General features: G+C 45.9%; 1 long non-coding RNA gene across 2 annotated transcripts; it reads left to right on the forward strand.

The window, feature by feature from the left end:
* The first annotated feature begins 12422 nt into the window (after positions 1 to 12422).
* LOC146195220 (uncharacterized) lies at positions 12423 to 17391 on the forward strand. 2 transcript variants are annotated; one of them, XR_014705985.1, is made up of 3 exons: positions 12423 to 12485; positions 12576 to 12738; positions 17216 to 17391. It is a non-coding gene; the product is annotated as an uncharacterized LOC146195220 (long non-coding RNA). The 2 variants fall into 2 exon arrangements; XR_014705984.1 differs by lacking the exon at positions 17216 to 17391 and adding an exon at positions 14548 to 14852.
* Positions 17392 to 72089: the final 54698 nt, after the last annotated feature.

The following is a 72089-nucleotide window of genomic DNA, read 5'->3' on the forward strand; positions in this document are numbered from 1 at the left end:
AGAATTTTATTATTGGGCATGCAATGGTGCAACCGCTGTTACTATGTCAACGCCTGGCATGTTCAGACACGTTTGGAGTCATCTAAATTGAGCTCATATGTCATGCAGCATGAACTAATGACCATGACTATGCTTAGCTATGGCTATGGCAATCTGTTGATATGACTATCCATAGGGCCACGAAGGATTTATATCTTTATTTGTTTTCAACAGCCGCGGGCATGCAGCCTTATCTATGTGACTGTAGCGCACGGATTGACTTTGTGCTCATTACTTATGCTCAGAGTCGCGAAATGGACTTTTAGTATTTTGTTGGTAGCTCGAGATGGCCGTGATTAGTCTCAAAGACCAGGAAGCACGTTTGTGCGCTATCTCCGCCAGGAGTTGTTATTTCGCGCGTGCGTCAACCCATACGAGTGCTGACTTGCATGCTATTACGTCTGTTTTCTTTTTTGTGCCTGCGGCCTTATCAATTACATGTGCCATATAGGTACTGGGTCGTGTCAACGTGGACTTCCTTCGAAGATGCCCGAAGAAGGGAAAACACTGTTGCTTTCCTGCAGCCTAGGGAGCATAGCATCCTCCAAGGACTGAAGAATGGAATGGCGTACCACAACGTAAACTGGGAGCTCCTGTGGTACATATTAAAGAACGAAGGCATCGGTGATGAGGCAACAGAGTTCCTACAGGAAATATACCGGGATAACAAAGTAGAAATTACATGGGAAGGGATAAGAACTATGGAAGCTGTCAAGGTATGCAAATGAATAAGACAAGGTTGTCCTCTATCACCGCTGCTGTTCATGCTTTATATAATAAATCTGGAACGGAGCATACAAGAAAGTAATCTAGGTTTTAACCTGTCATATAGATTGGGCGGAAAGGCAGCAAAGCAGCGCCTCCTCGGTTTAATGTATGCAAGCGACATTGTGCTGCTAGCAGAGAGCCAAGAATTGCGAACTCTAGTTAAGTATTGCGGAGATGAATGGGATTCTCTAGGCTTCAGTTTTAACGCAGTTAAGTAGCTTCTGATTGTGTTCAACGGCTCAACTGATTAGGGCCCTAAAGTACAAGGTCATGAAATACCCAGAGCAGCAGAATAGAAATATCCCGGGGTATGGGTAAACGAAGGATTGGTATACAGTGAAAAGCATGAGCAAGTTATTAAGGTAAAAAGGCGAAGAAATGGCGGTATAATGAAGCATTGGGCATTGCGGGGATACTACAGGTATGATGGTTTGAGAGTATTAGGAAAGGAATTATGGCGCCCGGGCGTACTTTCGGAAATGCGGTTTTGTGCCTGAACTCAGAGGTACAGTCGACGTTATAAATAAACCAGACAGCCGCTGAATGATTAGCACTGGGTGCCCACGGCAAAACCACTAATGAGGCGGTACAGGGAGATATGGGATGGACATCTTTCGAAGTACGGGAAGCTCAGAGTAAAATATATGAGGAACGCCTGAGGAAATTGGACAGTAACAGATGGGCAACTAAAGTATAGTGATACTATACCTAAAAAGCGTTGACTCACAACGGCAGCAAAGAACTAGGAAACTTACCAGTAAGTATGCTGGTCACAAGGACGAAGAAATGAAGAGCCGTAAGCAACAGGTGAAAAACACAGAAGGTAAAAAATAGGTAAACTCGATGGAAAAGAAACAGTGTAGAATTATACCGAAAATGGAAAAGGCAGATCAGGAAGGAAGCTTTATTTGATAACTCAAGAGGCAGTGCCCTACTTTTGGAAGCGAGATCAGGTTGCCTTAGAACACGCAGCTGCAAAAAGAAATTTAACAATGAAGATGACGAATGTGCAGTATGTGGTAACGCCCCAGAAACAATTGACCATATTATACTCGAATGTAATGGTATGCACCCGGAAGTCGATACAGGCGCAGTCACTCTTCTTCAAGCTCCGTGGTTTAGAGATACAAGTGGCCGGGTGAATGAACCTGTGGTGGAAGCTATCAAAAAACGACTGGATGATTGGAGGCTTAAAAGCAGGAAAGTGACATAATGTTAGTAATGTAGAAACAAAAACTCAATAAATAGAATGATGGTATAGTTAAGCAATCTAAAAGAACAAATATGATATAGGGGGCAAATGAGCATGATAGAACTGCTATCAACCCGTTTCAAAAGAGACGCTCGATATTCCATCCATCCATCCAGATGTGTCTCGGCAGGCGAACCGGCAAGAGTGCTTCAATGGTAAACGTGCTCATGTTTGGGCTGCTCAGGGCTTTCTCATTGGTTTCTAAGCAGTTAGCGTTTTCTTTATTCCGTTGCCTCTTACATATAATATGTACTGAGCACATGGGCGACAACAGAGAAACGTTTCAATTGCCAAACGTAGTATTTTGTGTTTACGTGCGTCAGCATACATCTCCGCCAGAAACAACAGGAAGAATCGCTCAGCTTCGTCAAACGAAGACAGATTTTTGACAGTGTCTAGTATTTAGCATGCAGGCAGGACGCTGCGTTACGCTAGTTTTGTCGCAAACACTCTTCGCTATTACCTCGATTAGAAGAGTTGTTCAGAGCCCGACGAGATGTGGACTGATGTTCGTGATATAATACAAGAAGTTGCTAATAAGGTAGTTCCAAAGCAAAAGAAATGCAAGAAAGCAAACTGGTTATCTGAAGAGGCTTTGCAAATAGCTGAGGAAAGGAGGATGGCAAAAGTTATGGGGGAAAGAGGAAGATACAAGGTTCTCAATGCAGATTTTCAGAAAATAGCAAGGAGAGATAAGAATGCCTTCCTGAACATGGAGTGCCAAGCAGTTGAGGACAACAGCCAATTAAGGAACACAAGAGATCTGTATAAGACAATCAAAGATATCAAAGGAAGCTTCTGTGCTAAGCTGGGCGTGATAAAGGACATACGAGGCAAGGAGCTCACAGAAGTCTCAGAGATAAAGAAGAGGTGGCAGGAATACACAGAACTGTACAAGAAGGACCCGAATGTGCAAACCCAACATAAGACGGTTGTGATTACTGATCTCGAGCCGGGAATCCTGAAGAGTGAAGTTGAATGGGCCTTAGCCAGCCTGGCTAAGAACAAAGCGAGCGGAATTGATGGCATTCCAGCTGAGTTGCTTCAAAACCTCAACCATGACGCTGTTAACATTATGCATACATTATGTCAGAAGATTTGGACAACCCTGCAGTGACCACAGGATTGGAGGAGGTCAGTTTACATCTCTATTCCAAAGAAAGGCAGTGCCAAAGATTGTTACAACTACCGCACGATCGGGCTTATTTCGCATGCTAGCAAGGGGATGTTGAAAATCCTCCAAGGCAGGCTGCAGCAGTATGTGGATCGGGAGCTTCCGGACGTGCAAGCTGGGTTTCGCAAGGGCAGAGGAACTAGAGACCAAATTGCCAACTTTCGCTGGATCATGGAAAAAGCAAAGGAGTTCCAGAAACCTATCTACTTCTGCTTTATTGATTATGCGAAAGCGTTTGACTGCGTAGATCACAGCAGATTGTTGCAAGCTGTCCAAGAGATGGGAGTTCCAATTCACCTGATCTGTCTCCTCAGGAACATGTATGAAGAACAAGAGGCCACAGTCAGAACTGGTCATGGTCTTACTGATTGGTTTCCGATTGAGAAAGGAGTGAGGCAAGGCTGCATACTGTCGCCCAGCCTATTTAACCTATATGCAGAGTGCTTCAAGAGGAAGTCCGGTCTGGACGAGTCTTCAGCTGGAGTGAAGATTGCTGGAAAACGTATCAACAACCTTAGATATGCGGATGATACCACTTTATTGGCAGAATGTGAAATGGAACTCGAGACTTCTGATGCGCGTACAAGAAGAGAGGAAGAAGTTTGGGATTAAACTGAACATTAAAAAGACACAGATCATGGCGTCTTGCCCTATCAAGTCCTGGAGCATCAATGGAGAAGAAGTGGAAGCTGTGACAGATTTTCTCCTCTTGGGCTCCAAGATTACCTCGGAAGGAGACTGCAGCCATGAAATTAGGAGACGCCTGTTGTGGGAAAGAGAGCAATGGTTAGCCTTCACCGCCTTGTAAAGAGCAGAGACTTAGTCTGCCAACCAAGATCCGTATAACTCGTGCTATGGTCTTTCCAGTTGTGATGTATAGATGCGAGAGTTGGACTGTGAAAAAGGCTGACCACCGAAGAATTGACGCGTTTGAATTGTGGTGCTGGCGAAGACTCTTGAGAGTTCCTTGGACTGACAGAAGATCAAATCAGTCGATATTGTCGACCATAAACCCTGACTGCTCATTGGAGGGTCAAATTCTAAAGTTAAAGCTCAGCTACTTTGGTCATCTGATGAGAAGAGAGGAGTCGCTGGAGAAAGATTTGATGCTGGGAAAGGTGGAGGGTCGCCGGAGAAGGGGTAGGCAGCGAACGCGATGGTTAGATGGCATCGTCGAGGCACTGCAGATGAAGTTATGTGATCTTAGGAAGATAGTGAGAGACCGGAAAGCATGGCGTGACATGGTCCATAGGGTCACGAAGAGTCGGACACCACTGAACGACTGAACTGAACTCTGTAAAGCAAGCAAATATTAGGGAGATGTGATCATTTCGTTACAGTTGCTGCTTTCAGTTAGGTCAGCAAAGTGTACAATTTTCTAGTCTAGTCATCATCATCATCATCAGCCTGACTATACCCACTGCAGGGCGAAGGCCTCTCCCATATTTGTGCACTTAACCCGGTTCTTTGCTAGCTGCATCCACTTGACCCCTGCGTACGTCTTAAAGGGACAGTAAAGACATCCAAAGATGGTATGAAAATCTAATAAACTACATTTGGTGACACTGTCGCCGCATATCCGGCAGCAAAAAATCGAATAATTGCTGAGATATTGCGATAAGAAGTTGAGGTTCTTTTCTTGTTCCCGCCGGTCGAATTCAAACTGTGCCCTCCGACTACGTAGTCGGAGTTGAGTGACGCACACTATGACGTAAGTGGAGACTCCGTGATAGCTAGCGAGCAGGCGCGGCCCGCGGCGTCGCATCCCTCAAGGGCCAACATGTCAACAGCGTACTCGCAATGACGGTTACAGCCGAAATAAATATAATGATGAAGAGAGTAATTTACCGAGCGATGGGCCCATAAAGAAAAAAAAAAAACAGAGCGCTTGTAATGCACAATACTTTACATGTTTCTCAAGATTTTGCGCTCCTTCTTGCACTGTGTATAAACAAACCGAGCCCTCGTTCATCGCAACGCTTCCCGACATGTTTACATACAAATAAGATTTAGTTACTAGCAAAATAGTGTCCTCGCTGCTGCGCTTGTTAGTTTTGAAGCTTCGTCGCACTTTTTTCCTTCAAGGTTTGTGCTACAGCTCCGTGTTCAGCGAGAATTACGTCCACGGTAGCAGAACATGACCGAAGTGCCGGCGCCACTACATTTGCCAGCGCTGTCAAATTCCACATGTTAAAATGGATCCAGTGCACAATATAGTGCGCATAGGCATCCAGCACATTAGTTGCAAGACGTGAGAGCAGGCAGCATGCGCCGATGGTCCAAAGTTGTAATTTTTAAACCGGCAGCAGAAACACTTTATTATCAATGGGGCCATGACATAAAAACCACAAATATTTACACGGTTCCTGTGACGCGGCGTTGCCGAGCACAATACACAAAACCACTTACAGGGCCCAATGAGCATTCATTAAAAAAGGACAAAGAAAAACGCGGCGTAGCCGAGCGGTTTGCGCCGAACGTTACGGAACAAGCAGTAGCGAGTTCGAATCTTACCGCTACTGGCGGTTTTCTTTTTCTACAAATCAATTTTTTTTTTACTTTTTGTAATGTATTTCTGGTGCTTCGTTATTTTTTAGTTTTTACTTTTTACCCGAGGCCTTGTTTTTTCGCCGGGCGACGAGTGCAATATATCGACGCTCTCCTTGGTATGAGCGGCAAGTATGTCCCTTTTGTTTACGACGCCTGCAAATAGCACGTTGAAGGTCTTGTTGACGCAGTATGTTGGTCAGATGTGTCATGATTTAGTGAACAATTGAATGATAATGCGTTTTTCCTTCGGTACTTAGCATATGTATGCTTTTCGTGGCGTACGTAGCTGCAGTCGAGCGTCGCAGTCGAAGCGGCGACGGCGGCGATATGTTGGCGCTGAAGTATGAACGAAGGAGTAAGTCGGCGGCAGCGGATTTCGCTCGCTCGTGCCTCCGAATGCTCAAATGGGAACCATCAAGGCGCATCTGCTGCTCCAAGCTCGTAATTCAGGCGCTGCAGGTCTAAACAAACTATCCAAGTGCGCACGAAATGCCTGAGCCGAAACATAACCAAAACTGAAGTGGGCGCCTGTGGCGCCTCCAAGTATATTTTTGTATTTGCCTTGCAACTTTTACGTTGTCTTTTCGCCGTAGTTTACGGATGATAAAAGCGTGTTATTATATTCGAGACAAAACCTACGACCGCATTCAAACGGGCAACGTAATTCGAATTTGTCAGCCTCCGTGATCCCTAGCGCGTCACGTGATCTGTAGTTGCGCGTTTCGACTGTGGCGGCGATACCTGTATTTCTGCTCTTCCTCTTTACTACCTTGTAACAGCTCTGTTTTCAGTAAGAGTGGATTTTTTGTAATCAGGAATTGGCATTCTATCGATGCAAGCCCACTTAAGTTTTCTCTTTAGTGTCCCTTTAACCTCATCCGCCCACCTAACTTTCTGCCGCCCCCTGCTACGCTTTCCTTCCCTTGGGATCCAGTTTGTTACTCTAAGCGACCAGCGATTATCACCTCTTCGCACTACATGTCCTGCCCACGTCCATTTATTCGTCTCAATTTTCGCTAGAATGTCGGTAACTTGAGTTATTTCTCGGACCCACTCTGCACGATTCCTATCTCCTAATGTTACCCCTACCATTTTTCGTTCCATAGCCCTCTGAGTTGTCCTCAACTTAAGTAAAACCGGCTCACTGCTTCACTTACATCAATAGAGGTGAGTGGTCGCTCAGGAGGTGCCGGAGCTTATATATTATATATATATATATTGTAGTGTGGTAATCTTCATCGTTATTGCCACTGACGTGCATCGCGTGCTGGCGCCCTCGAGGACGAAGAAGTTGGTCGTTGTCTTCGTGATTCGGTACGCCTGACGCTCCGCAGCGAATTCATCCTGAGCAGCTGAATCCCTCTGCGTGGACTGAATAAACACACCCCCTACAATTGGTGCAGGTGCTCCTGGGTACGTTTCCGTCCCCCTGGAACTAAGAAGCCGCACATTGCCATCTGCGTTCACCATGCCGGATGATACCGCCTCGACATCGCCACCCCTCCCAACCACGGTCCTCTGCTCTGGAGCTCTATGGCAGCGTGACCCATGCCTCTTCAGTGCACGGCCGATCAAGACGTCGACGATTGGTTGTCCACGTACGATCGTGTCAATAGCTACAACAGATGGGACGACACTACCAAACTAAGTAACGTAATCTTTTATCTGACTGACGTGGCGAACCTCTGGTTTCGCAACCATGAGGCAGACCTGCCATCTTGATATGCATTCAAGAAGAATTTTTCAGAAGTGTTCGGCCGCCCTGCAGTTCGCAAGCTCCGAGCAGAACAACGCTTGCGCGAGCGCACTCAGCAGGCCGAAGAGTCGTTCACGAGCTATATAAAAGACGTCGTTGACCTCTGTAAGCGTGTCGACCCCCTAATGTCCGAAGCGGATAAGATCCAAAACATCCTAAAGGGCATCTCTCAGGACGCTTGCCATATGCTGTGGGTGAAAAGTCCTGCCATGGTCAGTGACGTGATCAAACTTTGCCAGAGCTATGACGAGCTTCGTAAAAAGCGTGCTTCTACCCGGCGGTCCAGTGGTAGAGACGACGCCATCTCTGCACTAGCGCTGGGCGGTTCTACTCCATCAGAGGACAGCCCTTTACTTCAAGAAATCAAAGCGTTCGTTCGAGAAGAGGTCGCCCGCCAGCTATCACTGATCCCTCAATTACAGGATACTGGCCGCCTCGTTCCTGACATGGCTCCGTCTTTGGCCCCTACCATACGGCGTGCCGTGCATGATCACATCGCTAATGTTCTTCCGCCCAGCTCCATGCTCCCGCCCAGCCCCGTGCCGGCGCAAGTAACGGCGCCACTGACTTAGGCCCAAGTTGCGGCCAGGCCACTAATGCCATCAGCATCTCTTTCTTACCAGGCCGCTCCTTCAAACCTTCCTTCGCCTTTGCCTGGGTCTGCATTCTATGTCCCTATTCCAAAGGTACGCCAACGCCCTACGAACCCTTGGTGAACCGCCGACAACCGGCCAATTTGCTACTCTTGCGGGCTGCCGGGCCATGTCGCACACCTTTGCCGCCAACGCCTTCCACCTTCTCGAGCTGACCTCTGGAACTACTCCTACGATACGGACCAGCCCTCGCCAAGATCTCCGCCCTGTTCCGACTTTGTATCTCGCGCAATTAAACGTATACCACTCTCCGATCACCTTCCCCTCGTCGCCGTTCCCCGTCCCTACTTCGACGTTCTACCGGCACTATTGACTGAAACTAACAGTCGCAGTTCCCGGGGCAAGAACTGCGCTTGGTTCGAACTCTTCAAGTCCTCGGTGTTCTCCCACTAACGTAATACAAGTGTTTGTCGACGGCGTTGCAATACTCGCTCTTGTCGACACGGGCGCTGCCGTATCCGTCATTAGTGAAGCTCTTTGCCGTCGTCTTCGTAAGGTGACCACCGCGCTTTCCGACAGTTCGCTTCGCACCGCCTCATCACAGCGCATTCATCCCTCAGCGCCGTGCACGGCCCGTGTTCTCATCGAAGACGTCTTATACACCATCGAGTCTATTGTAGTGTCTCGCTGCTCACACGACATCATCCTGGGCTACAATTTCTTTTCCACTCATCATGCCGTTATTGACTGCGGCCGCGCGGAAGGTTCCTTTTTACCTCTTTGTGATACCGTCTTGTGTGACGTCCCTACCCGCCCTGCAAAACTCCTCGTCGCCAATGACACAGACATTCCTCCATTTTCTGCTGCCCTCGTTCCACTCTCCTGTGAAAGCGTTACTAGTTCGACTGTCTTCTTCACACCTTCCGACGCCGCTTCACGCCATCCCTGCCTCCTGCTCCCATTTGCTGTTCTGAAGTTCGAAGATGGCCTTAGTGCAATGTACGTCTCAAATCCATTTTCGTGCCCGTCCGTCCTGCTACGCGGCGAGTGTCTCGGTCGTATTGAAGAACTTGATCCCGCGCTTGTAAATACTCTTCCTGCCACGCCTACTTCATTAGACGTTAATGTTCTCAGCTCTTGCGATATAGCGACCGCTTCGGCACAACCCGATGTTCTTCAACAAGCCATTGACACAGATCTTCCACCCGCACAGCGCGATCAACTCGCTGCTCTTCTACAGAACTTCACCTCTGCCTTCGACCTTCCTCACACTGCTCTGGGTCGCACGTCTGTCATTACGCACAAAATCGACACTGGTACAAACGCACCTTTACGACAGCGTCCCTATCGCGTGTCGGCCTCTGAGCGCCAAGTCATTGCTGACAACTTGGACGACATGCTTCGCCGGGGCGTCATACAGCCATCTAACAGACCATGGGCTCTCCGGTTGTTTTCGTCACCAAGAAAGATGGTTCCATCCGGTTTTGCATCGATTACCGTAGACTTAACAAAATCACGCGCAAAGATGTCTATCCTCTGCCGCGAATCGACGACGCCTTGGACTGTTTACGGGGAGCCGAGTATTTCTCCTCTTTGGATTTGCGCTCTGGCTACTGGCAGGTACCGATGGCTGATGATGACCGCTCAAAAACTGCCTTTATAACACTGGACGGCTTATACGAGTTCAACGTTATGCCCTTTGGCCCCTGCAATGCCCCGGCTACTTTCGAGCGCCTGATGGACACTGTTCTTCGTGGACTCAAGTGGCAGACCTGTCTTTGTTACCTGGATGACATCGTAGTCTTTTCTCCCGACTTTTCTTCTCACCTTCTCCGCCTAAAGCATGTCCTCACGTGTCTCGCCGACGCTGGGCTTCAGTTGAATTTGAAGAAGGGCCACTTTGCCGCTCGAAAACTAACAATTGTAGGCCACGCAGTCTCTAAGGACGGAATTCTTCCTGATCCCACCAAACTTCGCGGAGTTGCAGAGTTCCCGAAGCCAACCTCTATGGAGCAGCTCCGGAGCTTTATCGGCCTCTGCTCCTACTTTCGACGCTTCATCTTGAACTTCGCCTCTATCATCGCTCCTCTGACCCAGCTCCTTGCCGGCAGCTCCGACCTTTCCTCCTGGACTCCTGCCTGCGACAAAGCCTTTAACACTTTACGCCGCCTTTTCATTTCGCCTCCCATTCTACGCCACTTTGATCCGACTGCGCCTACGGAGATCCATACTGACGCCAGCGGTATTGGGCTTGGTGCCGTCGTTACCCAACGTAAGCCTGGTTTCAGCGAGTATGCTGTGGCATACGCCAGCCGAACATTGACGAAAGCAGAGCCTAATTATTCAGTCACAGAAAGGGAATGTTTGGCCATTATTTGGGCCATCGGGAAATTTGTCCCTATGTGTATGGCCAACCGTTTTATGTTGTGACCGATCCCCACGTATTGTGCTGGCTTGCCTCTCTGAAAGACCCATGTGGTCGCCTTGCTCGCTGGGCTCTCCGTCTCCAGGAGTATGACATTCATGTTTTTATCGGTCAGATCTGAAGTACACGGACGCGGATGCTCTTTCCCGCTCGCCATTGCCAAGTGATATCTCGTCTGACCACGTCTGTGCTTACGATTTGTCCACTCTTGCCACTATCGACATGGCTACCGAGCAGCGGAATGACCCCTGGATCAGGGCACTTTCGGATTTTCTCTCAAGTCCTACTCCCGGTCATTAACCTAAAGCGCTCGTCCGGCAAGCCAACCACTTCTCCATTCGTGACGGTCTTCTCTATCGCCGCAATTATTTGCTTGATGGACGGAAGTGGCTTCTAGTCATACCGCGTCATCGCCGCGCCGAAAGTTGTGCTGCGTACCATGAAGACCCACAGTGTGCTCACGGTGGTGTATTGAAAACCTACACGCGCCTACGTCTGCGATTTTACTGGTGTGGAATGTACCGCTTTGTACGACATTTCATGCGCGCTTGCGAATCTTGTCAACGCCGAAAAACGCCTCAGAAGTCCCCTGTTTCGTTGCAGCCGTTACCCTGTCCTGCTCGTCTGTTTGACCGCCGCGTTGGAATAGATCTCTATGGCCCTCTTCCTACTACTGCCGCTGGAAACCGGTGGATTATCATGGCAGTAGACCATCTTACTCGCTACACTGAAGCATCACCGTTACCCTCTGCCTCATCAAGAGACGTTGCTTTTTTCCTTCTCCACATCTTGATTCTTCGCCACGGGACTCCGAAGGAGCTGCTCAGTGACCGCGGACGGGTTTTTTTGTCCGACGCTCTTGAGGCCCTACTGAAAGAATGCCGCATCATTCATCGCAACGCTACTTCTTACCACCCTCAGACGAATGGCCTGACAGAACGTTTCAACCGTACTCTGAGTGACATGCTGGCCATGTACGTTAACGACGCCCATTCCAACTGGGACCAGGTTCTTCCCTTCGTAACCTACGCGTATAACACTGCGATACAAACCACCACTGGATTCTCTCCCTTCTTTCTTCTTTAAAGGGCCCATGAAAAGCTTGAAGCCGTGCTTAAGAAAGGCGCACGAGCGGTCGGTGTGCCTTCGCTAGTCAGCAAAGCGCAAAAAAATTTTAGGCTAACATCTTTAATAGCGCAGATATTGCATATTAAAAATGACGCTCCTCCTCTCCCGTCAATGTACCCCTCAACTCATACACGCCGATGCGCCGGCCAAAAAAAAAGAAAATGTCCGGGCCGACGCCCCGCCCATAATGCGTCACGAAGTGACGCCACCGACTCTCGGTTTGTTTACTTCCGGTAGTGCTCCGATTTTTTCCCCTTCGTGTTTGCGGAGCGGCGGTTCGCGTGTCGGTCGCCATGGATCGCATGGATCCCGAGCTCGAAGCGAGGCTGCGTGAAGCCGCTGCCGAGCTGGACTTTGATCCATATGATTATACTCCGTTTCGTGATCCGCTAGACAGCGACGACAGCAGCACGCCATCGACTGGCCCTTCTGAACCACCCGCTGGCAACGGAGACGACGGCCTACTATGGTGCGTTCCGTGGCGCACGCGCCACTGCACATAAGTTATTACAACTTTCTTATTTCACGAAATGCCATTTCGTGTTTGCTTCGCGGCCTTTTCACATTTTACTTATGCGCAGGTGCCGCTGCGGCCGCTGCGAAAGCATGCCCACACCTGAAGAAGATGTGTGCTGCCGCACCATGCCGGAGGTGCTGGTGGTGTGCCAGCAGGACGGCGGCTGCATTACGATCCACCCAGCGTTCCAAAGCGTGTGCCTAACGCCCGAATTCCTTCAGGCTGTGCACATTGCACGAGAGGAGGAGGGAGCGAACATCGATGGAGACGGAGATGTAAACAAGTAGGTAGTGCGGAAGCGTCAGGTGACAGATTCGCATTATTTTTTTTTGTGTGTGTATGATCCGTTTACTGTAAAGCGTGGCATTTTCAGGCAGCACCGCTTCATAGCCTACCGCTTGTTTACCAAGTGGATTTGGGGCAGGCTGGGCGAAGGCAACAGGGTGGTCCTGCCAGCCTGCGTCGTTTGCCGGGTTCGGCGTGAATTTCCGTCGGCGAGCTACATGGGATTCAGGCACCCTCCCCTTTAATCTCAGGTGATTGTCGCTTCACTGCATGCTGTATTCTATACTTTATCACGTGTGCAGGCGCACTGCTTCGAGTGGTGCATGGAAGTGCGTTTATTTTTAAGGTGGAAAAATAGAGAATGCTATTTTATGAACGCCAAGTTATTCACTGCGTCAAGTGTCTGTTTTGTGGCACTGTTTAAGAACAGACATCTCATTCCTCTAAAGTGCCAGAACTTGTAGATATCTAAGCAAGAAAGGTGTAGAGCTGTTAGTTAGTGAAAAATAAAGCCTGGGAAGAAAATTCAAATCCTAGTAAAAAAAAATACACATCCAAAAACAATCCAGAATGGATGACAATGCCGAGCATCGCCAAGTCTGCTTGAGCACATACTTCTAAGCATCTACCGTAAACATTCATTTATTTGGAATGGAATTTTATAGAAAAAAAAATTAAAATCGAAACACAGAATGCTTATGCCGAGGCAGCACAAGCATTCTGTGTTTTGAATGATACCGAGTGTGTGAGTGCTCAATACTGACACAATGAAATGAGTGCTTGAAGGTTTGTTTATTGATACTCCTAGCCGTGAATACATGACAACAGATCGCAGAATACATCCATTCCAGCAGTGGAGTAATACAGGTGAAGCACAGATCAAACCACAACTCTTGTTCCTGCATTTGCTGCTCTGAATTATTAATTTGAATTTATTTACAGTCTAATACGCTTGCAGAGTGTTACATTTCTTATCTCCAAGCTGCAGTAATAGCTGGTCCCTTTCAGGTGTGTTTGCCAAAGTGTAGGGGCAGCACTGCATATTTTCAAAACGTTGTGCAGGTTCAACCGTCCTTGAACCAAATTCCATGAGCGTTAGCCATTGGCCGCAGTCACAGCTGCTGCTGCCACTTCGATCTTGGCTCGCTTGCACTCTTGCTCAGCTTTTTGGCAATGGGCTAGTCTGGCTTCTCTTTGTTCAATGGTCTCGGCAGGCTGTCTGGCACGGTTGCAACCTCCGTCTATAGTGAGGTGGCTTATGTGCATGGTGTATTTCCGTAAGTTTCATGAAGGAGAAGGAGTAGATGAAACATTAAGACGATGATCATTGTAGCGCACGAAAATGTCTTGCAATTAGAAATTGATTGAGGCGATGTTTACTGTACAGAGGAGAGTGTGTTGTAGTTTTACTACGAGGTGTGATAGGTTGTGGCAATAGCATAGTGCTCTCATGTCTAAGCTATAAAGATGACATTGTTTGCTGCACAGCGTGAGAGTTCAAAGTCAACATTGCATTCACTTTGAGGTTTGTGCACGGGAGAAGTAGAGCGAATGCTCTAAAAGCCTTATTTTAGCTGTCTCGGCTATCACCAGCTGTCATGCCTGGACATAATTCCCTATTTCTTGATTATCAGCTGTATCTAACTGTGCATTACATCGCTCTCCTTTCACAGTGAATATATGTACACAAATTCTGCCAGCTAAGGTAGCCACTGCTTCTCATTTTGTAGCCTGTACCGCAGGAATCACTTAGTTGGGCTGGGAGACCTCGTCATTGCCTGTTCTAATATTTATCCCTCTGGCATTTTATAGAGCGAGGAGCTTCTTTCATAATTCATTCATTTGGCACTGTTGATAAGGATGTTTTTAACTTGTTCTCTTGCAATTTCTGGGGCCTGAACTTTGTTGACAGCTTGGCTTGTTATCTTGCTTCCTTGAGATCTGTGAATATGTTTCTAGTTTTTACTGTCGCTTTTCTATCTGCATATCTCCTCTTCTGTGACTTCTTTTCATGGTCGCTTTTTCCAGTGTTGGTGTTTACATTTTATTCATCTGTGCAGGATAGTCAAAGGAAAACGAAAGGCAGTATAGAACAGAGCACCAGATAGAAGGAGCAGAACTGAAGAATTTACAGCTTTGCAGAAAAAGACCACGATGAAATTTGCAAGGAGAGAAGAAGGGAGCACTTATCCAAGGGGAAGAGGTCATCTGCCTTGGGGCAGAGCATTCCGACCAGTTACGTGGGTGTGTGATGGTGGGCTGTCGGCTTTGACGGTTCCAAGCGGCCTCCACTGGCTTCTGCTTTGGTTATGTGGGCTGAGGCATTCCCAGTCTACGGTACGAGCAATGCACTTTGCAACACACTCTCATGCTGAGCAGTAAGCATCCTTCTCTTCATCAAGTTCAAACTACAACATACTGTTCAGCTGTGCGGCAAACATTGTGATCTTCACAAAGTACCATCTGCACCACTCCTTCATTTAACCTGGGTAAATATGGCATACACGTACGCCATCTGGACGAGTGCGGCCGAGGTTTGCTAGCGTAGTGTCGGACCAATTTAAGCAGTGTGACATAATTCGCAGTGGTTTCACATTACTGCACCTAAGCAGAATTGAGTGCACTCGTGCAATTTCTTTTGGAGGGGTGGGGGGGGGGGGCAGTTCTTTTCACTGCACTAGAGTATGCAGGTTGTGCCACAAATTTTTCTCAAAGTTGGCAAATCCCATGAATCCTTGCAGCTCATTGACCTATTTGTAATTTTTGTAATTTTTCAGCATATGTAATACCTTTCCTGCGGTTTCGGTCTGTTTTATATTGTCACAGACCCCGCCTTAACGATTAACAGAGGCGCGGGATCCACTTTACGGTTACCCGTCGTCCCTCTATGAGGTTTGAGAACACAGTTAAAAGTTAGGCCGGTCAACCAGTGAAGTGCGTGTTGGTGTGTGATCAAGGAATAAATTTATGCGTCACTTTTTTAACACACAATGGGAACATATATAGGTAGTAGTCCAAATTACACTGCATAAAAAAATTAATAAAACACCAGGACATGATAGTAATAAAAAACGACTCAATAAATGACAAGAGGAAAAAACCGACAATGAACAAACGCTGCGATAAAGAAGACTATAAAATAACAAAGCAAGTATTCCAGAGATAGTAAGTAAGGGCGAGAGTTACACAAAAACACAGCGTAAAATACTAAGCCAGGTCAAGGTTTAAACAAAGCCAAAAAGAATATTCAATTAACCGACAGTCTGTAGCAAAACCTGATTCTCACAGCCTTCTTATCTAATGAAGTATCGTAATCGCAGAGTTGGCCGGTAGCGGCGGCCGTACAGGGAGTGGGGACGACAAGTTGGTCGTGGGCTGGGTGAAAAAAACAAGGCACTTTCCTGAAGCAAGCAGCCACGAGAGTAAACGTTTTTGTATAGCAGGCCATCACATAGGCATAGGCAAAACTGGCTGTTCGAGGTTGGGTCTTGAGCAGCAGCTAAGAACGACTCCAGATGCTGATCGGTGTGTTCCTCGGTTCAAAAGGTATGAGTATTTGGAAATCTCTGAGATAAAGCAGTGACGTAATGATCAAAGTTGTCCGCGTCGCATTCCGTCGTGGCAGGTGGCAACCAGGAGAGGCAGTCTCCATCTGCGTGCCGTCGGCCACTTTTGTATGAAATGCTGTAGTCGTATTCTTGCAAGCGAAGTTCCCAGCGGGCTAGGCGACTAGACGGATCACAGAGATTGAGTAGCCAGCATAGGGAATGGTGATCGGTTACTACTACGAAAGGCTCTCCGTACAGGTAGCAGCAAAACCGCTGCACGGCGAAAACAACCGCGAGACATTTCTGCTCGGTGATGGTGTAGTTGTGCTCAGTCTTGCTTAGAGTCCGACTGGCGTAAGCAATCACATGTTCACAGTCGTCATAGCGCTAAACGAGGACAGCACTGAGGCCTATGCCACTTGCGTCCGTGTGCACTGAAGTTGGAGCAGAAGGGTTGAAATGCCGTAAGATAGGATGCGATGTTAGGAGGAACCTCAGTTGTCGGAAAGGATGAGTCGCATTACCTCACCGACTTGAACTTGTGCAGTGTGCAAAATGGCTCCATTCTGCACAGCTAGTACACTGCAAGTCATGTACTTTGCGCTGTAGCCTGGCGAGTCACAGCAACCATCCCCTGCCAGGTCTGTTGTTGTCCCTACAAGCTCACTAGCAAGTTCTGCTTGCCTTTGCTGAAAAAGCTGCAAAGAAGGAGATGTTCAATTTAGTCTACAAACTTGCAGTCATGTGATTGCCTTAATGCATATTAGGATGAGGGGGGCAGATTTCAAATGCTGCATTGCTTTTCACTTTCCTCACAGCACATTTACTAAAAAAAAATATTGCAAAAATTATGCCTTCAGTACTAGAGCATGCAGCTGGTCTATTAAACATGTAGCCAAAGGCAACAGAGATGTGCAGTAGCAGGTGCATTGCACTGCAATGCCTCCGCTGTTGCATATATGCTGCATTTTATATGTTTTATATGTTGCATTGTAGCTTCAAGTTGTTGTCATGAAAGGATGCGACATCTAGTTATCGAGTTAATGACATATACTTTGACTTGAATGTTGTATGAGAGATATCCTTATTGTCAAACCTCCTTTCTGGCAGGTAGCAAGTATGCCCGTTGGTAGTTGTAGTAGGTCCTCTCTGTGATGCCTTGCACCCCAATGGATTGCAGGAACCGAAGAACTGAAGCTATACCGCAGCCAGAGAACAAGATGCCTGCAGCCAGGAGGACATTTCTTGCTGCTTTTCCTTCAACCAGTGGTTGGCTTTTTCAGAGGAAAGAATGCTGCAGTGAGCATGTCCCCTTCACAGTCACAAGGCTTCCCGCTATGCTAAAGTAAAGGGTTCTTGTTTTCCCGCACATTGTTCAGGTCTCAAGAAGCTGCCGCAGGCATCCCTCGAACACAAGGAATTTTCGCTCTTTGTAGAGGGGTTCCTCAATCGCTGACTGGGCCGTTTCATCCTGATGGTCGCTGAAAAAGAAGTGCAGTGATGTCAGCGATTGGTGCCGTGTGATTGTTAATATTATGAACTAATACGTAGCAGCCGTGGATGTTCATCTCGGAATGTCTTGGCTGTAAAATGTGCTGAATAAAGCTGCTGTCAAAGTTTATAGTAGGTATGCATTTTTTTTTCATTCTATCAACAGGGAACAGAAAAATGTCATGGCAAATTAGGTACACTTTAGGGCTACGCAACTTATATTTTTTTCCCAACAGAATCAAATATCCTTGTGCATCTTAGTGACTTGTTCAAATATTTGTGCAAAATTAAACTTCAAAGTGCATGTGATGGCTCCGTAGTAGCTCTAAAGACAGCACTAATGTACACTAGGCAGACACAGCATGACCATATTATGTAAGGAAAATTTGCCCTTTTGCTACCTGACGCAACTGTGAATAACCTAACACCACGTCCGAGATTAGTGGTGTGCAAGGTATGTATGAGGCATGGTCTCTATGGACTCATCAAGGCAATATTTGTTGACCCATTGTGAGTATTACCACATCCTTAATCATGTCAAGCCATGCATGAGAGTTATGAACGCTATCATTCGAATGGACTGTGTCACAGGGAGGGTATATTTGCAGGTTTAAGTGAGTCAATATGTGACACATAGGTGACTTATTTCGTTAAGTTTTCTTTTTTTTTTTGCCTAATGAACAGTGCTTAAATGACAAATTTTCTTGCCTGCCATAGCCAGCAAATGCACAAAAGTGGATGAAAGAAGTTCTAACGAGCGGCCAGTGATAGCAGTAACCGGCCAGTGATAGCAGCCTGCCACCGACTTCTCTGGTGGCAGGCTTCTCTGTTTAAACCTTGGTGCTGACTAGAGATTTAAATCCAATAGACACCTGTGCGCCTGGAAAAATTTCATATATTTAAAATTATTCGCAAGCACCCCATCTACGTTTAATGTAATCAATCATATAGCTCTTGTAGTACATTTTCACAACACTACAACATCTTTATCAATAATGACTTACCAACAGAATGGCACTCCCACATTGTGTTGCCACAGTATGCGTGCGAGTAGTTGAAGGCCCCGCTGGTGATTCTTCCTGCAGACAGATATTCATAATTATAATGATGGTTGCAGATTTGAAATTTTTCATGCTTTCATTTTCAGGTGCTGTGTAGAGAACTGCCCGTAACAAAATGCAAACATTGTCAACTTGCTACACATACACAAATATTCTGAAAGTGGAGAACTGATATGACTAAAAAATTTGCACAGACAAGCTGTAGTTTGTGGAGTTTCAAGAGCCCTGAAAAATTTGGAGGCATGTTAGCAGCACAAACAAAAGACACAGTGCAGGACAGTCGACTAATACACTGTTCCATGAACCAATCCAGCAGCTCATTATTTTTGAACGTCGGGTCTCCCATGTTAATCCAGTTAATATATGTGCTCCGAGTTTCTTTTTTCGGTGTGCCAGTGCACACCAAAGCCTTGCATCATCCACTAAACAAAATTAACTATTTGAACTCCAAAATAATCTCATCTATACAGGAAGAGCTACATTTTAATTGCTTCCAGAAGGTGCCTCAAGCGATGATCGAGCTTGTGCATGGAAGCAGACATAACATTTGCACTAATTTGCATAGCTTACTTACTCGGGCAATAGAGCCATCATATGCAATATAATACAAAGCTGTTCAGTACAGTTGAAAATTAAGTGTGTACATATGTCAAAACACTTGCATCATCCACTGGACAAAATGAACTATCCAAAATATTCTCACCTCTACAGGAAGAGCTGTGGTATTTGGATCACCTCCCGTAGGTACCTGAAGCAATGGTTGAACACGTAACTAACTGCATGAAAGCATAATGACATAGCAACAGTTGTGCTAGTTTATATAGCTTCTAGCAATAGAGCCATCATATATGCGTGCAACATATTCCAAAGTTATATATGTGGCCTAAATATTCATAAATATAAATATAAAAGCATATATACATTCTTATTACTAGCATGATAACAGTACTAACCTGTCCAAAGGAAACCTGTGTAGTGCTGAGGTCTTTCGGGCTTCCTGGCGATGATGGTTTGCCATGCTAGGAAAAGAAAGGAAATTTGTGCGTTATCAACATTGTGTTAATGGCAGTTTTATTATTCTGCACATGAATGAGAATGAAAGGAGACAAAAGTCTGCAAGTGCAAGGTCATAAGGGATACCTTCTTTTTTTTTTATCTATATACCACATGTTATTTTTCCTTCCACTTGGTATTTAATCATCTTTCTGCCTAAAATCGTTACAGGACTAATTCTGATCAATATCACCACAAAAGTATTTAAAAAAAACCTACATTTACCTTGGACTCGACTGTTGGCTCCTTTCATTAATTGTATCATAACGAGCCAATTTCCCCTTCATTTTTCCGCTTCATGAATGAGAAAGACATGCATATACAGGTGTTAAAAGGCAAAGATCAAGAGCAGACTAAACGCACTGTAAAATAAGCATATCTTTAGGTGGGTGGGGGAGGGGGGGATGCAGTTGATCTGTATTATTAGTGTGCTGGTATTTTTTTATTACAAGTCAGGCTTGGTTTATGGGGTTCAACGACCCAAATTCGACTCAGACGAGGCGCCGCACAGCACTGAGTGACATCGCACAGCACATGTACAGGTGCGGACGTAAGTAAACGGAGCAGCTAGGCTTTTTCAGTCAAATTGCCTTCCTCACTGGAGATCAGGAAATATTTGTCCGTGAAAGGGCACTTGCGTCTACTACCGGTCCACGCATCCCACGACTACCAGTTTCAAACATGCACCGAGTGAAAAATGAAGAAAAAGCGTGCTCCGTTTACTTTTGTCCGCACCGGTACGCGGGCACCTTGCTTGCGCTTCCGTCGAAAAGCGGCCGCTGTGCCTTGGGCACAGCAGTCGACCACCCTAACCCACTGCACCACCCAGGCAAATTATACTGCGATTGTTGTGATCGCGTACACGTTAGTGTATGTTAATTCATGGTTCCATGTGCGCAGGTCGCCTTATCTTTTTTTTTTTTCCCTTATCCGCGCGCCGCAGGGCGAGAGCTCCCTTTCATACATTTTCAGCGCCTTAACTTGTAGTGGTCCTCTCGCAAGAGCGATTTGCGCGCAAGGAATCTGCGCCTGCAAAACTTGCGCTAGGCTTCATGCACTTCCATGCGAGACTCCGAGCCATGCTACGCGTGTTTCCACAATAACTCGCAACCCAGAAAACTTACCATTCCAGGGAGAAACTGCGTCGGCAAATCGTCGGACTTGAGGCGTTGACGTCTCATGTTGAGGCCAGTTTGCTGCGCCAAACTGGGATTATACTGGTATGCGTCACGGGAAAAGTGGCGGCCACAAACTCTGAGCTCCTGGCGCTTGTCCGACGATGACAGCCCGACGCGTTGGAGCCAGCTTTCCCGCGTGACACCTTGCTTTGTAGGGACACGATGTCGCATTATAACATCTTTCCTTTCCTCGGCTTTACAGCCAACTACACAGCAATGGTGGTCCATTGCAGACCAGAAAAAAAGCAGCAGCAGTTGAGATCGCGAGATTTCAAGACTGACAACCGGGCAACACGTGCTTTTGCGAGCAGACGGATCTCTCTCGGCCGGAAGTGTTCCGCTTCTATCAAGATGCGCGCAGAATTCTTACCTTTCTTTAATGTACAATAATAACTAACGAATAAAATACTTCTTTCAGGAAGAATAGTGCTAATTTTAAAATCTATAATTGCAAAAATTACACGTGACGTCATATGGCCATGGCCAATGATAACGCTAACCCCAATGACGTCGCATGGGCTGGGCGGCTGAAAACGCACGGTGGTGTGTCGCCCAAATCGGCGGCGAGCGGCAATTTTCCAAAATTATTTGTAAATTACAGCTAACACGCAGAGCTTTTTGAATGTGATCTCGATGCTCACTAAGACCACCTCTAAACACATGTAGCATCAAAATACGGCCTTAAATGGCGTTTCAGGGGCCCTTTAAGGGCGCGAGCCAACCTGCACAATGGACGCGCTTTTGCCCTACCGCCCTGATGTTTCTGAATCAACGTCACTCTCGGACGCCGCCCAGTACGCAGAAGAATGCCGCCAGCTAGCTCGCTCGCTTACAAAGGAAAACCAGTGGCAACAAAAACACCATCGTGACACTGGCGAGGCTCCTTCTTATGCACCCAACACCTTGGTGAGGCTCTGGGTTCCTGCCACAATCGCCGGCCTTTCAAGAAGCTTCTTGCTCGGTATCACGGTCCATACCGAGTCCTTCAAAAAACATCTGTCAACTACGTAGTTGAGCCCGTTACGACCTCTGCGGCCTTGCGTCGCCGTGGACTCGAAATAGTTCATGTGGACCGAATCAAACCATACTACGATCCGTCTGTCCTTTCGGCTCCATGAGTCGACAGGATGGTTTTTCTGCCCGGGGGGAAACTGTAGTTTGGTAATCTTCATCGTTATTGCCACTGACGTGCATCGCGTGCTGGCGCTCTCGAGAACGAAGAAGTTGGTCGTTGTCTTCGTGATTCGGTACGCCTGACGCTCCACTGCGAATTCATCCTGAGCAGCTGAATCCCTCTGCGTGGACTGAATAGACACACCCCCTACAATATATATATATATATATATATATATATATATATATATATATATATATATATATATATGTATGTATATATATGTGAAGGAAAGAAGCCAACAGGCGAGGCCAAGGAAAACATTGGGGATAGTACTTTATGTATTTTTTATTATTACTTGGGTAATCACAGAAATTAGTAATGTAATCTGTTACACAGATTACATTACTAATTTCTGTGTCCTTCAGCGTAGAAAGCCGACATAAAGGGTTGTGGTCGGTGATGACGGAGAAAGGGAGCCAAACAAGTAAGGGCGAAACTTTGTAATGGCCATCATGAATAATTGGTCGAATCATGTCGGGTAAGTTCGGAGGCTCACAGAAATCCATACTTGCGACAGTGATGACATAGGCAAACGGCCAAATTGCAGGGAAATGCGACGCAGCTTAAGAGCATCGAACGTGCAACTGTGTTTGATGATGGCCGTAGCAGAGTGTAAAATACCTTTAGTAAAGAAAAAGTTGTACAGCTCCTCCTCGATTACCTTTAAAAGGAGACGAACCCTGCATTCTTTAGACATCCAGTTATTCACCGCTTTGCAAGTATACGTTGCGTGCGTTTCGCCAGGAATTTGAACTCACTGGTGTTAAATCGAGTCAGTCAATTTTCGTTTTGTAGTGGCATCCCCTAACAGTTACGCATCTTCACTTCCAAGCAGTCCCAGCTTGTTAAGGCGCTTCATGCTTCCAAACACATGTCCGTAATACTGACACGTGCATTACAGCTAGAAGAAGAAGGAGCGAAAAGGGACGAAGTAGAGACGTTGAAGTGCCCGCCCGTACCTGTTTCCCGCGTTCCTGACTCAGCTCTACCGGTGCCCTTGTTTAGCGGTTACAGCAGTTCTTTAGTGTAAGAACCGTTACACGTCTGGTGGAGTCGTGCTGGGCATACGCTTCCCGACCTGCGTACGCCTACGAGATAAGAACACGGAGCTCACACCGAGTCATCAGCGCCCTAGTCGCCGTCTCCGCGGCCAGTCACCTGAATTCGGACCTCTCATCACACCGACGAGGACGACGCAGCCTCGACCGACGGTCCCACCGGAAATGACCACAGATAGTAGGTCCCCGGCGCCCATTCTGCACCACACGCCGCGAACACCGCCTCATTTCATGGCGATGCATACGAAGATGCGGAGGACTGGCTGAACACCTTTGAGCGGGTCGCCCGCTACAACGGCTGGACCGACGACCGTAAGCTCCATAACGTGTTTTTGCTCATGAAGACTCCTGCTAGGACATGGTTCAGAACCACGAGAACAACCTGTCCACCTGGGAGACATTTCGCATAAATCTCCTAGCTACTTTTCCCAACGCAGAACGCCGGGAGAAAGCGGAAGCTGCGCTTCCTTCCCGCGACCAGCGCACTAACGAAAGCGTCCGAATGTATGTGGAGGACATGACGGGCCTCGTCAAGCGTGCCGACCCCTCCATGGCGGAGGAGAAGAAGCTTCGCCACCTCATGCGCGGGGTCAAGCAGGAGCTTTTCTCCGGTCTGGTGCGCAGTCCACCGCGTACTGTTGCCGAATTCCTCACTGAAGCGACCACCATTAGGTCGACGCTCCTGCAACGAGCCCGGCAATACAATTGAGATGTAAGCACCCTTGGGCCCCCTATGTCTTCGATGCCGCGGGGGACTGAGGTAGCCGTTCTACGTGACCTAAACAGGTCGATCATCAGGGAGGAATTACAAGCCCTCCAGCTGTCTCCCAGCGCGCCGTCTGTAACATCGCTATCTCAAGTTGTTCGGGACGAGATGCGCCTGGAATTGCAGCAGCAACGAGTCTCTGAGATTCGTAGACAGACTGAGGTCAGACCTACATATGCAGCTGTCCTCTGTCAGGCGCCAGCACTAGTCTACGATGTGAATACCGCCTCTCAAGCAGCGCAGCAGCCTGGTTTTTCTCGTGTGCCAGCTCGACCAGTCTATCAGCGGCCATGGAAATGTGATGTGTGGCGTACACCGGACCGGCGGCACCTCTGCTACCACTGTGGCGAGGAGGGTCTTCTGTACAGGGCCTGCCCATATCGCCGAGTGGGCCTGCATGGTTTTGCGCCCGATGATCCTTGCCCACAGAACGGCGAACGACCATTCGAAATCGAAGCTTACCTGTCGGCTCGTCAGAGGCCTGGAACATACGGTCGTTATGACTCTAGATCATCGTCTCCTCGGCGTTACCGGTCTCCAAGTTCTCGCCGAGACGCCTGCAATCCTGAGCGGCGCTCTCCCAGTCCAGATCGGGAAAACTAATTCCAGCGGTCTTCGGAGGCAACGCCGCTGCTGTCGGGAAAACCGAAGATCCTCCGTCGCCGATACGCCGAAACGTTGATTTCTTACAGGGGGAGGGTAGTGACAGCATCCGACATGTACCTATGATCTGTGAGTTAAAATTGTCAATACTAAAGCTGTCGCTTTATCTGATACTGGGGCAGATTATTCGGTGATGAGCCATGCCCTCGCCCAGGACTTGAGCAAATTTTTTACGCCGTGGTTGGGCCCAGCATTCGCACGGCTGGAGATCACCTCATTAGCCCGGCCGGAAGGTGCATAGCCCGAATCAGCATCCGCGGTTTCGTCTACGTCGGTGAATTCGTCGTCTTGCGCGAGTGTTCGAGGGATTTGATCCTGGGCCTTGACTTTCTACAGGCAAACGGTGCTGTGATCGACTTACATTAGGGACGAGTCACATTTTCGACAAAGCAAGCCTTGGCGCACACTGACACAGAAGACCCAGGAGTCAATGCTCTGCGTATTGTCGAAGACGACGTATGCTGCCACCACGGTCCAGTGTGCTGGTGTTAGTTATTAACGACCAGTCTCATGACTACGAAGGGATTGCGGACAGTAACCCTTCGCTGTTACTCGAGAAGGGAGTGGCTATTGCTCGCGGTATTGTCGACCTTAGTGACGGCTGTGCGACAGTTTTCCTGACAAATTTCACCATTGAAATTTTAACACCTCGCAAAGAGAACGGCTGTCGCCTTCCTCCACGATGTAGATGGGCTGCCGCATCTGTACCTCGTGGAGATGAATCTTCATGACGATGCCTCAGCACACAACGCCCTTCAGAAGGTTAAAATCAACCCGGGTTTGTCACCTCATCAAAAGAACCTTCTGTCGCCCCTGCTACTTGATTTTAAAGATTGGTTCGCGACGAGCTCTAAGGTCGGACGTACGCCGGTAGCCAAGTATCGCATCGTCATCGATTCAGACACGCCACCAGTTTGTCAGCGTCCATACCGTGTTTCGCCTAAAGAGCGGGAGGCTATTAGAGTGCAAGTCGATGAAATGCTTGCAGGCGATGTTATACAGCCGTCAACAAGTTCGTGGGCGTCGCCTGTCGTCCTGGTGAAAAAGAAAGACAACACTTCACGATTGTGCGTTGATTACAGGAAACTGAATCAGGTTACAAAAAAGGATGTGTACCCACTACCCAGGATCGATGATGGGCTTGACCGACGCCGAGACGCCAGGTTCTTCTCTTCCTTAGATCTGAAAAGCGGATATTGGCAGATCGAGGTGGACGAGCGAGACCGCAAGCCAACAGCTTTCGTGACGCCCGACGGTCTGTACGAATTTATGGTGCTCCCGTTTGGGCTCTGTTCTGCGCCGGCCACATTTCAACGCATGATGGACACTGTTTTAGCTGGTCTGAAGTGGCAGTCATGCCTTGTGTACCTGGACAATGTGGTCATCTTTTCGTCTAGTTTCGAACAAACCTTGCAGCAATTGCGCATTGTCCTTCAAGCTCTCCAGTCTGCGCAATTAACTATCAAGCCAGAAAAATGTAATTTCGCCTTCGAGGAACTCGTTTCTTGGGACATGTGGTCAGCGCACAAGGTGTTCTCCCAGATCCCGCCTAGACTTCAGCCGTCTCCAGTTTCCTACGCCCAACCGACAAGAAGGCCCTCCGACGTTTTCTGGGCCTGTGCGCCTATTACCGCCGCTTTGTTAAAGATTTTTCTCGCCTAACTGAGCCATTGACAGCCTTGACTCGAGGTAACACACCCTTTTTATTGGGGTGTGCTCAAGACGAAGCCTTCAAGGAACTCCGTCGCCGCCTGCAAAGTCCACCGATACTAGCTTATTTTGACGAGAATGCAGACACAGATATCCACACTGACGCCAGCAATGTCGGCCTCGGAGCGATGCTCACGCAGTGGCAGGATGGTGCAGAGCGAGTCGTCGCCCACGCGAGCCGTACACTTTATCGTCCGGAAAGGAACTATTCCACCGCAGAAAAAGAGTGTCTTGCCGTCATCTGGGCTCTGATTAAGTTCCGACCGTACACATACGGGCGACCGTTTCGTGTTGTCAGTGATCATCACTCGCTATGCTGGCTAGCCAGCATTAAAGATTCTTCTAGGCGGTTGGCCAGGTGGAGCCTCCGGTTACAGGAGTACGACATGAGAGTCATCTATAAGTCGGGCCGGCAGCACCAAGACTCAGACTGTTTATCACGAGCACCCGTAGAACCGGCTACGCAAGACATCACCGAAAAATGTCCTATCCTTTGTGCCGTCAGCATCTCTCGTATGGCGCAACGCCAACGGACCGACTCTAAGTTGTCGCACTCATTGCGTACCTGGAGGGTATTAATGCTAGTGTACCCCGTTTGTTTCGTTGTGGGCTGCGGTCCTTCACTCTACGGCATGGAGTGCTCTACAAGCGCAATTTTGACAGCACCAGGGAGACGTTTCTGCTTGTGGTGCCATCCCAGTTACGGCCCGAAATCTTGAGCGCTTGTCATGATGAACCATGAGCCGGCCACTTGGGGATCAGTCGCACACTGGCAAAGATTCGGCTGAAGTACTACAGGCCCAGTTTACTACCATCAGTGCGTAAATACGTAGCAATATGCCGTGATTGCCAACGGTGCAAATCTCCTCTTACACCAGCTGGCTTCCTGCAGTCTAGAGAACTCCCAAAGACCCCCTTTAAGCAAATTGGCATAGACCACCTCGGTGCTTTTCCGAAGTCGTCCACTGGAAAACGGTGGATTGTGGTCGCGACGGATTACTTGACGCGGTACGCTGAAACTGCGTCACTTGCAAGCGGGACTGCTGCTGAAGTCGCCGAATTCTTTTTCACGACATAGTCCTGCGTCATGGGGCTCCTGCAGCTATCGTTACCGACCGTGGAGCTGCATTTACGGCTCGCTTCACTCAGGCTGCACTGAAGCTCACGCACACCAGCCATAGACGTACAAGTCTACCACCCACAGACAAATGGCTTGGTGGAAGGCCTCAACAGGACCTTGACCGACATGCTTTTCATGTATGTTGATGTCGAGCACAAAACACGGGACCAAATTTTTCCATACGCAACATTCGCGTATAGTACCGCGCAACAAGAAACGACGCGGTTCACTCCGTTTGAATTTGTCTTCGGTCGCCACGTAACCACCCCCCTGGATGCTATGCTACCCGTGGACCTCCCTGACAGTGAGACTGAACTTGACGTCGATGTCGTCACTTATGTTCAGCGCCCGGAAGAAGCAAGGCAACTGGCCAGACAGCGTAGTCTTCGCCAGCAGCAGATCGATGATGACTGCTACAACCTTGGACGCCGTTACGTTACCTGCACCCCGGGCGACTACGTGTGGATCTGGACGCCCGTTCGTCGCCGCGGACTGTCCGAAAAGTTACTGCGCCGCTACTTCGGCCCTTACCTTGTTGTCCGCCGCCTCAGCGACGTAACGTATGAAGTTGTACCAGCCTCGCCGGCTCATTCATCGCACAACAGTAAGCGCAGTGACGTTGTGCATGTGGTGCGAATGAAGCCCTACTACGAGTGAACCTCCGATTGACTTTCAGGCTGCATGTAGTCTTCCCTGTGATGCCAGACTATTGGTATAACTCTTGAATGCTTTCTCTTCCCGCTCTTCAGTCTGACAGTAACACCGTATCGGGGCGATGCTCCAGAGGAGGGGGCAGTGACACGTGCATTGGAGCTACAAGAAGAAGGAGCGAAATGGGACGAAGTAGAAGACGTTGAAGTGCCCGCCCGTTCCTATTGCCCGCGTTCCTGACTCAGCTCTCCCGGTGCCCTCATTCAGCGGTTACAGCAATTCTTTAGTGTAACAACCTTTACAATATGGCCCCTAAGAAAAAAGCAACCTTGCTTAGCTTGACTGTGGAATCCCAGCGATTTTACTAGCTGGCCCGCTCGTATTGGTGACCAACTCCTCCACGTCTTCGACTGCCTTGCAAAAAAAGCAAGTACCGCAACATCTGGATGCCGTTCGTCGCTTTCTGGAAAATGGTGTCACCGGCAAAGTATGGAATCCTGCGAGTCGTCGGCTTCAAAGATTTTAAGAATGATCTTTAATGATCTATCCAGCACCTGTTATTATACTGTTAGGGTTTATTTACAGGGGTGACTTTACCTTCTTCTTCGTCTTCTTTTTCTTCTTCTGCCTTGATATATGGCACATACCCACGAAGGGGCATTGACCAGGGTTCAGTGTGGACTGCCAAATGTCTTACACTAACTGAAATAGTGCAATAAAGTAATTGTCAAATAAATAAAAACATAATATTTAAGATCACAAAATAGATTTAAAGGAAAAAATAGGAAGCGAAAACTCGGAAGTTTGTAAATTTGGAATACAATTAGCAAGGGAATCTGTCCTTTGCTTTGATATAGTTATGTAAGTACTGACAAATTTGAGGCAACGCAAATCCTTTCGCACTCGCACCGAAGGAGAGTAGAAGCGGGACTGACAACGTAAATCCCTAGCGCACAATTGGAGTTTCTAAATGCACCCTCCTATGATGTGAAAACCTTCGGCAAGCAAGAAGGAAGTGATCAATATTTTCAATCTTACCGCAAGCCTCGCAAAGGGGTTGTGGGGCTAAACCCGCATCTACATAAATAACGATGTCGGCGAGGAATCCTGCATCTTATGAGAGTCATCTTTACTTCACACTGCCGTGATTTACATGAACGAACTTTCCATGCGTATATGAGATGCTGGTATTCGGCTGTAGATAGGAAGGGATCATTGCATGAAGCGGCTAGGTATTGATAACGCTGGAAACGGGACCTTTCAAAAATGGTGATATTAGGGATGGTACATAAAACAGATGCATCAAGAGCTGATATAGCCAGGAAATCTGCCGCTTCATTCTGGAACATACCGCAGTGACCGGGGACCTAGATGAAGCGTATTTCTTTCACCCACCCCGGTATGAAATACTTTAGTTAGCGGCTCAACAGGGCATCCCGTGTTGACCCCAGTGACAACAAACAGAAAGAGAGTCTGATAGAAAAATTAATTTTGATTGACTGCAGGAAACCTTTAGTCGTGCTAGCCCAATTGCCAAAAACTCTGCTAAAATATTGGTGTTAATCCGGGACATGCACCGAGAAACTCCAGGAAAGAGACTGAAAAAAAATCCAATCGCTGCTTTCTGTGCAGTCACAGACGCATCAGTGGCAAAACAGTGTGATAAGGGAACTATTCAAGGTGATCACATAGGAGATTTGATATTAGACTTGAAGGCAAGTGCTTCACATTAGATGGAACTATAAAATCATAATTTATATCCACAAAAAACGTTGAGCAACCAATAGGACACATAGAACCGAGGTCCACACCAATATTTGCTAAAATGCTCTGCGTCAAAACAACTTGTGGTATGCAGACCCTTGGCCACTGGTAAATGAGAAAGAGGGCGGGGATTGACACCAAATAGGTATCATGGGGTATCAACGTAAAGATGGCGAGCTTCTTCCTCTTTCTCACGCTTTCTTTTTCTCTCTTTGCCGCTGCCTGATAATGTCACTAAATGCAGGCCTTCGCCCTGCAGTGGGTATAATTAGTGTGATGATGATGATTATGATGATGATGTATCGACGAGGGATCTCAGCCAATTTTATTCCTAGACATGCAGCTGTGCTTAAGCATATTTTCTTGCAGTTTGGTGCCGCTGTGCGGAAACGGTACTATCGTAGTTATAACCACGAACGGTAATGATATACGATATGGCAGCGGCCTTTGTTGTAAACGATTGCTGCTTTCGTTTTGAGTGGGCACACACCAGCTGTTGCTTGTATCCGCAGGCAACAGCTTCCCGTTTGCATGACTTCCTTGTACGCTGCTGCGCGTTTTGACTTCGAGCCTAAAGCAACGATGTCATGTCGCAATGAGAACTTCCCGTCATGCTGCAGCTTTGGTCTTTGGGCCACATGCGTTGGCACTAAGATGTATGTGTTAAGCGGGGTCTCATTATAGGAGTTAGCAGAGTAACACCCTTTCAGCCGTTTCAGTCCCCGAACCATTTCAATTGCATGCTTTCAATCAATCACCAATTGGAGCTATGGAGAGCCTTTCACAGGCCGCAAGCAGTGACAGACGTAAGCAGGTGTAATTATCTTGCTATACGTATCCCCTCCGACGTCTCCACATTAAACCAAAATGGTCCAAGTTCTATCCAGGATTCACACTGAACAAATAGCAGTGTGTACTGAGGTCATGCGAATAGAATATGTTCTGCCGCGAAACGGCCATTGGCCCTGGGTGATTGTAGGCGTTTTCATGTCTCAGTTTAATGGTGAACTAAAAAGAATTTCTCATTTTAGCAATCTCCTTCTTTTCTTAAGTCAGTAACTGTCAGATCCATATGATGAAGCAGGTAAATCGTCTTGCGCGCATGTCTTGTGTTACCTATACGTTCTAAAGCACCCAAGTTGCAATTCCCCGCCTACTCACTTCGCTTTTTGCATTATTCGTGCTTGTTGTAGTCGGCACGTAGTGATGAGACTTCCTACTTTGGTGAGCGACAGACAGTTTTGGAATTTTTGCTTCCCACATAGTAATTTGTTCCCGTATAGCAACGGCCACTACCCTGCTCTCCTCGGCTAACACCCTTCCTCCGGCGCTGCACCCGGTGTGGTCCGCGTAACGTGCTGCTAGGAGCGTTACTGGGACCATATAAGAATTTTGTACCTAAAAGAAGGTAAACGAACTGTGGGAAAGTTTCCCCAAGTTTTAAATTCACTCCACGCTAGTGTTTATGATAAACATTTTGTCTCCGTAATTTAAAAATGTCTGTTACGCTCACGGTGCAGGTTTTAAGAAAGCTCTGTGTAGCCAAAATCTGTGCTGTTCACCAATAAGCAAATACTCTGTCAGAATCATGGCTGTGAAATAGACGCTCCTGATCGTTTAAGTGTTGTGAGTAATATGGTTTTTATGGCACCAGCTTATTAGAACATAGATTTATGAGGTATTCTTCAAATTTCATATATACTAGCAGAAGGAGACGGAGCCCTTACGGTATCCTAGACAAAAGTGGCTTGCATATTAATTTTTTAGAGGCATCACGCTATTCACCGTTTGTCGGTATTTTTTGCAATGCACACAAAGTGAATTACAATGTTTACTAGGGCAAGAAAGATTGCAGTTGCACCAGAAGAGAGGACGTTATTTACTTGAGCCTCAATCTGTATATATACCGGGTGTCCCAGCTAACTTGAACCAAGGGTTATAAAATAATATATTTGAGGTAGGTCAGTGAAACCAGTTGCATACAACTACCAGCCTGCTTGCGCACTACAGGCAATTTTTTGTTTTGCAATTAGTTAATTGGCTAATTATGTAAATTTTTTTAATTTAATAAATATTCACCTTAGACCAAAAATGTGAATTGGAAAGTTGTAGAGCACCTTCAGAAACCCCCATTCCATTAATTGCGATAAAGAAAGTCTCACGTGTATCTTTTTTCCGGGCTCAAAAGAAAGCCCGCGAAATACAAATAATACCACGTGACTAGCGCATTTGAGCGCATTGATCATGGTGCTCTCAGTCGTGGTTTGATCGAACGAAATCAGCTGCGGCCGTGACCCGATGGTCCCGTTGCAGCGGCAGGCAGAAATGTTAGCGATGGTTGGAGCGAGCTCGAGCTCGCCCGTCGTCACCGCGATCTTGGCCAGGCCTGTGCACCGCAGCAGCCTACATCATGACAGGCGGATGACGATAAAGAACCCTCAAATGAAGGTGCAGCGCTAATTTTAGTCGAGTCACATGTCATCTCGCCCCTTTACCCAAGCCTGTATGCGCAGATTCAGTGGCTGATACCTTATCGCTGATCCGTTTGCCGTAAAGTTCGCTGATGGGAGAGAAGGAGGGTTTGTTAGAATCCCGGTGGTGTCGGCTCGCCGCTTTCGGTGCTACTGCACCATCACGTGGGCCGGCTGCCGGACGCGGCGAAGAAGCCATCGCAGGCATATCGGCCTGCCGCTTTAACGGGGCAAAGGAGACACGGCCGCAGCTAATTTCGTTCGCTCAAACCACGACTGAGAGCACCACAATCGCGGCGCACAAATGCACTAGTCACGTGGTATTATTTGTATTTCGCGGGCTTTCTTTTGAGCCCAGAAAATAAGATACACGTGAGACTTTCTTTATCGCAATTAATGGAATGGGGGTTTCTGAAGGTGCTCTACAACTTTCCAATTCACATGTTTCGTCTAAAGCCGATATTTATTAAATTAGAAAAATTAACATAATTAGCTAATTAAGTAATTGCAAAACAAAAAATCGCCTGTAGTGCGCAAGGAGGATGGCATTTGAATGCAATTGGTTTCACTGACCTACCTCAAATGAATTATTTTGTATCCCTTGGTTCAAGTTAGTTGGGACACCCGGTATATATATATATATATATATATATATATATATATATATATATATATATATATTGCAGCTGTCGATGTAGATCCTGCCTAAATTAGGACACCTCGTTTTCCACTAACCGTGCATGCCAAGCACCCACCTGCTGACGAGTTATACTACAGTTTTTAATGCACGTATTTATAAAACATCACTGTCTCTCTCCATTGAAAAACAGGCCGTGAGCAGCTTTAGATGCTCAAAAGTTCCCCATATAATCCACCTCAATATGGCAACCGCTCAGCCCACGGCTGCAGCAATCTGAGAGTAAAAACATTAGGAGGTTGCCTAAAATATATGTGCTCCTTGGGGCTGTTGAAATGGAAGGCCACCTGAGAGGACCGTCATTGGCCGACCGTGGCCACGAGACTCATTTTCACCACAGCTTCAAGTGACACAAAGGCAGCAAAATGTGAGCATGTGCGGTCGAAGGCCCTTAGCTATCATGGCGACAGTCATGATCTGACGTTGCTCGGCCTATCGTTGCAGTCTCAAGCTTTGTTCCCGTAATTGTCGCACCTTGTCTCTCAGCGTTTCTATCTGGTCCTCACAATATCTAGCATGGCATACTGCAAGATAAAAAATATCTATATAGGAGAAAATACACATCTTAAAGATAAGGGCAATAAATTCATATCTAAAATATAAACTTTTATTGGCTGGCCAGACCTGAGCTAAACCATTAGTAATATCTGCATGTCACAATAAATATAATGTTTGATTTCTGTTATTAAAACTTTCAAAGCTTGTTAGTCTTGTGGGATGTGGTTAGTTAGATAGAGCGATTATATTTCAATTTCCAAATATTCTGTCAAGATTACTTTGTAGAGGTAATGCTGGAATAATAAAAGCAGAACATGATTTTGAATTTTTTTTTGCTTCGGTGGCAGTACTTATGCTCGCCACGTCATGCAGTGGAGGGCCTTGAGAGTCTGCACTAATGGTAGCGCAGGCGGTGGCAGTTTTTGGTATCTCATGGTTTTTTGGGATTCGTAATTTTTTTGGTATTCCTAAATTTCGTACATTTCCATCACGTTTGCAAAGAAAGCAAAATGGACGGAGGCTTTGAATTTTCAAAACAGCAATAACAAACATAAGGCGGTGAAGAGAAATCACTGGGGTACACCAACTTTTCATTCCATCTATCTGAGGCACTCACGAAGACATGAAGGATGAAAGAAAAAGGCCTTCTCAGCAGCTTGACAAGATTTTTATCCTAAATGAGTCACCTAATTTACTTCAAGAGGTATTTATATTGCAATAATTTGATTACTGTTGAACTTTACTGACGCTGACCACCATCTGTAGATACACTAGGGCAAGCTTCAACCAGGGACTGTAAATGCAACAAACCTGCTATGTGAACTACTGGATGAAGCTTATTAGCTCATTTCATTGCATAGTTGTGATGAACTGTGATTACAACTATGCAGTGAAAGGAGCTAATAAGCTTCATCCAGTAGTTCACATAGCAGTTTTGTTGCTCACAACGAAGGACGAATCACTGTGAATGGGGAGTTTGGAAATATAAATGGCGCAAAAGAACAAAAGCATACTTATAAGAAAATGATGAAAATCAGTGCTTACAACAAATGTCCTCTGGCAGCGGTAGGACAGAAATGTAACTTCCCGAGTTAGCAATAAAGCCGCCCACCCATGCTCTGAAAATTTAAATAAAATCAATGTTATTACAGCAGCAGCCAATGAAGCTAAATAACCTTCAATGATTAGCTCTTCCATAAAAACGATGAACACCATGGTCATTAGGCCCACCGCTATCAACTATTGTCATCAGCCATTGTAAGAAAGATTGCAGCTGAGAAAGACGGGGGGAAGTCTCTGCAAAATGCTTTGTGATCTGTTTTTGAGGAAAGAGCGGTATTCTCTAGAGTCACTGAGAGAGAGCACTGCTAGGCATAGAGGGCTGCTGCTTTCATCTTGTGGGCAGTCTACTTGATAAATAACATGCCCAGAATAGATAGATTAAAGTCCTTACAATACCGACATGTTCTCTCAGTGATGGAAATTTGTATTATCCATACTTGGTTGCAAATACGATTTTTACTGTTCGTTACCAATCCTGGAAAAAGATAGGCGGACTCGCGCAAATTGTAGCTAGCCAGGATGCAATAACTGGAGCAGAACTTGTAGGGAATTGCCGCTCTTACAGTTGAAATGGTGGTATGGGCTGCAAGCCGCTACCGTCCTTGAAGGGACACTTAAGAGAAAAATGAAGGGGGCTTGCATCGATAGAATGCCTGTTCCTGGTTACTAAAAAAGCCATCCTTACTGAAAACAGAGCTCTTATAAGGTAGTAAAGAGGAAGAACAGGAATAAAGGTATCGCCGCCACAGCCGAAACTGCCGAAGGCTTGCAACCACAAATAACGTGACGCGCAAGGGATTCTGGAGGCTGAAAAATGCGAATTACGTTCACCGTCTGAATGCAGTAGTCGGTTTTTTCTCGGATATGACATGCTTTTATCAAACGTAAACGACGGCGAACAGATGAAAAGACAACGCAAATGTTGCAAGGCTAATATAAAAATATACTCAGTTCGTCCGCTTGTCGGTAGATGCCGCTAGTCTATTAGCTAACACAGACGCTACAGACGACGCTACAGACGTTCACTTCAGTTTCGGTTACGTTCCGGCTCAGGCACTTCGTGCGTGCTCGGAGAGTTTGGTTTGGACCTGCGGAACCTCAAATATGAGCTTCTTATCTCAATATCTCAGCAATAATTCGATTTTTTGCTTCCGGATATGCGGTGACAGGGTCATCAAATGCCGTTTATTAGATTTTGATAGCATATTTAGGTGTCTTTAGTGTCCTTTTAAGGAAGCGATCCGAGGCAGCAGATCTCCAGAAAGAGAAATATAACACATCTTCAGTTATCCATAGGGCTGTCGCAGTGGCTAAGTTATTTCTGCAACCGTCAATGGCAATGGATGAAATCTTGATTGTGTCTTTTTTGATGCAAGATGGTCGAACATAATCTGCAGAACCTAACTATCCGCCTGCTATAGATCACGTGCATCCTTAAGATCTTAAAACATCCCATATTTTTCCTAAATATGTAACTATGTCAGCATTACAACATAGTGGCCAGAAAAATGAACAAATTGAACAATGTAAGCCTGCTCGTTGCAAATGTTCTGGCAGTGCAGAGCAGCATATGCGAGTGGTTACGGTGAGCTATGTGCATACATGTGCTCAGGTGTTGGTCATGTTTGCATATACATTTGCACAAATAAATGTAACAGACCTGCGGTCATAAGGTAAGCCAGAACATAATGCCTGAGCTGCTTCACAAATCTGCAATTATGGTATTATACCAAATAATTGGTTTACAGAAATAGATGGTAGTTCATTACACTAAAACATTTTTCATTGTAGTTCATCTGCCAGCAACTCTGCGCTTTGATATCTCTCGTGGTTCGTCACGAAAAGCAGCATTTTCACTCATGATGGGTTCAATTCGACACTCTAAATTAGTAAATCTTTCAAACTTTCACAATTGGAATGAATTGTTTACAGCCGGAGGAAAGCTGCACCCTACCTTCGTTAAACGAAAAGGATTAACAATTGATAAATGAAGTCTTGTAATTGATGCCGCTTACTCAGCATCAATAAATTCCCTAGAATAGGTTTAAATTGACGCAGACATGCATGAAAACGTTTAGAAGCTGCTGGTGCAACTGCAGCTAACTAAATAGTGCCATCGTTCTGGCTGTCTCTCGAGATCGACATAACGTGAAGCTTCTAAATTCGAAGGCTGTCAGATGTTCCGTTGCAGTTGTGTTCAATTCAAGGCGGCGAATAACTTGCTCGACTAAATGAGCAGTTGGCCCGACTTTGTCATCTTCAGCCTCTTTTGCTTTCAAGTAGGCTTTTGACTGCCCTTAGATCTCTTCTGTTGTAATATTCTTCGCTGTGCAGCAGAATATGTACGCGTGACCCCTCTTATTTTATCATCTCGCCCAGAATGGCCCTTCTCGCTCTGTCAACTGGCCGACGTCCATGTGTACAAGAGTTATTTTTATGTGGCTGTTTACTCCTATCTTCCTAGTTTCTTTGTACAGTTTGCTTTCGGACACAGACGCGGACGCCGCTGGTCTGGCTGTAGCTGCTGGTGATAATTATAATCTAAAATTAGGCATAGAAGCTTTGTTTTTTTTTTGATACCGTTTTCATGCTTTAACATACAATTTTTGAATACCGTATTCGCGCTGCAAGACACACGCAGTGTGGGGTCTCTCTTCTCTGTGCTTTTCGGAACCTGTGTTCACTGTTAATTAGGTGATCTCCTCTGATCATAAATGGTTCCGTCAGATCAATTCATTTAACAATGCTTATAGAACGTCCACTTATTGTCATCGCAATTTCTGTCCCTAGCTTCTTTATTGTCGTGTTGGACAAGAAGCTTGTCGTAGCAATTGTGGCAAGCCGAATCCATCTGGGAACTCCAATTAGTGCGCGTTAGCTCTGATTATGACATCAAACTACTAGTCCAGAATACTTCCTTTCAGTTTGTTCTGCATGTCTATGATGGTAGTGTTAGCAAATCGTCCATGACGCACAAAACATTTCCGCAAAACATTTTCTCCTACCGGCCTATTGCATAAAATCTTTCATATTTCCCTCATGCTTCGAACTCCACTCATTCCAGCGCCATCTAAATGGCATGTTTTGGACAAGAAACACGTGGCGAGAAGAGCTCAGTTAAGGCCTAAAACAAGCAGCATTTCTCTGTATTAACTTTCAACCACCTTCCTGACGGCTTGCCTTTCGATAAGGATTAGCTAACAGTATACTTTCAAAACTGACTTCTCTGTAATATGTGTACATTTTTCTTGCTTTTTGATGCAACACCACTTCTCTCTACATTAACTCCTTCCTCGAAGGCAAAATAAATACATAAACATAAAGGTACGCTTAGACGGTGACATCATTGTTCCCACTTAAGGTGACTGGTCTTAAGTTGTTATACGGATGTCAATAAAGAAGCAAGGGCCGATAAAATCGAATTTACGGGTAGTTCTTCACGGTTAAAGGAATCTTAGTTGTTGACTATAGGTTTGGCTTTCGAATGCCTTTGTCTTGAGTCAACCAAACGTTAAAGATGTACACACAGCTTGGCGCACATGGGTTATTATTGCCACCTGGCAAAGCGAGTTATTTTGCCAAGATCTACGGCGTATTCGACCGAAAACGACGATTTTATTTCTTGGATTCAAGGTAACCGATTTTAATGTAGCAAAGTAGAAGAAACTTTTTCAGCTCCGCTATAAATATTTGCACCCTTACGTTCATTATTAACCACACCAATAAACAAATAAATACATTGCCCATTGCTTGCCTTGCTGTAGCTAAGAGTTGGCTTTCTTTATAAATTATTTCTGTGTTGTAGATTTCTCAGAGGAGTATTCACATTTAAAAGCTGAGTGCTGCCAGAATTTCAATATGGAAATCAATTCGACAGTGTTCCCGTAGTCCCAGTCAGCCAAAGAGCATTCGTCAATATATGAGAGAATCCCTAAAACCGCAGCAGCAGCCAAACGAAAAAACATTGCTGCTAGCATTATGGGTCCATGACTGAAACTGCCTCTTCGACTTTACAGAAACACCTTTCGTGGGACCTGGGAATGCTGTTGTGTTTTTCTTCTCTTCTGGGATGGAAGTTTGAGCGTGTTCAGTGATTTACAGTTTTGCATTCCCCCCTCATGTGGTTTGTGCGAGGGGTGTTGCAGCGTCCTGTGCGTGGCGCGGCGCGGGAGCCGAGCCGGAGTAAGACGATGCTTTCCCACCGACCTCTGCTGCTGTACCTCGTGATCTGGCGCCTGGGAGCCCCAGGTCGAGACATGCGGGGGACCGCGCCCCGGAGCCGGGAAAGAGACTCGCCTGCAGATCATGTTCTCGCTCTTTCGTGAACTGACAGAAAACAGACGTGTGTGTGCGGCGCCCCCTCGGCGCCGAGGGAGAGAGGCTCGCCTGCGTGTCAGTCGGTCGGACACTTTGCTTCAGAAACTGAAAGAAAGAAGTCGTGCGTGTGGTTTTTCCCTTGTTTAGCCTTCCCATATAATGTAAAGTTCAATACAGTTTTGTCTTTCTCCTGAAAGTTGCACCCCGCCGGGGGGGGGGGGGGGCGCAGTGGGTACGGCACTCGCCTACTGTGCCCAAGAAAGCGGGATCGAATCCCGGCCTCGGCGGTTGCGTTTCGATGGAGTCGAAACGGAGTGGCGTCCGTGTGCTGTGCGATGTCAGTGCACGTTAAAGAACCCCAGGTGGTCGAAATTTCCGGAGTCTTCCACTACGGCGTCTCTCATAGCCTGAGTCGCTTTGGGACATTAAACCCCCCCAAGCCAACCAACCAATCATGAAAGTTTCACCGTGTCGTCATATGACTGTTAACTCACAAATTCAACTCATCAGCTTCTGCTTTTTATGGCTGCCACTTGTCTATTTATTCCCGCTGTTAACGCGGACGCGTGACTGGACTCCACAAAACACGTGAGTGGTGCCAGTCTGCATCTTCAAACTGCTTTCTTTTAATGGGTGTTTCTTCGCACCCATTTGAACTGCAACGAAAAGTGAGTTTTCAAGATATTTCTCTGGCAGTGGAAGAAATGTATTTTCTAGAAAGATGCACGATAATAATGAAGCATGGCGGACCTCATCCGCGTCACCCATTCCGCGGATATTGTGTGCAGTACTGAAAACCTCGATTTCTAGCACTTCCTGCAAGTGTAGGACGACCAGCTGGTTTCAGGCGTTGCTTGCTGCAATTCAAATGGAAGCAGAATCAAAAGACTGCTGTACTCTGTGTTTCGGGGCTATATCACCTAAACTAAAGTACAAGTGCTCTGCGTTGCACATGATCGACAAGTACCGCTATCACGTCTGTGGCAGCATACGCAAACTGCATATGTGGTTGCTGTGTTACGAAACCGCATATATTCGTAATGAATGAATAGACGGGAACCGTTCTAAAGCAGACGTAGATCAGCATACGGAGCTTGTGCAAGTGATTGCTGGGTTGCTCAATAGTTAGGATCAGCCTTTCGTAGCATGAAGATATGTTGTCGAAGTTAAAATGGTCAACGGGGTATTAATTTAAGAAGACGTATTTCGGTTTTTTACAGCTCTACATTAAATTGACACTAAATACAAACAAATATGCTATTCAAATCTAAACGGCATTTAGTGACATTGTCGCCGCATACTCGGCAGTAAAAAATCGAATTATTGCTGAGATATTACGATTAGAAGTTGAGGTTTTATTTTTTTCCGGAAGAATTAAAGCTGGTTTTCTCCTACTGCATAGTAGGGCAGAATGACGCGTGGTATGACGCAAAAGGTGACTCTGTGATTGCTGGGGCGTGGGGAGCGGAGAATACTTCGCAGGTGCGTGCCCAGCGTGGAGGAAGAAAAAGCTAGGAGGGAGCTCGCGCATCCTCCTCAAGCTAACCTCTTCTGTTGTCGCTCCGTTCTCTGTCCTGCGCGCCATTATTCTTGGGCATTTAGCCAACATAGTGGCCAACCTCAAAAGATGCTGGGTACATAATATTCTATGGTGGCTGTGGATGCCCCAGCGGAAAACCTACCGGAGTGGACTACGGAAAGTTGCGCGTCTCGTCGTAACACCTAAGTTCCTTTGTTTAAAAATATTGCATGGTACTCGCTTATTTATAGGCACACTGGTGAGAACTACAGGTAGGTTTTTCAACCACGGTTTCGTCAGGAAGACTACGAATTCGAAATAACGTACATGCTGGCTGCAGCAGTATATGTATTTTTGATCTGCGTTTCATAAATGAAGCAGACGATTTTCATTTCAAACAATACGTGCACATACCTTAACAAGCAAAAGTCTCGTTTCTCGGGGAGTGCTCATAAGAGGATACTCACCGTTGAAGCGCCAACCCCGGGCGGTATATCCGTCTAGTATCCGGGCACACAGTATTTCATATCACAGCTTCTGTTGTTGTGCTAGTTGGTTCGATTCTATGCTTGCGAGACTCAGTGCAAAGGCGAAGCACAAGAGCAAGAAGGACAAAGCGCAAAACACAAGAACACGAAGGGCGACTCGAAGCGCATCAGCGCTTCGTCCTTCTAGCTCTTGCCGTTGTGCGCAGTGCCCCGCACGTTACGGAATACACGTGTGTACTGGGGGCAGCTCCTAGGCCACCGGCCCGTCTAATGGTCCAAAATTTTCATCCATCGTCTGCGCTCAGCGCGCGCCTCAGATTTCTGGCGCAGGCGTCGTGTAGCGAAGGCATTTCTCCAGAGCGGAGCGTGCGAAACCCCAATGAAAACCAGCTTCCATCTGCCGCTTGCTGTGTCACGTGACGGCAAAATTCCCATGATGCTTTCCATTATATTTTCCATGATGCTTTCCATTATGTTCCATGATGCTTTCTATTATATTCCATTGTTTTCCCTACCAGCCCGTGGCGCTCTCTCCAAGTTTTTTCTTTCTCTATGTCTCTATGGCGCCGAGTCAGAATCTTCCTTCGATAAGTACTTAGGTTATGCGCATCTGCTGTCCGAGCTCGTATTTCAAGCGCCATAGGTCCAAAACGAAACTATCTGAGCCCGCAAGACGTGCCTGAGCCGGAACATAACCGAAACTGAATTGGGCGCCTGTGGCATCGCCATGTATATTTTTATATTTGCCTTGCAACATTTACGTTGCCGTTTCGCCGTAGTTTACGTGTGATAAACGCATGTTATGATGTTTGAGACCTAACCTACAGCCGCATTAAAACAGGCAACGTAATTTACATTTGTCAACCGCCGGGATTCCTTGCGCGTCACGTGATTTCTAGTTGCTAGTCCCGGCCGTTTGGCGGTGGCGGCGATAACTGTTAATATGTTCTTCCTCTTTACTACCTTATAACAGCTTTGTTTTTAGTAAGAGTGGCTTTTGTAATAAGGGACTGGAATTCTATCAATGCAAGCCCGCTTCATTTTTCTCTTTAGTATCCCTCTAACATCGTATCGGTAACAACCTTCAGTTCACATTCCGAAATTCGTAAGAGCAAATGCGGTGCAAAAGAAGGAGAATGACAGGCATAGCATTGTCGACAATTTAAAAGTGAAATACAAGCATCCCTCACATGATAATAGAAATATATACGCAATTTTGGTTATTGTTGTGGGAAGTGGGAAATTCAATTCCTTTTACTTTTTAGTGTGAGGAGTTAAACGTCAACTTCAGTTTTAATAGTGCATACACTAGAAAAAAACCCAGCTTCGGCTGCGGGAGGTGGTCAGTTCGAAACCCACCGCCGGACACCCACCGGTAAAAATGGGTACAAGCGTCCCCCGGCCTGGTGCTCGGCTTTTACAGGGGTGTGCGTTTGGGAGAAGCTCCGTAAACCCCGCTGCGCGCCCCTCCTCCGCAGTGGGCCCAAACCCAGTTTCGAACCTCGCAGCCTGCAAAGGTGGTTCTGTTTGTCTTGCAAAGGTACTTCCTTTGACCCTCACCTGAAGTGCTCCCTTAGAGCCTCAGCTGCAGCAGTCCTAAAAAAACAAAACGAAAAAAAAAGGGCCACATAATGGGCTGTTGCCGCGCAAGGCGGACTTATTGTTGTCCGATGGCGGAACGAATCACTGCCACATCGGCGCAACTATTTGGGCCGTGACCCCTTTTCCCAAGCATTTCACCCCAGAAGAGCCGAGCACCAGGCCGGGGGAAAGCTTGTACCCATTTAAAAACCGGTGGGTACCCGGCGGCACCAGGGATCGAACCCGGTACCTCCCGAATGCGAGGCGGATGCTCTACCACAAGGCCACCGCTTGTGGTTTCGATGTGGCAGTGATTTGTTCCGCCATCGGACAACAATAAGTCCGCCTTGCGCGGCAACAGCCCATTATGTGGCCCTTTTTTTTTTTTCGTTTTGTTTTTTTAGGACTGCTGCAGCTGAGGCTCTAAGGGAGCACTTCAGGTGAGGGTCAAAGGAAGTACCTTTGCAAGACAAACAGAACCACCTTTGCAGGCTGCGAGGTTCGAAACTGGGTTTGGGCCCACTGCGGAGGAGGGGCGCGCAGCGGGGTTTACGGAGCTTCTCCCAAACGTACACCCCTGTAAAAGCCGAGCACCAGGCCGGGGGACGCTTGTACCCATTTTTGGCCTAGTAGTGGCCTTGTGCAGTGCTTTTTTTTCGTTTTGTTTTTTTTAGGACTGCTGCAGCTGAGGCTCTAAGGGAGCACTTCAGGTGAGGGTCAAAGGAAGTACCTTTGCAAGACAAACAGAACCACCTTTGCAGGCTGCGAGGTTCGAAACTAGGTTTGGGCCCACTGCGGAGGAGGGGCGCGCAGCGGGGTTTACGGAGCTTCTCCCAAACGTACACCCCTGTAAAAGCCGAGCACCAGGCCGGGGGACGCTTGTACCCATTTTTGGCCTAGTAGTGGCCTTGTGCAGTGCTTTTTTTTCGTTTTGTTTTTTTTAGGACTGCTGCAGCTGAGGCTCTAAGGGAGCACTTCAGGTGAGGGTCAAAGGAAGTACCTTTGCAAGACAAACAGAACCACCTTTGCAGGCTGCGAGGTTCGAAACTGGGTTTGGGCCCACTGCGGAGGAGGGGCGCGCAGCGGGGTTTACGGAGCTTCTCCCAAACGTACACCCCTGTAAAAGCCGAGCACCAGGCCGGGGGACGCTTGTACCCATTTTTACCGGTGGGTGTCCGGCGGTGGGTTTCGAACTGACCACCTCCCGCAGCCGAGACGGGCGCTCTAACCGAGCACGGGCGCGTACAAGAAGAGAGTGAGAAGTTTGGGCTTAAACTGAACATTAAAAAGACGAAGATCATGGCGTCTTGCCCTATCAAGTCCTGGAGCATCAATGGACAAGAAGTGGAAGCTGTGACAGATTTTCTGTTCTTGGGCGCCAAGATTACCTCGAAAGGAGACTGCAGCCATGAAATTAGGAGACGCCTGCTTCTGGGAAAGAGAGCCATGGTTAGCCTTGACCACCTAGTAAAGAGCAGAGACATTAGTCTGCCAACCAAGATCCGTATAACCCGTGCTATGGTCTTTCCAGTTGTGATGTATGGATGCGAGAGTTGGACTGTGAAAAAGGCTGACCGCCGAAGAATTGACGCGTTTGAATTGTGGTGCTGGCGAAGACTCTTAAGAGTTCCTTGGACTGCCAGAAGATCAAATCAGTCGATATTGTCGACCATAAACCCTGACTGCTCATTGGAGGGTCAAATTCTAAAGTTAAAGCTCAGCTACTTTGGTCATCTGATGAGAAGAGAGGAGTCGCTGGAGAAAGATTTGATGTTGGGAAAGGTTGAGGGTCGCCGGAGAAGGGGTAGGCAGCGAACGCGATAGTTAGATGGCATTCTCGAGGCATTGCAGATGAAGCTATGTGATGTTAAGAAGATAGTGAGAGACCGGAAAGCGTGGCGTGACATGGTCCATAGGGTCACGAAGAGTCGGACACGACTGAACGCCTGAACTGAACAGAAAAAAACATCCTCTGCATATTAGTTGAAAGGTCACTTTTGTACTGCGCTTGTGAGGCTTGTGAAGCCATACCGTCCTCGTTTCTTCCTAAATGTATGTAAAACAGCAGTCCAAATTGAGCGCACGGACTGCAAACGATGCCCGCTGCCGTAATCTTGGTGCACCACACCGCCGTTGTAAGTCACCCCGCGTTGATACAGGCTACCCATGCAGCACCAGCCATCGGCCCAATATTGGGGATTGATAGGGGATTACTGGCTCACAAGTGGCCCAATGGTGCCAATGAGCTGCCAATAATATGCAGCCGTGCTATAACATAATCATTATTGGCCCAGTGAAGCTCACCCATATCCAATATTGGCATTCAACCAGCTAAACGCGGTCAATAATGCCCATGCATATTGAACAGCTTGCCAGTATTGTATACACAATGAGGCAACCTGGCCATTATAGGCCAACCAGCTACAATGGTTCGCCAATATCTTCCACACCATGGTATAACCTGGTAAATATTGTCCGGTCAATAACAACGGCTTCTGAATATTGAATTTCTCTAGGTGTATAGTGGTCAATAATGTCCAACCAACTTTGGCGGCTTCCTAATATTGAATTATCTTCGTTTCTACTGGTCGATATTGTCTAATGAGCCTTGATGGCTGGCCAGAATTGCACATATCATGGCATAGGTTGGGCAATAATGTTTTGCCAATATGGCCGTTTTATCAACATTGAATATATATTGGCATGCATTGGTCAATATTGTTCTGGCAGTCATGCTGGCATGCCAGCAATGTATACAGATCAGCTTTTAGTGGTCAATATTGTCTGATGGCAATAAGATTGGGATGGAGCGCATTTGGCAAGCACTCGCAGATTATGACTAGCAGCTTACCGGTATCGCTCAAGAGGAAAGTATACAACAGTTGCATCTTGCCTGTACTCACCTATGGGGCTGAAACGTGGAGGCTAACCAAGAGAGTTCTACTTAAGTTGAGGACAACCCAGAGGGCTATGGAACGAAAAATGGTAGGGGTAACATTAAGAGATAGAAAGCGTGCAGAGTGGGTCAGAGAAATAACTCAAGTTAACGACATTCTAGTGGAAATTAAGAAGAAGAAATGGACATGGGCAGGACATGTAGTGCGAAGAGAGGATAACCGATGGTCGCTGAGGGTAACAAACTGGATTCCAAGGGAAGGAAAGCGTAGCAGGGGGCGGCAGAAAGTTAGGTGGGCGGATGAGATTAAGAAGTTCGCAGGGGTCAAGTGGATGCAGCTAGCACAGAACCGGGTTAAGTGGAGAGATATGGGAGAGGCCTTCGCCCTGCAGTGGGTATAATCAGGCTGATGATGATGATGATTGTCTGATGGACTGTGATGGCTAACCAGCATTGGACATAGCATGGCATAGCTTGGTTAATATTGTCCGGCCATTATGGCTTTCTTGTTAATATTAAATATATCTTGGCATGCATTGGTCAACATTGCCCCACCAGCTTTGGTGGCATCCGAACATTGCATATATCTTGGTTTATAGTGGTCAATATTGTGTACTGAGCTTTCATGGTTGGCCAGCATTGTACATATAATGGCATAAATTGGTTAATATTGTCCGGCCATTATGGTTGTCTTGTTAGCTATGAATAAATCTTGGCATATATTGGTCAATAGTGACCCGCCTGTCATGGCGGCCTGCCAACAATATATACATATTGCATTATATTGTTCAATATTGTTCTATGGTGGGATGGCTAGCCAGCATTGCATCCTAATAGCATAGGTTGGGCAATAATGTTCTGCCAATATGGATGGCTTGTCAACATGAAATATATCTTGACATAGATTGGTCAATATTGTCCCATCAGACTTAGTGGTATTCCAATATTGTATATATCGTGGTTTCTAGTAGTCAATATTGTCTAACGAGATTTGATGGCTGGTCATCACTGCACATCTCAGGCGCCGGTGGCGCTAAAAAAACCGTAGAAGCAGCTCTGACTGAGACAGACACTTTTCAATGTGCATGTATCCCAATATAACTGTGTTTGGACTAATTTCGTCCCAACTAAATTTTTCGCTCGCCCGGACATCAGTTTACGTTCAACTGTAGAAGATATTCATATGCCATACGTAATTTGGGCCGCCATATATATAATGTCTTTTTGGGATTAATGTACAGATTGTCTTAAAATTGTTTGACTGAGCTGACCACACAAAATGCACAGAAGCGCCCATCATGGAAAATGTACTATATATTTTTCTGAATATAATTTCCGTGATTCACTAATTGTTGCGGATGACCTGCGATTATATTTGACAATTTTGGTAAAGTACTCTTTTATTTACGATTTTAGGCACGTTTAATTGTTATGTAAAATTCTGCATATAATATCTTCGAGACAATTCCTGCAGACTAGAGGGCCAGATGCCGATCACGCGTGGACGTAGCTAACACAGATAGTGTTCCAAACTTTAGCCAAGTGTTGAAAAAATTCTGACAGCACGTGGAATCTACACTGCAGAAATTTGCAAAGGCGAGATTAATGCTACTGTATATGGTGCATCACGTATCATTATCGTTATCAACTAAACGCAGCGTCATTACCATTGATACTGTCATATTTTCATTATCTCTAATTGCAGCGTCATTCTCGTCGCTATCATCACGGTAGACAAGGAGAATTACGTATGGTGCTAGTTTCGCGATCGAGGGTTCAGCCCAGTTGGTTAAAGCGCTAGCTATGCTAGGAGTCCGATTCCCGATAGAGACGATTTGTTTTTTTTTATCTCGTCAAACCAGGATGATTGAAAGTGATAGACACATCAGTGCACAGATCCTGAACACATCTCGACAACTCTCGGGCGTGGGATTTCGTTCCATGGTCCTATATAACGCGTACGAGTGCATAATTATACGCACACGCTCGAGCACACATCTGACAAGCAAGCGTTTAATAAATGCGTGTCCGCGAAAAACCTCCTGCGCACTCAATAAACGCACAGTATACTCAAATGCAAAGAACGAAACAGAACGTGTGAGTCGCTTGAACAAACACCAGTGGCTACGTTTGCATAGTAAACGCAGAAACGATCGAATATATCCGGTGAATCCACATCCTGTAATCGTTTGTCCATGATTGGAAACACGCACGCGTAGCATCATTATTACCGCCTTGTTTTATGCAATAGAGAGAAGCCCTACATATGTTCAAGCGATAGCAGAGGTGGAAGAGATCGATCGCGTTAGCCAATCAAATACTCACTGCATGATTCGCCATTACGCTAGCTGTTTCCGGCATTCAGCATCAGCAACGACTATACCGCGCCTCAGTACTAGCTGTTCTTATAGACATATATGTTGGGCTGCTTTCAAGGCCTTCGAGTTCTAATATCTACTAAACACAAATTTACATCTTATTCCTGTAGTCTTTTGCGCTCTGCTGTGGGCTTCAGCAATAGACAGATAAAGACTGAACGACTTTGGCCATCGGTGTAGCAGCGCATAAAATATTTCAGCTCAAAGAAAAAATACAAGCAACATATATTCTACGCTGTCTAGCTAATTCGTTTGACAAGAAAAGAAATCTGAACTGTACTGGAATTGTTCGTATTCTAATGCGACGTAAATAGCACACTGCGGAAACGTTGTGTGCATGTGGAAGATAATAAAAAAATCAACAGCACTACACGTGGCAAGGCAAACGAAAAAAATAAAAATTTAAAACCATTTCCTACAGTGCAATGAATGCGCGCTCACGTGTCGCCAGCATATATGATAACAAAATGGAAGTTGCATAATAACGATGCTCTCTATGGAAGTTATTTTTGTTCGAAAGCTGCAATAGTACATGGCTCATAATGATGCATTTGATTACAGCTTTTGACAGCGTTCTCCTAAGCACTGATCAGAAACTATTCTTCAGGCATTCTATGCCTTATTATCCAACCATATAATCACCGCACCGAAAGCGTTTCCCTCCACAGAACTAAACAATTTTATCCCATCGTGTCAACCAGATAGCTAACGGCAATTAATATGTATTAAAAGTAATGCGAGTGCGTTATTTAAGTAGTTTCGGGGCATTTTTAGAGAACATCACTCTCGAAGAATCTAACGCATGATTGAGAATTAGGTTTGCTCTGAAATATTCTGCCGCTTTCACAAGCGCAGCTTCCGCGGGCTGAAAGATGATTTTACCACGCTTCTTTCTGAGGACTACACCTTGTCCCAAGTTCGTAGATATAGTTTCAATGTTGACCATTGCTTTCTTTCTATTCTTTCTTTACTGCCAATTTAATTCTTCAGATCTTAGCTCGCCGAGTATTTTGTATCTCTTGCTGCTTTATATGCCCACGCTTAGTTCTATGCGGATTTTTTCTTGCTCTAAAACGTCGACCTGATTTCAACAAAATAAAACTTATAACATGGGAATTTTAACCTTGAAGTACCCGTAGTTATAGTCGTTTTCGCTTTTCTTTTCCTTAATAGGAATACAGCAAGTATACGGGCTGCTGTATCGCTCAGTTGCGCGTGATGACGTTTCAAGAGCCCTCCGTCATGAACCTGTGTGCCATCTTTAGTAAAAGATTATGTCCATTTGTTCAAACCGAGAACGATTCCGTGAAAACTGAAGATTGTTTTACGTAAGTACTGAAACACATAGGTGAAACGCATTTCGCATTAACAAAAAAAAAATGTAGTGAAATTATCGCGCCACTGAAAACGTTACGGAGCCAGCAACCGAGGCGACCAAAGAGCTCCGAACGCACTTCTCGTTGTTTTAGCGAAGCCGAGGGCAAAACTCTGCGCATTCCTCCTCACATGCTTGGCGCAAAGAACATATGGTTTCCATTCTCTCGTCCTTTCGTCGCCTCTCCGCCCGAGGGCCTTGACTAAAGCAATTTTCGAAACCGCTTTCAACTTCACGTCTTGTAGCCTTTTCTCCCCGTGAAGCAGTCATCGCGGAAGCCCCCCCCCCCCCCCCCCCCCCTCGTCTACTCCCCCGCACTCTTCCCTTCCTTCCCGCCAAATTCTTCTAGGATCTGTGGGATATTCTTGGGGGGGGGGGGGGGGGATACCGGACGCGGGTTATGCCGGCCTAATGTCGCGGCGGCAATCTTGGCGTCCGGGGGAAGGGGAGATGGGACGTGGGGAGGAGTGGGAGGGAGCCTACTTTCCTGGCTGGCAGTCTTCTGGGCTCGCGCGGTCCTACGGGACCTCTTTCATTTCTCTCACCGCCTTTCGAGCTTTATGCCTCCTCTTTCGACAGATCTCAAGCAAACAAAAGAGAGAAAGAGAGAGAAAACACAACGACCCTTCTGCCCCCTTCCAACCGTGCCTCGAAACTCGACACAAGCGGTTGATTCAGAGAATCAGAGGCGTCCGGCCGGCCACACAATCCCCACCCGCTCGAGCTGCTTGAGCTCCCGCAGCTTTGGACAGCAGAACCGAAAACCCAAGCCTTGTGAAAGTTCCAATTCGTTTTATTGACTATGCCTGAAAGAGGATATCTGTGAGTATCACCAGCATTTTAAGTTGTTTGTTCATAACTGGACTGAGCTTTCTGAGATTATTTCTTGCTTTGTCTCTTTGTAAGATCGCTACTTTTTCTTACCAGGTGTAATAAAGCATCAGGTCACTGGGATGTACTTTGCCTGGCAACATTCATTTTGGATTGTTGCAACTGAGGTCTGCGAGTCAGCGCTAGCCTTACGGTAAGATACCTTTTTTTTTTTGCATGATTTGGTGCTGTATGTTGTCAGCCTTGATCATCATGTCAATAACCGATATGCTTGCAAGAACGGAAAGCCATTTATTTGGACCGCAACACGCTAGTCAATTCTGAACTGTATTTTCAGCGCACTATTTTTTATGCATAAACTCTGGTCACAAAGACAAAATTTACGGCGCAGAGGTGGCCAATTTGTATTGCAAAAGAAAAATGTGGCCCTGTAAAACATGATGCGTGTTTTGTGTGATTTTAAGGTTACAACTTCAACGCGCGTGTTGTGTGTCTGAAGTGATCAATTTCTTTTACATACTATATTCAAAACTCATGGTTAAGTTGAGCTTTCTGTAATATGATTTTTAGTTGCGAGCGAATATTTAATATTGTAATTTGCCGTTATGAATGAGCGTTTGGAATGGTCTAAACGACTTTTAGCTTATTCCCGTGTTTGATCTTTCTCCTGCGCTAATCCCGAGTAGTAGAAGCGTCATAAAATAGCCAGCAGGTGCAGTTTTACTATCACTTGCAGAAAACAAAAAGCGTCCCGAAAGAAGATCTGCCGACGCACTTATTCTTACTGCTAAATTTGAATTTTTGCGGAAATAATAAAAAAAAATTTTCGTTCAAAAATCTACTTATCCATAATTATTGATTGTTATATCGCGCAGAAAAAAGGGGCTTGCCTGAAACATGACACTTTATCTTCTACGTGCAAGAGATTCTACTGTCCGCGCGAAGAACTCTATGAAAAAAAAAATTCTGAAAAGGGGATCCTTATTTACAGTTGCTACCATAGTTCTTATACTTTACCACACGTACAAACTTGTTTCCACAACAAACGTGATGCTAAGCTACGGACTTCTTTATTTTTTAATTTGAGTATAACATACAAGCCCCAAAGCATCTGTGTAGTACGTTGTTTTGGCTGCAGCTTTGACAAATTTTAAAATGTTTTGTTTGCAGTAATGATGCGATGTACACTAATTTTAGCAGCCGCGGTCGGAGTGCGACTGCCATTTTTTGCGTCTCTTTTTTCTTTGTAGTTTCTTTTAGTTCTTGAGGCAATCTATCCTAACGGAAACTATTCAAAGGAAAGCTATTGATCTGAAGCATGCAGTTATGACGACGTCTTTCTTCTACAGGTGTTCGATCACAAAGGCACTACAAGTAGAAGGGGCAAGCACTGACTACTGTTTAACGAATAGATAACGGAATCATTTGTTTTATGTTTTGAGCTTCAACAACACATCCACATGGGAAGCCGTGCACTGGCAGATGTCGAAACCAATGTAACCAAGTTAATATGGCCGGCCTCACCGAGTATGTAGCTTATTTCAACCTGAGTAAACCAGACAAGAAAGTTGCCTGAGGGCCAACAGGTGGTGCTTTATTTTGCATTTTTATCCCACGGTAAAGCTGTTCTTCCCCTTTCTAAAATTGTCTCTCTTAATGGGATTTATGAATGTTGCTGTTATTTCCAGGTGCCATCTGCGAAAGGAAATACATTTTTATGCACGCTGCTCAAGTCCATATCTTTAAAGCCTGCTGGGAGCTGCTGCCCCTACAACCGACCACAAAAGAAGCTGCGATGAACTCAGCGCCCTCCTACTAGGGACCTGAGAACACTTTGCCAAGGGACGCAAAAACAGGAAGAGCACTGAAGTTTAAGAGTTCTGTCTAAATATTTCAATGCCCTGTAACCTATGCACACCTAATAAATCACCATGCAATGAACCTTTCAGCTGTATTATTTGCTGTAAATGGATATTCTCAGCATGCTTTATTTCAATAAAAAGCTACATGAAAAATATCAGCACTGCATACGCATGGGATGGCTTTGTAGTTGCCTATTAGCCACAGCACGAAATAGCAACTAGCCGTAGTACTGATTATTGAAACATTCAGCACTATAATATTGTGCCGGATTGCCAATTGCTGTGGCTGGATTCTACGCTCAATAAACATGCTGGAATAAAAATAATTATGCATGTTCTGCTTACACTTCTACAAATCACTCCTGCCCCATGAGAGTAAATGTTGGCTATTTATTGCAGCAAGATTTACCAGCCTTGAGAAAACTGCCTTATTTTACCAAAGGAGAACTATATGAACATCCACGAGAAAACACATTTTTCCTTTTAACTTTTTCATCTGTATGTTGAATTATTTTGGTAATGTAATGGTTTACTACATACGTATGTTTAGTGATAATCTTACCATTTCACACTTCCGCCGCACCAGTTAAATACTTGCAAAAAAAATATAACTAACAAAATACAACGATGCGTTATATATATATAATACATAAGATATATAATATATAATATATAAGAAATAAGGTATAGGATATTTTAATTTCACTCATTTGGGACTGATCATAATTCTTATCGTCGACGGCCAACCAGCGCACTTCCCTCACATAGTCGTGTTTCGATTCTTATTTGTTAATAAAAGCTATTCTGGTTTTGGATATTCCACGCCTATGCATTCGCTGGCTCGCATCCAAACTACGGAGAAGCAGACAGTACAAGGAAAGAGAGACAGTGAGAGGCGGAGAGGAAAACTCACAGCAGAGAGGCCACGGAAGTATGCGAGACATCCCGACTCATCATGCGCCACATGTGTCGACATCTACTCAGAGAGGTGAAGTGATACAGCGCGGAAAGACGCACTCTGCAAGGCAAGGCGAAGTACCAGGTAAGTGGAACCCAACGCAGACTTTATGCGTTGACGGAGATCAGTATAGTAACAGCATTGTCATCGAAGAGGTTCAACGGCACAACTTGTAAACATTCATTGCAAAACACAATAAGTAGGGGTGCCACTCATCTTGAAATTGTGATGTGTCTAGAAGCTTGTGCAGAAAAATCGGCGGTTGGCTTGATAGGTTGTTGTCGAAGAACAGGCAAACGCTTTCAGTTGGCTCGCACATTAATATTTGTCGCTTTGAGCAACTCTAGAACGGTGTGTCCTTCGACGGATCCTTGACACACGAGCATCTTCAGGTAATCCCATAATCACGTTTTCGAGCCTCTTAAACCTTATAAAATGTATTAAATGGCACTACACACCGCATTTTAGTACGAGTATCTGTATTTCCTATGCTTGGATCTTTCCGAAAAAACGTTTATATTTGTTCTGTTTGAGCAGTTGTTACCCACCTATTCGCGAATGTTTAGAGATGATCTAAAGCGCTTGGGTAACATTTTGCATTCTTGTTTCTGAGATGAAAAGCAATAATTGTTACGCGCAAACATTGCAGAGACGAAGAACTCGTACAGTGTCCGAGTTCCCGAAGCACTTCGTGTTATCTGGAATGGTCTTCTGCGGTTGCACTAGAGCGCGTATGACTCAGATGTCTACTGTGACGATCGCAGTGCATGCTGTACCCTATGCACCCCTCACGCCCCCCCCCCTCCATCCGCGGGATTATAACATTTGGGCGCTAATGAGACTAAGATAAAATGTATTTCCTACTTAAGTGTGTTCAAATGTAAATAAGACTGTTTTCACCACTATCCGCATAGAAAATGAACATCAAGATACAGGGGTAATTTCGCGGCAGGAGAGCAATGTACAATGCTACAAAAGAAGTAAATAATTGGACGCAAATTTATGCAAGGATGACCCATGACTACTTTGAATGAAAATAAGTGCAATAAAAGTAGAAAGTAGGCTTGAAAATCAATATTTAGAAGTCTAAGGTTATGGTGAACAGCCTCCGGAAGGAACAGCAGTTTACATTAAGTAGCGAAGTACTGGAAGTAGTAGGCGAATATATCTACTTAGGACAGGTATTAACCGCAGATCCGGACCATGAAAAGGAAATAACAAGAAGAATAAGATTGGGTTGGAGCGCATTTGGCAAGCACTCACAGAATATGTCCAGCAGCTTACCGGTATCACTAAAGAGGAAAGTATATAACAGTTGCATGTTACCTATGGGGCTGAAACGTGGAGGCTACCAAGAGAGTTCTACTTAAGTTGAGGACGACCCAGAGGGCTATGGAACGAAAAATGGTAGGGGTAACATTAAGAGATAGGAAGCGTGCAGAGTGGGTGAGAGAGATAACTCAAGTTACCGACATTCTTGTGAAAATTAAGAAGAAGAAATGGGCATGGGCAGGACATGTAGTGCGAAGAGAGGATAACCGATGGTCGCTTAGGGTAACAAACTGGATTCCAAGGCAAGGAAAGCGTAGCCGGGGGCGGCAGAAAGTTAGGTGGGCGGATGAGGTTAAGAAGTTCGCAGGGGTCAAGTGGATGCAGCTAGCACAGAACCGGGTTAAGTGGAGAAATATGGGAGAGGCCTTCGTCCTGCAGTGGGTATAGTCAGGCTGATGATGATGATGATGATGATGAAGTGCAATACACTGTCATTTGGCAAGAAATATATTAAAGGAAACGCAAACATTCTGAGCAAAAAGAAGGAGTGTTATAAGTCTCCATTGTGCGTTGAAATGAAGAAAAAGTGAAAATATTTATCTATAAATAAATTGAATAGATATAAGGATTCATACATAAGCAAACGAACATGTTCAGCAATTATGGTTCAATTAATTATAGGCAAGTTCGGTCTTGGCGAGCCAAATGAATCTGGGCAGAAGCTAGTAGAGTTTTGTCAAGAAAACAACCTGACCATATCGAATACTCATTTTCAACAGCACAAGAGGCGCCTGTACACATGGATTTCACCGGACGGTCTGTACAGGAATTAGATCGATTATATTCTTTGCCGGTAGAGTTGGAGAAGCGTTATACAAGCAGTAAAAACAAGGCCTGGGGCCGATTGTGGCACTGATCATCAGCTTCTTATTACCAAAATTAAGCTTCGATTGAGGAAAACGCAGAAAACTAGAAGGCCTTTCAGGTATGATCTGGATAAAATTCCATTAGAATATGCTGTGGAAGTGAGGAATCGATTTCAAGAATTATATCTAGAAGACAGAGAGCCCGAGGAGATGTGGACGGATGCTCGTGATACAATACAAAAAGTTGCTACTAAGGTAGTTCCAAAGCAAAAGAAATGCAAGAAAGCAAACTGGTTATCTGAAGCGGCTTTGAAAATAGCTGAGGAAAGGAGGATGGCAAAAGTTATGGGGGAAAGAGAAGGATACAAGGTTCTCAATGCGGATTTTCAGAAAATAGCAAGGAGAGATAAGAATGCCTTCCTGAACATACAGTGCCAAGCAGTTGAGGACAACAGCCAATTAAGGAACACAAGAGCTCTGTATAAGACAACCAAAGATATCAAAGAAAGCTACTGTGCTAAGCTGGGCGTGATAAAGGATGAACGAGGCAAGGAACTCAATGAAACCTCAAAGATAAAGAAGAGGTGGCAGGAATACACAGAACTTTACAAGAAGGACCCGAATGTGCAAACCCAACATAAGACGGTTGTGATTACTGATCTCGAACCGGGCATCCTGAAGAGTGAAGTTGAATGGGCCTTAGCCAGCCTTGCTAAGAACAAAGCTAGCGGAATTGATGGCATTCCAGCTGAGTTGCTTCAAAACCTCAACCATGACGCTGTTAACATTCTGCATACATTATGTCAGAAGATTTGGACAACCCTGGAGTGGCCACAGGATTGGAGGAGGTCAGTTTACATCCCCATTATAAAGAAAGGCAGTGCCAAAGATTGTTCCAACTACCGCACGATCGCGGTTATTTCGCATGCTAGCAAGGTGATGTTCAAAATCCTCCAAGGTAGGCTGCTGCAGTATGTGGATCGGGAGTTTGCGGACGTGCAAGCTGGGTTTCGCAAGGGCAGAGGAACCAGAGACCAAATTGCCAACCTTCGCTGGATCATGGAAAAAGCAAGAGAGTTCCAGAAACCCATCTACTTCTGCTTTATTGATTATGCGAAAGCGTTTGACTGCGTAGATCACAGCAGATTGTGGCGAGCTCTCCAAGTGATGGGAGTTCCAATTCACGTCATCTGTCTCCTCAGGAACCTGTATGAAGGACAAGAGGCCACAGTCAGAACTGGGCATGGTCGTACTGATCGGTTTCCGATTGAGAAAGGAGTGAGGCAAGGCTGCATACTGTCGCCCTGCCTATTTAACCTATATGCAGAGTGCATCATGAGGAAGGCCGGTCTGGACGAGTCTTCAGCTGGCGTGAAGATTGCTGGAAAACGTATCAACAACCTTAGATATGCGGATGATAACACTTTAATGGCAGAAAGTGAAGTGGAGCTCAAGAGACTTCTGACGCGCGTACAAGAAGAGAAGTTTGGGCCTAAACGGAACATTAAAAAGAGAAAGATCATGGTGTCTTGCCCTATCAAGTCCTGGAGCATAAATGGACATGAAGTGGAAGCTGTGACAGATTTTCTCTTCTCGGGCTCCAAGATTACCTCGGAAGGTGACTGCAGCCATGAAATTAGGAGACGCCTGCTTCTGGAAAAGAGAGCGATGGTTTGCCTTGACCGCCTAGTAAAGAGCAGAGACATTAGTCTGCCAACCAAGATCCGTATAACTCGTGCTATGGTCTTTGCAGTTGTGATGTATGGATGCGAGAGTTGGACTGTGAAAAAGGCTGACCGGCGAAGAAATGACGCGTTTGAATTGTGGTGCTGGCGAAGACTCTCGAGAGTTCCTTGGACTGCCAGAAGATCAAATCAGTCGATATTGTCGACCATAAACCCTGACTGCTCATTGGAGGGTCAAATTCTAAAGTTAAAGCTCAGCTACTTTGGTCATCTGATGAGAAGAGAGGAGTCGCTGGAGAAAGATTTGATGTTGGGATAGGTGGAGGGCCACCGGAGAAGGGGTAGGCAGCCAACGCGATGGTTAGATGGCATCCTCGAGGCACTGCAGATGAAGTTATGTGATGTTAGGAAGATAGTGAGGGACCGGAAAGCGTGGCGTGACATGGTCCATAGGATCCCGAAGAGTCGGACACGACTGAACGACTGAACTGAACTGAAGCATTGTACGGCAGAAATTAAAACCATTGTTTGTTCCAAAGAAACCGAGGTATGAAATACAGGAGTGGAATGCACAACAATACAATTCAGATGTGCCAGCCAGCAGGCTGGCTAACGATTAAACGTAACTAATCAATGCTCCGCCTATATCTGCCACGATTCTTGCTTACTGAAAGACTAGTATAGTAGCCTACTGCAAACAATATCCATATCAGGTTTAAGAAATTCGTATGTTCTATTCGGCTTACCCCTTGCAGGGCAAGCAGTTATGGCTTCTGTCACGGACGACAAGAAAACTACGTTCTAAACATGCAATAGCCGTACCTGGTTAAATAACATGGCGCCACGCCTCTCGCGTTACTCCATGCCCAGCGCCTTACATGTAACGCCGATAGGCAGAAGGCATGGATGTCGTTAATTCTTAACAGACGGCAAGGACGGCCTTTGTTTACAGGTTCTGCATAAAAAGCCAAACCATAATAGGATCCAAAAAAGCGAAGCCATGTTTGTACAAATAATCACAAATAATGTCCCGTAAGAAAAATGTGGAATTTATCAAGCGCCTAAACTAGCGGCAAGCGCTCGCGTCCGATCGCTGAGTAGAGGGATGCGCGGAGTAACAGCGGTCGGCTAGCATGAGCGTGAGCACCACTTCTATCTCTACAAGAAAGTGAGAATACATTGCTAAAGAATACGCGATTATGACAAGGTTTCGTCTGAATGTGCGTTTTCTATTTTTTTCTGCCCTATCATGCAAGACATGCGCATGCGTTCACCTTTCTCGTGCTATATATATGCAACATGCGGCTTTCAATAAACATAGTTGGTGCAGTGCCCGTCCAGTTCGTCTTTCGGTGTGGTTTGTGTAAAATGTAGTACTGTTTTTACTTTTGTTGAAACAATGTCACACAAAAAGCCCAGAAAGAGGTATTGTTGAGTTGTGCGTACCACGCGAAGACGGATTCGAGTGTACGTCTTGAAAACTCTAGCGTGGCCGCACTGCGGATCGGCGTATAAAGCAGTACATATTAGAGTCTGTAGATGGCGGGAATCACGAGGAGTCATTTTCGTCTCCTTCAGTTGTAGTTGCGCTGGTAAAGGAGGGTATCTCTAATATAATAGTAGGAGGCTTGGCGGCAAAGGTCGCGTGAAGAGGCAATCGCCGAATGGTTGGAGTAGGCAATAAGAGATGCGATCCATGGATCCTTTCGTTGTTCGGCGACCATGTCACTGACGTCGACCAGAAGACGCCACAGAGTCAAAGACAGAAAGGCTGGCGATTGGACGGGTTTTTGAGGGATGAAAGCCAGCAGAGAGCATGATGGTCTGTGGCTACATCAAAAGAACGACAGTAAAGATAAGGGAGAAACATTGTGTGTGCCGAGACATTGGCCAGCTCCTATTCCGTTACGAAGTTGTTCGCTTCACATTTCGTGAGAGTACGGCTGGCGTACGCGATTACGTATTCACGGAAGCCAGAGGGGCGCTGAGCAATCACAGTGCCGAGGCGGACACCACTTCGGTAGGTGCCTGAGGATCAAAATGACGCCGGATAAGCGGGGCTGTGAGGAAGCGGCGCAATTTGTTTTGGCGTCGTCAAATGCTGATCACCACCGCGAGACGTCTCAGTTATTGCGAGGAAGCTGAGTCAGCGGGGCGACCATGGAAGAAAAGTTTCGAATAAAATGCCGAGTGTATGAGCACAGGCCCAAAAAACTCATTGGTTGCTTAATGGTAGTAGGCTTCAGGAAGGCTGTCACGGCTCGAAGTTTGGCAGGATCAGGGCGGATATCCTCCTTTGACACAGCATAACCTAAAATAGTCAGTTCGCTAGCAGCAAAACGACATTTCTTCAAGTTGAGCTGCAGACCGGCGTTCGCAAGACATGTCAAGAACTGCTTCAGGCGAGAGAGGTGGGTCGCAAAATCTAACGAGAACACCACGATGTTCTCTATGTAACAGAGACATGACTTCCACTTCAAGCTATGCAGAATCGTATCCATCATACGCTCGAATGTAGCAGGGGCATTACAGAGACCGAAAGGCTTGACGGTAAATTCAAAGAGGCCATTGTGGGTGACAAATGTGGTTTTAGGGGGCAATCTTCCTCAGCCATGGGCACCTGCCAGTAACCGGATCGTAAATCGAGCGAAGAAAAGACTTCGGTGCTTTATAAGCAGTCCATTGCATCATCTATACGAGGAAGAGGGTGGACATCTTTCCGCATGATTTTGTTTAGGTGTCTTAAACGCCGAAGTGAATAGAACCATCTTTCTTCCGCACCAGGATGACAGGCTAAGACCACGGACTGTTAGAAGCCTCAGTCATGCTATTCAGGAGCATAATGTGACCTTGGGCTTCAATACCTTGGAGTTAGGTGGCAAACACTCGTTACGGGCACTGACGCAGCGGAGCATGGAAACCGGTGCGAATGTGGTGGACGACAGTTGATGTGCGACTCAAAGAAAGTTTCTGACCGGAACTGATGAAGCTCAGAGCGTTTAGGCCTAGGAAGGCTGGCATCGATGGAGCGGAAGAAAACGTCGGCAGAAGACCTGCCCAGCGCAAGAACAGGCGGTGAGTGCAGCCAGTCAGCGGGCTCTGAAGCAGTTATTGTGTCATCGGTGAAAATGAAATCAATGAGCTGTATGCTATCGATGTATTCCCCACGATGCAGAAACACGGAAAATGAGAACGCATTAGGATTCCAATTCGCGGAGAAGCCAGCTAATACAGAACGTACTGTGTAAGACAGGGGAATATTTTTGCGGTTTAGAAAGACGGGTGGCGATGTGAAAAGCACATTGGTACTGAGAGAAAAACACAAGTGGTGTGCACAAGAACTAAAGAGCACGCAGAGAGGTCGGTATCTCAGAAGGGAAAATTGTTGAGTGTGTTGGTTCATCGTCAACAAAGCAAAGCGCAAAAACATAAAGGACGAGGAGAAGACATTGACGGAGGGGACGTTGAAAGTAGCGATTGTCCGGTCCTCTCCTCGGTCTTTGTGGTTTTTGCGCTTTGCTTTGTTGATGAGCTCAGTATGTTTGGCTTCGATGTAAGATAAGACCATGAGAGCAGTAAGGCAAAATGACAAACTATTGCGTACACAACTACTTGAACGATGACTCGAGCTGTGCACACTGCTATAGGTTCTACAGGCTGGGCCCTTGCCGTACATAGCGAGAACCCTGAAATAAGTGTCCTAACTCTACGCAATGAACGGAAAATACTTCCAGCGATGGCAGCGCCGGTATCGACCAGAGCCTGTACTACAAAGCCTCAATAAAAACTTCAAGCAGATTTGCGGGAGATACTTGAGGCCTTTTACAGTTTGCTCGTTAGGCAGTTATCGCATGAGAAACTGTGGCATTCAGTTTTTCTCTTGAGTAAGATTTGGACGCGGTCTCAGAGCAGACAGGGATCGGCGACGCGACGAGATTGAGCGGCGAGGATAAAAGGTGGCACAGTCATTTGCGACTGAACCAACGGAACTTGCAGATGGATCGGTAGCTGCGTATAGGGCGGCTGCCAGGAAGGTGTAGTTCGGCGCGGTAGAAAATCGTCGGAAGCAAAATTTCGGCAGTACCGGGGAATATGGCTAGAAAATCTGCAGTAATAACAGATGGAACGGGTAACACTTGTTCACCAAGAATTAAGGAGCTGCGGATGAGGTGAAACCAAAGGCTGCGGCGCTTGAAAAAATTCGTGTGCAGCCCCTGCCGGCGTATCGTACACCAAACGGTAGCTAGGCGGCTTCGGGCGGGCAGCGACGGCAGCGTATGTCAGAAATGCGACAGGAGCGGCGGCGCATGTCCTTGGTGGAGCGACAGGGACGTCGGCGTATGCGATGGGCTCAACGGCTGGTGCGGAATGTGGCGTGGGCGCTGGCGGAGGGACAAAGGGAAAAGCCACTGCCATGAGGTCAGCAGTGACCTGTCAAAGGGGCGTCAAATTACGGGTCAGGTCGTCGATTGTGGACTGTAGCGATATCTGACAAGCAATAACGTTCCCAAGCAGTGCACCAGCATTGGACCGACAATGGTTCATCACTGAAAAAGAATGCCATCAATATTCGATTGATATTGGCATTTGGGCATTTAACTACATTCTCCCTTCTTGGCCCATCCTTCGTTCCAAGACTGGTCCAGTGATCAACCAAGCTGGAGCCACCAATGTAAGCATGATATTATACTTTAAATTCATGCACCACGATTCTTGCGAATACTGCCCAGCATTATACTGTCACTGTATTGCCAATATTTGTTTATTACCAGCTATTCCATTGATGACCCGTTGTCAATGCTGATATCCTACCAATGGTTAGCCATTGCAGGTGCACTGGCTACTCCATTCATGCCGCATAATGTAGATACCAGTATTCATCGAATGTTTCATGGGTACACTGGCTACTCCATTCATGTCCCATTGATGATGCCAATGTTACACATTTTGTGGCACTGCCTGTGCAGGCCATAAAATGTAGCCTTTCCATTCAAACCGAATTCGTGACAGCACATTGAAAGTTCTGGGACAATAATGGCCTTTCAGGTAGGAGTGGCCATAATAATGCAAATTGCCACTCATGAGCAACCAGTTAATATTCCCAAAACAAGGGCAGGGTTCACAAAAAGATAGTTTATTGCAATTGTTACTAACCGGCAGTTACTAGCCAGCACTGAGGGCACACACAGCCGCAGCTGGCAGGGCAGTGGCAGGCAGAGCGGCAGCAGGGGCGTGTAGTGCAGCGGCAGAGTTGGGCAGGGCGCGCTTTCGGGAAGTGGAAAGGGCCAGGGAGCTTTAGGGCACACTCATAGGCATAGTGCAGGGGGCTGACCCTGCAATTGCATTTACAGGTAGCATGCTTGGTTCACCAGGGGAGGTTTCAACATAACGCCTTTTTCTTCCACCCTCTCTCTGACAAGAACCAGGCAGCCACTTGCGAATAAATGCGTGGGCCTCCGAAACGTCCACCCGAACATTATCGCAAGTTAGCCACTCGAACGTTACAATATATTATAATTCTACTGAAGTCCATAAAACACACTGCAGCTATTGATGCCAATGCTTATCGCTCCGCTGCCAGTCTGCCGAGGACGGCTGTGACTAGGAGCGTACACTCGAACATCATTCGATCGTTGCGTCATCGCTAGCCAGAAAATACCTATAGCTTTCACACGGCGTATGCATATGTGGTCTCATGGTCGTGCTATCATCAGATATAATTCTGCGACAAACCTATGCGCCTGCGACAAAATCTGCATGCATGCCGATAGCCTAAAATCGTAAACACATATAGCTGACCACCAAAAGAGCGCTGCATATGAGCGCGCCGAAAGGAATCTCGACAGCTGCAGCGGTACGTGCTTGAATCCGTTATATTAATTGTCAATCTGTACGTGGTACTCTGTGAGGTCCGAATGACCGGCTCAATGCTGCCGCAATTAAATGCCATGGCTTGGCATTCAGCGCACGTGTATTCAACCATAAAAATGAATAATCTTTTTTGATTGAATGGTCAACAGAAAATATCCACTTCGGCAGCCCATTAAAGCTTCGTTTTTAGGATGGCAATGACAATCGGGAGATCACGGGACAAAGTGGTCCATCGTGGGCAGCTTTTATACAAGGATAGCTCATATTGTAAGAACACACGACAAATTGATCCATTATAGCTAGTTTTAAAGAACGGAATGGTGAACGCTGGAAGAACACAGGACATCCTTGGTTCATTGTCCCCAGTTTTAAAAAAACGGGACGGGTAACACCGGAAGAACACAGGACAACTTGGTCCATTGGTCCAATATAGACATTCTGTATGTACGGCAAAGCCAATATCGGGAATGCACTGTACATCATGGCCCAACTAGCCAGTGGTGGATACTGGCAGCGCCAACACTGGGAGAGCATTGTCTTGTCTGGGCCAATGTAGGACGTGGTATCGACTGGCATGTCCTACTTTGGGAGCCCACGGGTAAGGCTGGCCCAGTGTAGGGCCACTGTTTTCTGTCCTACTTACAACATTGACCCAGTGCTTTGTGCTGCGTGGGTTAGCTCTTGGGACAGTTGGGGCTTGCTCTTGTAAGTTCTTGTGTACCCGTCTTTGTGTTTCCGCTGGCACCTCTGTGATTAAGTTCAATCTGGCAAGCAACTTCCTCCTGGATGAAGTCTTTGATCTGCTGCAGCAGCGAGGAGCTCTCAGATGTAGCGGATAGGCGAAAAAGTGATTTGATAGGCATGGAAGTCTGGCGTTGTGGAGGCTCCACTTGCACAAATAATCGTAGCTCTGGCAAAGGCTGACAACTTGGCAACAGTAGTGAAGTTCCTTAATCTTAACCTTTGAAAGGCATCATATCATATTGGATGCCCTACAGAATGTACTTTGCCTTGTCTCTCTCAGACATCTGTGCGTAAGCGACTCCTCTGATGGACTACATTCTCAATATACATTGTAAATGTCTCGCCGAGTCGCTTTGATTGATCGTGAAGGCGTTGTTCAGCGCAGTGCTTGAGTACAGTAGGAAGACCAAACACGGTTGCAAGATTACCTTTAAATGAGTCCCAAGTTATGATATTGGCTTTGTGGTTACGATACCACAAGTTGGTAACACCGGTCAAATAAAAGGTGATGTCTTTTACCTTCGTAACGTCGTTCCACCTACTGTATGAACTCACTCGCTCGTATGAAGCAAGTCAATCTTCACAGACAGTGACATCAGTCCCACTGTGTGGAGCCAGAGCCGACGACCGGTGGGGTCATCGGGGCGGCCGATGGGTGTTCGTGTTCACCCATACGTGTTACCGGGTGTGTGAGGGTGCGAAGCTCCAGCGTGAGGCAAGGATATCAGGCCGCACCACCACCAATTTTAGAAGAAAGATATTGAGAAAAGGCGTCGAGGTAGGCGAGGATGCGGGTGGTCAAGACGAGCATAATGTGCACGATGACAAAACCACTGCAGACTGTTTCTTCCTCGTTAGCGTCCTGCGAAGGGGTCCATCTTCTTCACACTATCTTTAACTGTGGTGTCAAATGGAAACTTAAATCAGTCTTTCGGTACAACGCAGGCCCTTTTGAGACATGTAACAGTGGGTCACATATATTTTTGCCACTAAGCGTTTCATATATGTAGTTGCGAAGAAATAACTGTACATCATTTGCAAATTTCGGAGTTTCAATATTAAATTAGTGTCTGAGGTAGCAGAATGCCTATGTCCAATTTGCAAAAGCTTTTTGTCCTGCAGAAGAACGTGCTATGCGTTATAACAAATTCCTCCTATGACGACCTCCCCCCCCTCCCATACGGATAAAATACAAACCAATTCCAGTCCTTAAGCTGTTCGGGTACAGGTTTCCTTTTTTTGTATATAAAGCACACCACACGAAATGATCCATTTTTGTCCCGCATTGTACAGCTGGTGTCATACAACACGCCATATACTACAAGAAACCCTGAAATGTTGGAGGTACCGAGGTGTAGAACAAACTACGGTTTTGCTATGTTGAAATATATACTGCCAATATGTTTGACTACTTTTCTTTATAGCAACATGAACAAAATGACTGTTTCTTTCCTCCAAGAAATGTTCACTGATTAGGTTGTATTGAGAAGAAATGCATCTGTCGACCATTCATATATTTTACGTTTCCCTTGTCCTTCTATATTTTTTCATCTGTTTGAAAGCACTGCCTCATTTCGTAACGCTTGAATTGTTCATTTTATATTGCACAAACTGCCGCTGCTGTTCATTGTAGACTTTACGGGTGGCGAAGCCCGACAAGCGGTCATTTCGAACTGCTTTGTTTTTCACCCGCGCTTTTTGTACGACAAAACAGGAATAAACGTTCATTCATTCAAATTGCAACACGCTATCTTATCATGATGTTCAAGGCTTGTCTCTACTATTACCCCCTAGTAGTGTTATGAAAGGTCTGTTTAAAACTACAGCAGGCATAGAAGTGCCAAATAGTGGGAAACCTGCGGTCGTCCTAGCGGTTATTCCTTAACAATGGACTTTAGCTTTCAAGCATAAAAACGGCTTTCACTTGGGGACGTGACGCTCGGAAGCCCAATTCGCTTCTAAACAAACTAAAAAGTGGTCCAGTAACCGCAATTTAGAACCTACTGGTACAAAAACTAGCGAGCTGAAGGCGACCTCAAGACACTCCCCTAACAAGGAAGCATTAGAAAAACAAGCATTGAAAAAAAAAAATGCATGCCAGTACCAACAAAAAAAAAAAAGGGCACCATGGCGAATAGGTAGGAAAAGGAAGGCGAACAACAAAGAGGAAACTTGAAATTGCTGGAGGGAATTGAGAGCAGCATTGTAAACGAAAGAAGCGGCAAAAGAAAGTTGAGAGCAATTACTTGTCTATTTGACTTGCATTCAGATTGATAATGAAGCAAAAATAACGAAATGGCGGTGTTCATTTGACTAAATACGTTAATACGACGCAGACACGACTAAGAAACACCGAGGCAACAATGCTGTCGTTCCTCGGGCTAAATATCTGGAGGCATCCTAAATACAGCAGCAGTGCGACTGGCATGTGATTGACATAAATCTGGCTGTCAAAGGTGTTCACTGAAGCGATGCCAACTAAATCCAGAATTTTCCGAAATAAAGCATGCCCTTGTCTGTTTTCCATTTCATTTATGACAGTATGAAACAATCCAGCACTGAGTGCGGGCCAGCTCTGCGGCGTTATTAACTTAATCTCCGGATATCTTGCACGCTGGGACTAAGGAGAGTTAGCTTAGAGGTTTGATACATTGAAAATAAGCATTACTGTCGTTGCCTCAACAGTGACTTAAAATAGGGATATGTTACACAGCCATGCGCGCGTGCTACTACTGAAAGGGCTCGTTCTATGAAAGGTTAGGCCAACTGGCGATCATGGTAGCTGAAGGCGATGCGACCACACACTTCGAGCGTCCTTGTGCAAAAATACGGGCCAATTTTTTCAAATAGTCGCCCAAAATAGTCGCATCACAGAAATAAATAAAGCTGACCCAGAACAGCGGACGTTCGGTCTCATAGACTGCATAGGTTCTGGAGCATGGTGAACATCATTGGTGCTTGTTTCACTGTTACATGTAGTCGAAATAAACTGTAGGTAGTTTTAAATGAAAAGGCAGTCAGTTAGGCAGAATACCGCTTTCGTGTTTTACGAATCAGAGAAAATGCTTTCACTGTCTATCAAAAGAAATTTAAACAGTAATAGAGTAATGTTCATCGCGTATACGCTCCTGCGGAGTGCGCACCCTCTCCTGGAAGACCATTATTCCTTGGCAACTGCCTTTGCAGATTCTTTGCATATACTAATTACATGATATGTTCGCCAAGTATACCCCAAGGAATTCTGTAATCCATTTCTCAATTTTCTTACATCACTAAGAAAAATGAGGGTATAAAGGCTACTCAGTGTGGTGCGCAGAACGTGACTGTTCTTTTATGATGGTATCGGTGTTGATGGAGCAAGAGATTGGAAAAATAATCACGCAACTCATGGTTTCCAAAATGACCCACACAGCCATTTCATCTTGTAGTAGCGCAAACAGCTTCAGTAATGCGAAGAAAAGCAGTTACCAACACCAGGAACTACAGAAGACATGGATGAAAAGCGGGAGGGCACTATTCGAAATTTCGTCGTGTGTAATGAAATGCAAGCACCAAAAGCATTGTGCAAAGGCGGGTTTATGCCGAGACATACACAGCTACTAAATATGTCTTTTAGGCTCATAATCTATTCTCTAGTCCTGTGTGTCCTTGTGTCTTGCGCCCATATTTTCATTGCGCTGCACTCTTTCATGATTCTTTATGAGAAGTTCAAGGTAATAAATTACACCAAGATATCTTCTAAGCAGTCCGCATTCGTGCGGTGAAAGGGGCAATGTGTCACCGCTCTGGGGTAAAAAATCCGGTCCTTCGCTAACTCCTCCCAAAACTAAGATAAGCCGCCGAGCCGCATCACGGTATATCTTCACTACTTTCGTGGTATTAACAACATCCTCAATTCCAATCATCTCAGAAACATGCCCATTAGTGAAATTGAAAAGATGTTGAAAAAAAAACTGGTATGAGACCAAAGGATGTTTCATTCATAAGTCACCGCGAAAAATATGTCGATCCGAAACTGGGATAAAGTTATCAAATAAGGGAGAACTGTCGTACATTTCATAACTATAACCTTAGCAGGAAAACTACGCATTTTTGAAGTAGACTTCTGTTTTACTAAAGCAACCTCGTACCAACCACAGAAAAGAAAAAGTGCATAATAAAATTATGCTGATATGTTATGTTCAGCCTCTGCTAATGAATATGGCATAGCAAACTGAAAGAGCTCATAATTTTAGGCATAAATGCTTCATTTTTATATCACTGTATGCTTGATCCGTACATGTCGGTTTATGAGTTTTCCTTCCACAACCAAGCACCGCTCAGCACCGTTTTCACAACTCATCATTTTGCCGCTCGCACCACGCAACTAGAGAGATTCGTTGAAAATACAGTTATCAGTTTAGATATTATTTACGTTTGCTATATACATTTTCTAGAAATGCAAACTTAGTGACATTATTCTCTTTTTTTTTTGTGAAAATCCAGACATCGCCACTGTAGAAGCATTCTCGGTGCGCTCTGAGGTCGGATACATGACAGGAGGACACATTCCTCCATTTGTCCAAGCTAGAGGGCAACATTCTGTATAACCTCCGTACTGGGATGAAATACATTGAGCACTGCTGTATTATATTTCAATTATTACCTGGCGGCTATTACCTGGAGCTGCGAAATTGTACGGTAGCTATTATTGATATTGGTGAAAATCAGTATGATATACATGTGGGCAGTAATATGCCCGCCAGTGGAGGCGCTTTACTGAGCATTTGCTGGCTCCAGGTTCTCGCCGTGTTTTGCGGAGTTTCGCCGCAGAGCTGCTCATGTTCTAGACGATATGTCAGTTTCTCCGTACTAGTAGGCAGTGCTGTATGCCAAAGTATCCTTTAATACTCTAAAGTAACAGCGGTTATTCTACATGTGGTAAGAGCATGAGCCCCGATCACAAAGACACTCTTTTTGTCTTTGTTCTTTTATCATGGCACGCACCTTTGGGCGTAGCGAAGCAACGCAACCATGCCTATTATCCACTCGTGGCCACAGCATCATAAAAGACAAAACACAATTAGCCATGTGTTTTTGGTATGCTGGAGAAGATAAAACTTCGTCTTGTCCTTATATGAAGCCACTAACCCTGGCCGATGCTGCATGTTGGACCAGTCCGTAACCGATTCCTCCAAACATTGCCATCATTGCCGTCAACAACTTGTTGTATAAAACAGCAGAGAATCTCAATGCATAGGCACACATTGGCAGCAGTCCTACTCCCGCTGTCTGCTGAGCGCAAGTCCACCTTTCTCGTTGCAGCCTATAAGCTGGGTAAGTCACTTCAAACGTGTCAGTAACATTTCCGTGCCATGCGTCACCTGCAGGTTGTGCGTCAGTGCGACAAACACGGTTACAGAGAGCCCAGGTAGTCAACGAAGGCTCTGGCGGAGCAGGCTCTTGTGATACAAGGTCAGCAAGCCATGGCACAGTTGGACCGAAGCTGGGGACGAGCGATAATTGCATGCATCGCTACATTACTCTCAACTTCTGTACACTCAACGTCGGGCTTCTTTTATGTGGAATTCATGCGGCTATACAGGCTAAACCGTGAGAAGGGATCGTGGCCGACCTGCGTCTCTCAAGCAATGCAAGAAGGCTCAGGTGAGATCATGGCGGCGGGAGTTAACATCCCAGCATGCTAAAACACAATAACTTGTTTCCTAGTTACCTTTTCTTAACTCAAACTTCGTATTTCAAGATTGTTCTTACAGTTTCATTTCACATGTCATGTGGCCATACTTTCCACAGATAGAACTATAAAATGAAAACTAATAGAAACTTCATTCGATTGTAACCTATATAACGCGCTTGCCTTATTACTCCAGCCTTACTCTTGACGACGAAGTTGCGAGTTCAAACTCAAGGGCAAGGTACGGGCAGGCGGTATTCGGCTGGTGGCATGATGATATAGTGTTTGCTAGGCTGGTTGCGTCATGTCACATGACTGTATGTCATGACAGGTACTGCCAACTCGGGATTCTCATTTTTTTATTGAAGGCTTCGGTAATAATACAACCTTCCATGGCCCTTGGATTGCATTCTATTCCCAGGAAATGCAGGCATGTTTACACGGCGTAGTTAATCCGTAGCTTTGTAATCATGTCGGATGTTTTGAATAGAATACGGCAGCCTAAATGTGTACTCTAGAAGCATGTGTAGGTTAAGAAAGGAGTACATTAAATATTAGCAATTGTCTGATCATAAAAGTGGAGGAACACGTGCCTGAACCCGAACGGCGATGTCGCAAATGAAATCCATATTCACTGTCGCGTCACAACCTTAAGGGCGAAGCGTATTCGTCCCTCTGGGCTCCTTTAAAAGGGCGTTACAACGATCGCAATTTGACGTATCACTGACGACACAATTCGATAGTTTACTTATAACTGCTTTAATGATCACTAGCTCCTAGTCCGTGCCCTTTAGTTAACAAGGAGCCGAATCCTTGCCACATCAGCCACAACTCTTTGCAATAGAAAAGCAAAGCAGTGATTCATTCGTGCTAGTGCATCGTGAGCTAAATAATATTCGCTGTTCAATGTTGCGTGAAGACGCCAACAGTCTTCTTTTTCTACATGCTCATCTCTAGGGTAAACGACAAAAACTAAAAAGCTTGTTTTAATGCCTCACTGAGAGCTCGTTTGATAAATAAAACATGTTTATTCTTCCAATCCTCAGCCCTGATTGTAGCTCTCCTTCAGGACAAAATTCCAGTTTCCACCCTGGGCCTCTTCGGAAGCGTGCTTTTCTGGTCAGGCATTTTTGCATCGCAGTGGGCTCCTAGTATAACATGGATGACATTCACCTTCGGATGTGTGCAAGGTAAGCAAGTGTTTAGGATGCACATCTTTAGAGCATCAAGTGCTGGTTTCAGCCTTTTGAAGCAATAATGCGATCAGTTACACAGCTCTTCATCTAATTCACATGCTTGCATGTTATGACAGTCCAGTATAGACTGTTTTATCATGGGCGCTGCCATTTTGTGTATGTAGCGCCACCTAGCGGCCGAGTTGTGAACAGCCGCAGTTGTGAACAGCCGCCATGCTGGTATGTGGGGGTCCCGTCCGCGGAACAGGCGACAAATAGCGGAAATGCGTATTTTGGAGCTTTCGCGTGCAAAGTTTTGCTTTCTGATAGTATCTAGCTGAAAAAAAAAAATTCAGTAGCAGCGAAGCCATTCGGTCAAAAATGACAAAAATTTATGCTCCTGATCAGGTCGGCTGAAGGCTACTAGCCTGATTACAATTAGTGTGTAACTGTTATGTGGCACAGAGAGGCGGCGGCGCACCACTGGCAGTGATGGCAGCTTTCGATCTACTTTTTATTCTTAAATGATTTCTAGAGACGGCTTACCGTAACAATCTGAGGAAAGAAAGAAAGCGAATGTAGCCGTTTCATGTCACGTTTAGTAAAAATGCTAATCGCGCTAGATTTGTTGGGTCGACCGATCATTCAGATACTCTTTACTGCTTGAGCGGCTACTGCGGAAGTTCCCACACCTCCACTGGGGTTCTATTCCTAAGTATCCATTATCCATTTCGGATCCATTTACTCTACCCTGGCAACTTTTGTTGACTACCAGGCAGCCGGATTTTAGCATTGCCTACATGACTCAACCACCTGTTTGCCGGTACGTGCGGGGAGTGGCGATGACTTGTCAACAGCGGAAGCTGCTATCCTTAAATTTCTCTGACTTGGCGTTAGTTGCGTTTGTCTGACGCTGCCGTAATGCTGACATTAAAATACAAGATAAAATGGACAAATGACATAGAATAGGGACCTTAAATTACGTCCCATATTGACCTCATCGAAAGTTGCATTTGTCAACAATTATATAGTCCATTTTTCGTCGCAAGGTTTGCTTACTGAAAGCAATCGCTGCTATTCCTATGATCATATTCCTATTTATTATCGGCAGCAAAATTTTACGAGATGCGTGTTTTCAAAACAAAGTATTTTAATGCTGTTTCACTAAATAAGTTGGCAACCAATTTATTAGTATATCGTCGTCTTCAAGTGCGACAGGTTCTTTCATACTTGAAATAACCTCAGGTGACTGAATCGGAATAGTTCCTCTTTAGCTGGCGGCATCTCGTAAATATTTGCCGCAAGAAATATCATCCGCTTGTTGCCCAAAGTCTGCCGTTGTTGCATGAGCATTCAGTTTTTCCAGTCCCTACTCAACAAACACAGTGTTCGGAACTCGCACGAAAGGCTGCCAAAGCGAAACATTTTCGGTTGGGGCTTGAGATTCGGAAGCTGCTTGTCTTCGCCCAACTGATTGAGTGGCAAGTGGAACAATGTAGAGCAACACACGCGCATGCCACCGCTGTAAATCTTTTATCTTCTGTTAATCATCTGTTCTTGGTTGTTATTTTTTTGTTAATGCAAACAACTGAGTAAAAAAATATTGCGTTAACCACGGCAGCTCTTAGCAACTAAACTGCGGCCGGCGAAAATTAAACGATTAGGAAATGAAGGACAGAAAGGGGCGAAAGAAGAAAGAACAGGGAAAGAAAGCATATCGCTCACATGAGCTAATCGGCTTAGATACTTTTGCGGCTATTCAATACACTCTGTGTGCAAAAGACTGCAACGTGTGCCCTTTCTCCGTAGAATGCCCTGCCACCCCCGCTGCTATCCCCGCGTCCCCACATACCAGACAGGAGGAGCGGCGCAGCGCGTTCCGGTTCGAGGCTATTTTCCGCCTCGCCGCGAAAATGGTCTATATAGCGCTCACTACGTGAATTGGTGCTAAAGCAATTACAAGAGGCCTGATAATCAGCTTGAGCAAATAAAAAGAACCGTACATGCTGACGTAGATCAACGTGTTCATACCAGGTGGGATGCCATGTTGGGATGCTGTAAACGAGTCTGATGATGGCGTAATGATGGCACAGTGCGTGATGATGACAAGAGTCTGATGATGGCACAGAAGTGCAGTGAAAA

The sequence above is a fragment of the Amblyomma maculatum genome, chromosome 3 (genome assembly GCF_055883805.1).
Source record: "Amblyomma maculatum isolate TAMU_Amacu chromosome 3, ASM5588380v1, whole genome shotgun sequence".
Lineage (NCBI taxonomy): Eukaryota > Metazoa > Arthropoda > Arachnida > Ixodida > Ixodidae > Amblyomma > Amblyomma maculatum.